Source organism: Lactuca serriola, chromosome 9 (genome assembly GCF_051521515.1).
Source record: "Lactuca serriola cultivar US96UC23 chromosome 9, Lser_US96UC23_V15, whole genome shotgun sequence".
NCBI classification, from domain to species: Eukaryota; Viridiplantae; Streptophyta; class Magnoliopsida; order Asterales; family Asteraceae; genus Lactuca; species Lactuca serriola.
The window spans coordinates 6,934,705-7,006,793 of NC_136416.1; the positions used below are offsets into that span (position 1 = coordinate 6,934,705).

The 72,089-nt window shown below is 36.5% G+C and overlaps 5 protein-coding genes and 1 long non-coding RNA gene across 21 annotated transcripts in view; 3 read left to right on the top strand and 3 right to left on the bottom strand.

The window, feature by feature from the left end:
- Window positions 1-6,006: 6,006 nt before the first annotated feature.
- LOC145073441 (uncharacterized) lies at window positions 6,007-9,231 on the bottom strand. Of its 15 annotated transcripts, none has more exons than XR_013691369.1 (8): window positions 9,153-9,231; window positions 8,784-8,972; window positions 8,283-8,638; window positions 8,126-8,202; window positions 7,846-7,925; window positions 6,789-7,761; window positions 6,509-6,560; window positions 6,007-6,185 (listed from the first exon to the last, which is right to left on the bottom strand). It is a non-coding gene; the product is annotated as an uncharacterized LOC145073441 (long non-coding RNA). The 15 variants fall into 15 exon arrangements; XR_013691374.1 differs by having other exon boundaries at window positions 6,789-7,295; window positions 7,706-7,761; window positions 7,846-8,202; XR_013691372.1 differs by having other exon boundaries at window positions 6,789-7,468; window positions 7,706-7,761; window positions 7,846-8,202.
- Window positions 9,232-14,255: 5,024 nt separating this feature from the next.
- On the top strand, window positions 14,256-18,297 carry LOC145072794 (transducin family protein / WD-40 repeat family protein). Of its 2 annotated transcripts, none has more exons than XM_079019271.1 (10): window positions 14,256-14,410; window positions 15,098-15,624; window positions 15,819-15,938; window positions 16,062-16,139; window positions 16,707-16,883; window positions 17,114-17,191; window positions 17,297-17,472; window positions 17,563-17,721; window positions 17,812-17,872; window positions 17,940-18,297. In XM_079019271.1, exons 2-10 carry the CDS (start codon window positions 15,151-15,153, stop codon window positions 18,135-18,137), a joined length of 1,521 nt encoding a protein of 506 aa, XP_078875397.1. In that variant the 5' UTR covers window positions 14,256-14,410; window positions 15,098-15,150; the 3' UTR covers window positions 18,138-18,297. The 2 variants fall into 2 exon arrangements, with proteins under 2 accessions (XP_078875397.1, XP_078875398.1); XM_079019272.1 differs by having other exon boundaries at window positions 14,268-14,410; window positions 15,207-15,624.
- Window positions 18,298-26,542: 8,245 nt separating this feature from the next.
- On the bottom strand, window positions 26,543-28,897 carry LOC145074864 (uncharacterized). Its single transcript, XM_079021192.1, has one exon. It carries the CDS (start codon window positions 28,447-28,449, stop codon window positions 27,253-27,255), a length of 1,197 nt encoding a protein of 398 aa, XP_078877318.1. The 5' UTR covers window positions 28,450-28,897; the 3' UTR covers window positions 26,543-27,252.
- A 10,434-nt stretch (window positions 28,898-39,331) lies between these two features.
- Window positions 39,332-46,345, bottom strand: LOC145072173 (autophagy-related protein 18g-like). Its single transcript, XM_079018558.1, has 8 exons — window positions 45,914-46,345; window positions 43,983-44,891; window positions 43,654-43,896; window positions 42,141-42,920; window positions 40,775-40,932; window positions 40,546-40,670; window positions 40,153-40,449; window positions 39,332-39,686 (listed from the first exon to the last, which is right to left on the bottom strand). Exons 1-8 carry the CDS (start codon window positions 46,076-46,078, stop codon window positions 39,682-39,684), a joined length of 2,682 nt encoding a protein of 893 aa, XP_078874684.1. The 5' UTR covers window positions 46,079-46,345; the 3' UTR covers window positions 39,332-39,681.
- Window positions 46,346-62,850: 16,505 nt separating this feature from the next.
- RKF3 (receptor-like kinase in in flowers 3) lies at window positions 62,851-67,936 on the top strand. Its single transcript, XM_079022418.1, has 3 exons — window positions 62,851-63,256; window positions 65,539-65,645; window positions 65,784-67,936. The coding sequence occupies exon 3, from the start codon at window positions 65,799-65,801 to the stop codon at window positions 67,740-67,742; it is 1,944 nt and encodes a 647-aa protein (XP_078878544.1). The 5' UTR covers window positions 62,851-63,256; window positions 65,539-65,645; window positions 65,784-65,798; the 3' UTR covers window positions 67,743-67,936.
- Window positions 67,937-70,219: 2,283 nt separating this feature from the next.
- LOC145076604 (Major facilitator superfamily protein) overlaps window positions 70,220-72,089 on the top strand; it is a 3,762-nt gene continuing 1,892 nt past the window's right edge. Inside the window, exons 1-9 of the mRNA XM_079022419.1 lie at window positions 70,220-70,366; window positions 70,454-70,516; window positions 70,655-70,744; window positions 70,835-70,894; window positions 70,986-71,117; window positions 71,211-71,286; window positions 71,579-71,643; window positions 71,797-71,889; window positions 71,997-72,077. Of these exons, the coding sequence (XP_078878545.1) occupies window positions 70,220-70,366; window positions 70,454-70,516; window positions 70,655-70,744; window positions 70,835-70,894; window positions 70,986-71,117; window positions 71,211-71,286; window positions 71,579-71,643; window positions 71,797-71,889; window positions 71,997-72,077 (807 nt within the window). The remainder of the gene's footprint in view (window positions 70,367-70,453; window positions 70,517-70,654; window positions 70,745-70,834; window positions 70,895-70,985; window positions 71,118-71,210; window positions 71,287-71,578; window positions 71,644-71,796; window positions 71,890-71,996; window positions 72,078-72,089) is intronic.

Here is a 72,089-nt window from a genome sequence, read left to right on the forward strand (position 1 = left end):
AGCTTACTTGGGAGTCGGAGCGCGAGATGCGTGAGCAGCATCCAGAGTTGTTTCTAGAGTGAGACTTCGAGGGCGAAGTCTGATTCTAGTAGGGGATAATTGTAACATCTGAATATCCAGATATGGGAATTTGAGTATTTTATATTGAGGAATGAGGAGACTCGGCGAGTTGACACCTCAACTCGTCGAGTAGGATCGCGTTTTGGGGACTAGTTTAATGAAGGGACTCGACGAGTCGGGTATTTGGACTCGCCGAGTCGGCGCTGTCAAGGAAAACCCTAATTGTCTGGGTTTGGGACCTATTTAAAGGCCTTTATGGCCTTCAGTGGCGGCCACCTACACCTTTGAGAGACTCTTATCGAACCAGAGAGTTGAGAGAGTGAAGAAGAGCCATTTTGGAGCATTCTTGAGGTGGTTGTGCAATGGAGTAGTCATTTCCAGCAAAGGGAGGTCAAGGGGGTGTCGATTCAGAGCTTTTGAGCTTGCATCTTCACCATTGAGGTATCAAATCGTTCTCCCTTTTCTGTTTTGGGTTAGATTGGTGATTTTAGGGTTTTCTAGCTTCTTTTATGGCTTGATTTGTGGAGTATAGTGTCCCATTGAGTGTGAAGCCATAGATCTGGACCCAAAGAGGTCCAGAGAGTCCCTTCCATCCTGCTTTATGCGTTCTATTTGGAGTTTTGAGCTAGGGTTGTTATGTAATGGAGGGTTTCACCCAAATGAGCTTGTAGAACCTTGCATGAGTGCCCAAGGTTCGACCTTTTCGTGGTTATTGGCTTTGAGGGAGTTAGATCTATGGTTTGGTGAAGCAGATCTGACCTCAGAAGGTCAGATGAGGGTTGTCATGGGAGCAACTCGCCGAGTCCATAGGCAAACTCGACGAGTCGAGTCGGGGTTGCCCCGCGTTTCGTTGCCGAGTAACTCGACGAGTGGAGAGGGAACTCATCGTGTCTAAGAGGTTTAAAAAGGATTTAGAGAACCCACATGGACTCGCCGAGTCACTCTTGTGTACTCGCCGAGTCTGGTCAGTGTTGACCATTGACTTGAGTTGTCTTATGTTGACTTTAGGAGTTTTGGTCAACAGAGGTAATAGAGGTCAGGGAGGGGTAAAATGGTATTTTACCCATTACATGACTAGAGAGGGAAAGAGTATTTGCCGGTTAATTAGAGTTGGGACTTCGAGTACTAATTAGAGATATTTGCCTTATGTGTTAGGCGGTGGCAAGTCCGAGGTTCGCATGTGCAGATAATTGCTTTCTGATTTCCAAGCGAGTCTTCTCACTATACCTTACCTTGAGTAGGTAACCAGAGTTATGTGACAGAGTATTTGTATGTTGTGTATGTTACATGTTGTACTGCATTATTTCTATGTGATTTATGATGTGCATGTTTACAGAGTTAGAACCGGAAGGTTCCCAGAGTTAGAACCGGAAGGTTCACAGAGTAGGGTCCATGGACCCACAGAGTTATAGCCTCGAGTGGCTAATATGTGTTATGTGTGGTATTTTGGGGAACTCACTAAGCTTCGTGCTTACAGTGTTTTGTGTTATGTGTTTCAGGTTTCTCTCAGGATCACGGGACAGCACCGGCTCGATTGTACACACCAGAGAAAGAGTCATGTTTTGAGGATCCTGGTTTATTATGCAAGTGAAAATGGAATTATGTTTTGTAATTCGATTATGAATGAGATTTTAAGCAAAGTGTTTTTAAGAATTAAACGATTATTTTTAAATGAAAAATTGTTTTGAAATTTTCGGTGTTACAGTTTAGCTAGATGATAATTTAATTCTATGGTTTAGTTATCTAATTTATGGATTTTAATAGTTGGTTTTATGCTTGTGTTTGATTATCATCACCTAGCATGCTAATATTTGCGACTTTGATTGCTTGAGTTCAGGTACCGTGTAGCTTAATGACCATTAAATTACATGAATTTGTTACCTAGTAGTTTAGTGACTATTAAATTGATAGAGCTATGATCGACTAAATCTTAGATAAGTAATAAAAGTACCAAATTTAGTTGTGCTAGAGATAATAAATTATGACCATAATTGTGTTTGCTTAGATAAATCTTACATAACTCAACTATAATTAATATCTAATTATGTGTTTTGCTAATGTATGACCATACAAGGTAGTTCACGAATTGGTGAAAATACTAGTAAATTTGGACTTGAGTTGCTAATTACATAATAATTTGTGACCAACTTTAATAATCCATAATTAGTAGCTAACCATAGAGGAGAAGTGGATTCAAACTAAACGGATGTGTTTTTAGAATAATGATTAAAACTATTAGTTAATTGTTTAAGTTTGTCTAAACTTGTAAAATCAGATAGAAAACCATTTTAACTTTTTCTAGTTTTAGGTTGATTTTTAGTAATTATCTTAGTTAATTCAATTTGTTTCCTGTGTTCGACCTCAACTTATTTTACTGCCTATAGGCGCAATAGTTGATAAGTAGTTAGATATAAATTTAAAACTAGATAGGTGTAGTCTGCACCACATCATTTTACAAAAGGAAGACGATCATCATTTACCTATTTTTTTCAAATTCTTTATAGAATCAAGACGCTCATCAACAAAACCAGAAGAACGAGCACAAAAAATAAATTGGTCACCATTACTGTAAACACAGTAGTATCAATGAAAAAGTACACAGCCGGTTCTATGCTGACAACAAAGCATAATAACTCAAACAAGTGAGTTTTCAAATTGTAGTGGGCTTTAATTATGTGATGTGAGTGGAATAATAATGTATTAGAAAAGTGTGGGGGGATACAAAGGTCGACCTCAAATAATTATGCCTATACTCCAAATTTTTCTAGGGTAAGACGAACCAATATCAACCATCGGGCCATGGAGTTGAATACCATCTCCGGGAATAAGATGATATATCTCCATAATATCGTTAAATTCATCGTTCGGGAAAAGTGCATAACTCATACCTAAGCCGTAGATTGTGAGCGAGTGTCAAAGAATAGAGGAAACAAAAAAAAGAGCGAAGAAAGGGTTTTCAGAAAGAAAGCAAAAGGGGTCAAAGTAAAGGAAAAAAGGAAGAAATAAAGAATTATAAGTAAAAGCACTCATAACCTAGGTAAACGTACCATAATTATAAGTTTCAACAATATGTGGCAAAAAAAGAATGATGACAAATATCCAATCGAGATAACAAGCGTGTGTATCGTACCAAAGCACAAGCCTAAATAACAATAACAACCTACATTATGGACTTATTACTATCTGGACTAAGGGTTCTAATGGGGATCCCACCTAAGAAGTCTGGATAAATTATATCAAGAAGATAGAACACGACATGTTAGTAAAAACCGAGTATCGAGCATTAACAAGCAACACAAAAGCAGATAAGGACAACAAGCTTACATAGGGAAAACCTAAATGGAAAAAAATATCAGCAAGGGAAAATCAAATCCGGTTCAAAATGAAGGACTAAAAACAACATTATTTAATGGAAACCCTACAATTGTTAGGATATATATATATATATATATATATATATATATATATATATATATATATATATATATATATATATATATATAGAAGTAGGTTCAAATAAAAACAATTCTCAGCCAATAGTTTTATTGATCTATATATTAGAATAAAATTATGAATATATACAATCAAGGGCATATTCGGTAATTGACTTAATAATTAATATCAAAATCTATTAATATCCCAACAATTTAGGGAGATAAATTTATATCTATCTTTTATAACGTCATCGCGAACTTAATTCCCTCTTATCTTTGTTTTTTACCTCAAAACCCTTGCCACCAAGTTAAAATACACGAACAAAGGATGGATTGTGCTCCAGATCACTAAACGAACTTTATATTTTCGTGAAATCAATTCAGCGTCCGCCGACCTCTGATCTCCCAATCGTTGAGTCTCGAATCACCGATCCATCGTCAATCCATGGTGACTCCGTTAGTCTCGCAGCCAACATACGAGCCATCGCCAACCATATCGCTCATAACCACCACTATTATCCCGATTGTCGTCCTCTAATTGCCTTCGTCTTCTTCTGTTACGTTTATTACACATCAACTTATATAAGGTAAGTTACTTTGATGGTTTGATTTTCTTTTATGAATTTGGTTCTCATTCTCGATTACTTCTTCAAACGTGGACCAAATTTTTTCTTAAACCATGATTAACTCCCCCAGCCACTTTCATCGACAAGGTAAGATACCTTGATGATTTGATTTTATTTTATGAATTTTTTTCTCGATCCTTGTCTTAATTGAATTTTGATTATGATTTGCTTACTGGTTATGGTTGGAGCATTTTATTGAAAGTATAAACTAACAGAAGCTCAACAACAATTAATTTAGTTGGTTAACACGACACTTTAAGTTCCACCCTATACATTCTATACGATTTTAAATGGTTTCAGGAATTCTCCTAAGTTCCACACTTAGTATTTTTGTTGTTATTCCGTTATGAATTTTTGCATACAACTTATTGTTTTATTGTTTTTTGTATTTACAGGTTAAAAGAACTTAAAGAAAGAAAATAGTCAAGGCGAAAAAAATAGTCAAGACCAAAAACATAAGAATATTGGTAGAATACATAGAACTTATATCATTATTTTCGCCTTGAATTTGAATGTTTATATTATTTTTTGTATAAGTTTATTTTTGTATGTATGTTAATATTTTTTACGACTTTTGTATATACAAATTTTGATTTATATCATTATTCAATAAAAAATTAGTTATGTTATTAATTAGTATGAATTTATGTATGTATTCTATTGTGAATATTCATTGTTAATTGGTATTAATCAATCAAATAATATATTCCATGAAGAATATTAACTAGAAATTTAGTTATAACTCGAAATTTAAAAGTACAGTATTCTAAAAAATATTTAAAATTAACAATATGAAATTTAAAATTTCGAAAATTTAGAAATCCCACAAATTTCTATTATTTCCATAATTATCTCAAAATACAATGACCATTTTATCCCTACATATTATTAATCCAATTATTAGTTATAGTTTTTTTATTAATTACCAAAAATAACTTAATTAGAGAAAATGATTAGTTGAGAATCGTTTTCACGTTCTCACTTTATTTAGTGTTTTTATTTGAACCATCATATATATATATATATATATATATATATATATATATATATATATATATATATATATATATATATATTAGTCGTCACCCGCACAAAGCGGCGGACGGCAATTAGTTTCATTCAACAATTAGTTCAATTTGTGATGTTTTAATCATCATATCATAATAACTTAAGATAGACAAACTCAAAAAAAGCTACATATAATTATTTATTGGTTGGCTATACAATATTAATTACACAACACTTCATTTTATACCATATTTGAAATATACACATCATCATCTTTGAAGTTTTGGTAAGACATTTTTGATTGCCTACAATATCAAAATATCATTTACTATATAACGCACACTGTATTTAGGTGAAATTTATTTTTTAAGTTTTGTCGATTGTTGTAAATTTGAGATAATAGTTTGAGAATAAGTTAACATAGAAGTTTCTTAAACAAATTAGTTTTTAAGAAAATAGTTGTAAATTTTAAGGGAATTTTTAATATATTTTTAGACAATCGTTTTAGTCAATTTTATCATGTTTTTATTACCATTTCATTAACAAAGTATCAAATTTTTAAAATATTATTAACGTTAAAAAAAAAAGCAATCGTGATATCAAATAAACACAATACCTTTATGGGTGTTTTGATTTTTAAAGTTAAAACTAATTACATTTCAGCCTTTTGGCTTTTACACCATTTCAAAAGCCAACTATATCGAATGGTCAGTTAAATCATATAAACTGCTATGTACATTTTGGTCAGCATTTTTTTCATTTTGATTAAAATGTGTCTTTTAAACACCACCATGATCATAACACGTTTTCCGCTAGACATAGACTTGTTAATAAGACTATTTTCTCAACCATAAAAGAGAAGAACTGAAACAACGTAATTTTCAAAACAAAATTTTCATTTTTCATCAACCAAGGTCATATAAAAATATTCTCAATATTTCCAACAGTAGTTTTTGAAACATAACATATCCCAAGATCATAAATCAAACTCTCTCTCTCTCTCTCTCTCTAGTGTATACGAGTCACGCCGGCGTCTTTCCACGGTCCTCGGTAGTACCTGAAACACATAACACAGCAACTGTAAGCATAAATGCTTAGTGGGTTCCCCAAAATACCGCATACAACATATACGCCACTCAAGGCTAAAATACGACCCTCCGGTCGATGTGACTCAGCGGGACCCTCCAGTCCCGTAGCTCGTTGGACCCTCTGGTCCGGTCATAGCTCGCTGGGCCCTCCAGCCCGGTCTGTATCGTTGGACCCTTCGGTCCGGTCTTTAACATCATACAACATACATATAACACATAGCACATAATACCACACAAGACCCTCTGGTCAACATATAATACCACTCTAGGTACGTATAGTGAGAAGACTCACCTAGGTGTCTCGGTAAGTCTCTGACTCGGTAGAAATATGATCTAGCCTCCGCCTAATCCCATAAAGTAAATACTCTCATAAATATAACTATACTCAAACCTTTCTTAACACCCTCAGAAGGGTAAAAGACCATTTTACCCCTCTCTGGACCTCTTTGAGTCCAGATCCAAAGCATGAACTCGAGAAGGGACCAATTGCTCCACAAATCCATCCTCTAAAGGGGTTAGAAAACCCTAACTCTAGGAATCAACACCAAATCTGAAGAAGGTCCGAAAAATACCTCAAGATGGAGTCTATGAGCTCTGAAATCACCAGAATCACACCTCCTTCAGCCTCCTCTTGCCTTGGTTTCCTCCTTCTTGCAATTACACCAACAAAATGATCACAAATGGCCTCTCCTTCCTCACAAACGCTCTAGATCTCTTAGGGTTTCTCTCTGGGGTTTGGTAGCCGCAAATGACGGCCCTAAGGGCCTTTAAATAGGTCCCAAACCCAGGAAATTAGGGTTTCATTAAACAGCGTAGACTCGCCGAGTCCACTCATGAACTCGCCGAGTCCAACTATGAACTCGGATAAGAATTTGCGACCATACTCGGCGAGTTTAAACACCAACTCGCCGAGTCCTTTCTCAACATCCAAAAATAATAAAGGAATAAAATATTATACCTGGGAATCCGAATGTTACAAGAACTTAGTTGTCTAATGTGTGAATGAAGAAAAATGAAAAGTAATAATCTATACATACCAGATAAGGACAATCCTAATTAAAAATCATAGTCACTTTGACCTGAAACAATTAAATGCAATTAATGATAAATAAAAATATCTAAAATCCAAAGTAATTATCTAGACAAATAAATAGAGAAGATGAGAGGCTCATGGAACATTGAGCATCTTCCATGTTTCTATCAATTCTAGTTACTTTCATTTGACCAAAGGGCTTGAAATGTATAAACTCACCTGTAAAAGGCAAATATTTGAAATCATTATGCTATAAACAAAGATATGATGGTAATATGTTGTGACCAAATACAAACCTTATATGGACAATTTTCATATTACTTTGAGAAACAAAACAATAAAAAACTCCAAATATTTTAAATAATTCCTTAAATTCTAGCAAACTTTCTGAGATAATGGTGTATGTTGAATAGAGAGAAACCGAGCTTTCATGGCATTCATAAAAGACAATTGTACCCTAAGTAGCATTGCAACATGAGGAACATAGAAACAATCGGTGAGCCTCATAGCACCTGTACATATTTGTTGGATGTTATAAGAAAGAAAAAACATGAAAGTTGAATGTTGGATTTCCTAAATCCTAATTAAGAACGTACCCAATAACTGTTTGTCAGAAAGTTAAACCAAGTTGTTGGAGAACCCATAAAAGCTCACCAACCATATCACATTTTCATACCTTAAAAATCAACCAGTAAAATTATGGCCAATTATTTGAACTAATAAGTTTATATATAAATACTCAAACAATAATATTATAAAAACCAATCTAGTTAACCAATCCTAATTCTTAATTTGAACAAAAGCGATTAAACCCCAATTATCAAAATCAAGATTTTTAAGAGAGAGAGAGCAGATAAGAAAAATAAATACTCTCACCTCTCATCTTTACTTCTTTAGAGGAGCATCTATGTTACTTCTTTTGAGAAGCATCTGTATATCCATGATGTAGCATCCTATTGCATTATCAAATCATTTTAGCAGCAAAATGACAAGAGAATTGGTCATTACAGTCAATAAAATGTAATCTACCAACCTAACGAACTGGAATAATCAAACCATCACCACTTGATAGCAGCTCTTCCACCGGAAAACTCTTATTTTTTATTTTTTTAATTCTCTTTCAGGCATTTATTCAAATGGTTTCTACGCATCTATAAACTGGACAGTAAGTATAAGTACAGGTTCTACAATAAAGATCATATGTAAAATACAAAACTAACTTGTAAAACATCAAGAATAATGAAGAAAACAAAAGATCAGAATGAAAAACTAACCTCCAGCCACCGGATTTTCATCCGGGTTCGTCTTTTTCTTTCCTCTCATTAATAGAGCTAGGGTTTTTCTTATGAATATAGAGAAGGAGTGTCCAATATAGAGAAGGAGAGGACACTGGTCATGGCGCGATGGTTAGTAAATCGAGAGATCAAAGAGATATATGATTTGTTATTTATCCTTGTTAACAAAAACATTCGCATAGATTTTTATTCGGTAAGAAAGAAAAAAAAAAAAAAAAAATCTTAGATTTGTCACTTGCCTTCTTTAATGAAGGGACACGACAGCTTGGAATTGATTTCAGAAATGAATGGATGTGAAGGATCTAAGTCGATATAGTTGCTATTAAAAGGAATCGTTGGAATTGAAGAGGCGGAAACGGTGAGAAGGAATATAGGGTTCAACATATCCTCGACGGTGCTTCTAGTTCTTGAAATATTTTAGTGTATACCTTCAAAAGATCATTCAAATCAGAAAAACTTCACAAGATCATTAAAATCAGAAAAACTTCACCTATAATTGAAACTTGAAATTTAGGTGAAACGTTGTGTGTAAGATTTGTATCACATACATTGTCCCAAACTCAAATCGAGCAAAAGAAACTCTAGCAAAAAAAAAAATCGTTGCTTACCTTCGCCCTGATTTTTTAGAGAGAACACGAACAAGGGGAAAGAGAAAGAAAAGGAGGCTAGTAAATTTGAAATGGGTGTTATTAGTTTTTTTTTAAATAGATTGCTAGAGGCCAGTAAATATTGATCAGACAAAACTTCAAAAATGGTCACTGTGATTTTCGAAAATATCAAGTTTAATCCCTAAGTTCAAAAAACTTCACAGATGGTCCTCGTGGTTTCAAAACTTTTAACATTTCGTCCTTCCGGCTCACTCCGTTACCATTTAGCCGTTAAGTAAGGGGTATTTTTGTCATTTCACTACCCAGGGACCATTTATGAGGTTTTGTATTACTTTTTTAAAAATAAATAAATAAATAAAATTTAATATGCAAGGCTCTCTCTCTCTCTCTCTCTCTCTCTCTCTCTCTCTCTCTCTCTCTCTCTCTCTCTCTCTCTCTCTCTCTCTCGCCGATATGTAGAATCCATTTAGCGAATTGATTCAATATTTTCCATCGTTTGAGCTTTCTTCTTTCATGAACTGATTTCCTGTGAGAATCGACTGATTCCTAAAAATCGATGGTTGCTATGTAGAAAAGAAAACCATGTGAGAAGCAAACAAAAACATACATATACACACTAAATCATCTTCGTCCTCAGGGACACTTACCGGTAAACCCATAAGGAAATATTGCTACAAGTCGAAGATGTACTTCGCTGATGGGTTTCCCTTTATCTTCTCTTTTTCCTGAATCCACATAATCGAGCAGCTCTAACATACCTGCAATTGAGAAAATAAGATCAAAATTGAATAGATAAAATGAAAAACCCTCAGCCCCACTCTCTTCCATTCATAGAAACGATATCAGGTCAAGCAGTAGAAGTTGATATGGGAGAAGAACGTGGGGGAAGTTAAAATATAGCCCTTAACTCTCTTTTGCTCTGATGGATGCACTGCCACCATCGACAGTTGCTCCTCCTCTAGTATCGATGGTGGTACTGCAATAGCAAAACCATCACCACCAATCAACAACTCAGGAATTGGCGGATGACCGTCGGTTCACATGGGAAACAATGGAACTCAGTATTGCTATTGTTGTTCTTCTGTGGAAGAAGTTCATGAAAGCTAGTAGTCATGGTGCAGTGTTTTGGTGTTGGGTTCGGCTAGGTTTTTGCGGCCGGATCAGTAAATCTGTGACCGGATCTACTGTGAATGCAGAAGTATGAGATAGATAGAGAGAAAGGGGGGGTGGGTGGAATGAGGGACGATGGTGAGGAGCTAATGGGTAACGGGTGATCTGCGTTTGAATTTTTGAAGAAGATGATGACGGTGTAAATGGTAACGGAGAGAGGTGGGTAATATGCCCAAGAAAGGTGGGACCCTTGCATATTAAATTTTATTTATTTATTTATTTATTTTAAAAAAAAGTAATACAAAACCTCATAAATGGTCCCTGGGTAGTGAAATGACAAAAATACCCCTTACTTAACGGCTAAATGGTAACGGAGTGAGCCGAAAGGACCAAATGTTAAAAATTTTGAAACCATAGGGACCATCTGTGAGGTTTTTTGAATTAGAGATTAAACTTGATATTTTCAAAAACCATAGGGACCATTTTTGAAGTTTTGTCTATTGATTAACATTGACCCGTTTAAGCAAACATTTAGGTAATTCAAATTTGACTTAGTTTTTCAGCTTAAATCTTACCGTATTTGAATTATGATTGTTATTATAACAATAGTTTCTTGTACTTTAAGCTTACAAGCTTAAATATTTGGACGTGTTAAATGTATTTTTACAAATAGTAAGGTTTCTATTATATATATGTATATATATATATATATTAGACAAAATTACAAAAATGGTCCCTATGGTTTACCAAAAGTCACAAAGTCAGTCCCTGTTATTTTTTTTGATGCAAATGGTCCTTATGGTTTTAAATATTTGGATATTTTTGAAATTTGTTTGAAAAAATAATTATATGGCTGAAGGATGGGGGAGGGATCAAACCTGAGACGTCCACCTATTAAATGGCCAGAGTCTTAACCAGTTGGGCTGCATGTATATTTAGTTTATATTTTCCAAATACTAATTTATATAATAAGTAGAACGTTAAAGCATAAACAATAAATAAATTACAAAACACATTTTTTACGTATTTTTTTAATAAAACAAAATGTATTTTTGTATTATAAAAAAAAAACTACAAACAATTTGTATGCATTTTTATGTATTTATTTTACATAAAAATGTATTTTTTGTCTTTCGTAATTTTTTCGTAATATATATATATATATATATATATATATATATATATATATATATATATATATATATATATATATATATATATATATATATATATATTATATGTTTAAAAAACACGTTTTCATAAATGTATATTTTTTTATGTCTCTAAAAAATACGTTTTCGTATATAAAAACGTATTTCGTAAAATATATATTTTTATATCTTTGAAAAATACGTTTTTGTATAACAAATACGTTTTCGTAAAATATATTTTTTATGTCTTTGAAATAATAATAATTAACACTACTCATGACATAAAAAAATTTATAAATTCTTTTGGATTGCTAGTTCTAAAACCGGTGTTAATTATTATTATTATTATTTTTCGATATATATATATATATATATATATATATATATATATATATATATATATTATGAAATACATTTTTTTATCCTTCGTAAAATATATATATATATATATATTTTATATCTTTAAAAAATACGTTTTCGTGAAATATATTTTGTTATGTCTTTGAAATAATAATAATTAACATTACTCATGACATAAAAAAATGTATAAATTCTTTTGGATCGATAGCTCTAAAACCGGTGTTAATTATTATTATTATTTCAAACACATTAAAAAAATATATTTTACAAAAATGTGTTTGTTATACAAAGACGTATTTTTTAAAGACAAAAAAATACGTTTTTATGTAAAATAAATACATAAAAATGCATACAAATTGTTTGTAATTTTTTTATAATACGAAAATACATTTTGTTTTATTAAAAAAATATGTAAAAAAATATGTGTTGTAATTTATTTATTGCTTATGTTTTAACGTTCTACTTATTATATAAATTAGTATTTGGAAAATATAAACCAAATATACATGCAGCCCAACTGGTTAAGGCTTTGGTCATTTAATAGGTGGAGGACTCAGGTTCGATCCCTCCCCCATCCTTCAACCACATAATTATACTTTGTGACTTTTGGTAAACCACAGGGACAACACACTTTACTGTACATAAGGTTGAAAGGCTATAAAAGGAGGAGAAAACACCAACTAAAGAAAGACAAGAAAATCACTCTTATTAGCTTCATATTGTAATACCACTATCCGATTGTTCTAACATAGGCATCCGAGAGTATTGTTAGGAACTTTCCTGATAATGCTCCTAACATCTCTTGTCTTATCATCTTTTTCGGAAAGCTATTTTCCTCGATGATTTAGGTTCTAAGTTTACAATGTTAGTGTCCAAGCCTATCTAGAGCAAACTGTGTAGCATAAGTTTTAGAAAATTACGTGTTTTTGTTAAATTTTAGTAACATTGTTGATTAAGAAACCAATGAAAAAATCAAAAAAGAAAAAAAAATGATAAACACAAACCGAAAAAAACTATCATTTTGGCATATTAAAATTGAAAAAAGCGAAATTTTCAGTTCGATTTTGGTTTTTGTAAAAAACCGAACTATTCTCACCCATACGAGTTAGCAAATTCTATTCTATGATTAAAAATTAAGTATAGTCTTAAACAATATTTTTTGTAATTATTATACATATTAAAACCAAATGACCTTACCATAGTATTGTTTTAAGGTTTAAAACTTTGGCCACAACATTTTTAGTTTTTGGTTTTAATATTTTGACCATAAGACTTTTGTATGTTAGTAGGCTTGTTCCCTTTACATAGTGGTAATTTATTTGGATTTGAGAATTTTGGCCATAATAATTTTGTATTATAGCGGGTTTGATTCCTTTGCATAATGACATTTTTCATAAATAGGACTATGAATTGGTATGTGCTGTCACTTTTTATTGACATTTTGGAGGCCAAATGTGATTTACCTGTTGTGTAAAAACTAGCACAACATCGAATTAGACATTCACAAAAATAGGATAATATCACTCTAGTTTTATTTAAATAAATATAGATGTTTTGTGAAAGCTTCTAAGGGATATATACACTAAAGTCTTAATATTTTTAACGATTTGACAAGAAAGTTTTAAATTTTTTTATATAGTAAAATCTTAATTCCCGGCAGTTTTTGACACGCATATCCTTTTTTGTCGGTTAACCGGTAATTAGGACTTTACTAGCAAAATAATAAAGTTTAAGACTTCTTGTCAAATCGTGAATTAAGACTTTACTGTCAAAAAAATAAAGTTTATGAGTTTATTGTCAAATCGTTGAAAATATTAGGACTTTAATGTATAGTAGTGGTTTCCTTATAAACAAAAAAATTTATCAGCCTCACGAGACCCGATTCATAGCCCGAGAACTTTTAATTGTGATTTTCGTCGCAACACCACTGTTTTTCTTACCAACATCATCATTACCTTGCTACAATCATGATTAGGGGAAATAGATGCAAAAGAGAGGTCAATAGAGGGTGAGAAGAGTTGTATAACTTTCTTTTTGGTTTGCCGTCAAATCTTGAACTGAAAAGAGGGGACAAATTGTACAAACACAAAAAACACACGTCTAGTCAAAAGGGTTTGAATGTGAAGAAGGGGTAAGAAGGACAGTTTCGTCTTTTGCTTAAAGACTATCAATAGAATATGGCTGATCAGAGCAAGTTTTAATAACTCTTATGCTCAAAGACTATCATACCATTAAATTTCTAACCAAAAACAAAAAAGAATATATACACTAAAGTCTCAATATTTTCAATGATTTGACAAGAAAGTTCTAAACTATATTTTTTTATGGTAAAGTCTTAATTCATGATTTGACAAGAAAGTCCTAAACTTTATATTTTTTACAGTAAAATCCTACTTACCGGCTAATCGACAAAAAATGATAAACTTGTCAAAAACTATCGGTAGTTAGAATTTTATTGTGAGAAAATAAAATTTAGAAAAAAAAAAAAAAAAAAAAAAAAAAAAAAAAAAAAAAAAAAAGTTGAAAATGTACTAAAAATCTCTACATAAATAAGTATTCATTAACCAAGAAGATAAATCCTTTGAAATTGAAGGTAGGTGATGGAGTTCAGATAACCAAGAAGACGTTTTGTCTCCTGTAAGTTACAGACAATTCAATAGCTATATTCTCGTTGTTTAATCGCACAAGTGATGCTTCAAGGCTGTTTAATTAGAGATTGATTCTTCTTGATGCTTATGTAATTTGTTGTGGTATTTATCCCGTAATTCACTAATTTGGGGGCTCCGATTGCTAAATCGGTGTTTTCCTTTTAGTTTTTATAGATTGTTATCATTGAATATATTTAGCGATTAAAGGTGTGCTGTTTTGTATTCGAGAATTTGTTGATTTGACAGTTGCTAAACTGCTTTTAGTTCTGATAAACAAGTCAACAGCCACAAAATGGTAGTCCGTTATGATTTTGTTTAAGATTCTATAATATAGAATGATTCATCGCCGGAAATCAACTTGTTTATCGAGTGGATAACCGAAAATTTACTTCGAAAGTGTGCCGATTCATATATTACAGTTGTATTTCGTAGTGACGCATGTGTTCATCAGAGTCCCTGGAACCACAACGAGTTTGACTTTTGATTTTAAAGACTAAAAGATGAACTATGCTACGTGTTGTTGAAATTTCTAGAAAATTGAAATCTAGATCAAATTTTACAACCAGTAATAAAAGTATAAAGGTGTTTGCTCCCAATTTCTAACAAATCCATATCAAATTTAATTCTGGAATGACTATCCTGGAATTAGGGTATGATATGGTATACTTGTTTGCAGGAGATGCAAGCTGAAAATTGGGGATGATATGAAGGAGCATAGTGTAATGCTTTATGCTATTCCAAGACTCCAATCATTTATATAGTGTTTGTGTTAAAATGTACTTTAGGGCTTGGAATACTGCTATAGGTGACATGGGATATGCTCTGAGTAGATTGGAGATTGACCCTGACTTTTCAGACAGCGAGTCATCTCCTGTTGGAGATGATAATGACACTCCTCGACCTTCATCAGAGAATGATTTGGAGCATGAAGTTGCTCAGCTTACAAAGCTGAGATCAGCACCCCATAAAAGGTTGAAACAAGTTCATCCACGGAGGCCAGAGTTTCCAGTTTCTCCAGTGAAGATGTTAGCTGGTAGGGAAGGGAATTATTCTGGTAGAGGGAGGTTCACTGCAGCCGATCGCTGTCATCTTCTAAATAAATACTTGCCTGTTAAAGGTCCTTCTATAGTTGACCAGTTGACCACTCGGGCTTATGTCTCACAGTTTTCAGATGATGGTTCCCTTTTTGTTGCTGCATTTCAGGTATTCTTGTTTGTTGTCCTATCATTCAAGTTATGACAAATCAAAATATGAATTTTCTTGCCTCACTAAAGTTTTTAAGGTCTTTCATCCTTTGCTGGAATATGATACTCATGTTCCAAGTATTTGGATTTCAAGGGTAAACATTTGTCCTCAAGTTTTTACTCTAAATAGGTAAAACTTATGCTCTGTAACAGGGAAGCCACATTAAAATATATAATGCTGAAAAGGGGTGGAAACTTCAGAAGAATGTTCATGCCAAAAGCTTGCGGTGGACGATTACTGATACATCTCTTTCACCAGACAAGCGTTTCCTGGTGAGTTACTTAAGTGATTCGCCTAAAATGATTAACATTTGACAGGTCCAGAAAATCCGTCTGTTCTTATTTATTAGTTTGTATTAGTTATTAAGATATACGTGCTGTTATTGCTGCTTGCAGGTTTATGCCACTATGTCTCCTATTGTCAACATAGTTAATATTGGATCTGCTGCAACAGAGTCTCATGCGAACATCACGGTATAAACTACATCTATCTTGTGACTAGCACTATGTGTGTTTTGCAGGCATGATCATAATAGTAAATGCAGTTCATGCTTTTTATTTAATCAAGACTTTCCTTCAAGTCTTCTTATGGTTGTGATCAAGGCCGTATCAAGAAAAAAAAAACTTACTTGTCCCACATAGCTATCAAAATGTTATATAAACTTGAGTAAAGTTCAAAGAAGAGTATTGAAAGGAGGGCTTGGATAGTTAATTACACATTTTAATTAAAATTGTGATAAACTACAATTTATATTGTAATATAACGACTATTTTCTGTACTTATAAACAGGTATTTTCTTTATCATTTACACATTTATTCTTCTCTTCAATATATTACTAAACAAAGAGGAATACTGCCCTTTTGTACGATTAGTTTTCTAATGTCTTGTAGATGCTATCAAGTATCAAATAGTTTGGTTTCAGTATGCTGTATATACCACCACCTGATTCATTTAGCTTTCCAGTGCAAAAACATTGGAATTTAATCTAGTTATTACTACTAGTAAAGGGGTGTTATGATGGTTAATTAGAAATTTTCAGGAGATCCATGAAGCGCTAGAATTTTCTGGTGATGATGAAGGGGGATATTCGTTTGGAATTTTTTCAGTGAAGTTTTCTAATGATGGAAGAGAACTTGTAGCTGGAAGCAGTGATGATTCAATCTATGTTTATGATGTTGAAGCAAACAGACTTTCCCTTCGAATTCAAGCACATACGGTAATAGTAATACCCTTTTTTAGCAAAAATTTGATTCTACAAATCAGGTTGTTGTTTCAGAGTGCTTATGTTTTTTTGACTCAAGTGAATGTGCCTATTCCTTTTAAACATCGTTGACCCATTTTTCTTTTGTAATCTCTGTTTTATTAAAACCTAAATACCTGCACATTCACATGGTATTAGTTGTATGGATTATTATTAGAGTAACATATGTTGTTACATGATTCCAGTCGGATGTAAACAGCGTGTGCTTTGCTGATGAAGCCAGCCATCTAATATATTCTGGGAGTGACGATAATCTGTGTAAGGTAATAAGAAACAGTTGTTTGTAGTTAGAAATCCTTTTTTTTTTTTTTTTTCTTTTAATAAATGGATGGGGAAATAGTGATATTAGAAGGATTATTTATCTACAGGTTTGGGACAGAAGATGCTTCAGATCAAAAGGAAAACCTGCTGGAATCCTGATGGGGCATCTAGAAGGAATCACATTTCTTGACAGCCGTGGAGATGGTCGTTATTTCATTTCAAATGGAAAGGATCAGACTATCAAGCTTTGGGATATCAGAAAAATGTCTTCTAATGCCACACGGTATGCTAAATTAAAATGTCCTTCCTTCCTTCCTTTATTTATTTATAAATTAGATACTATATAATAAAAGTATTTAAATTTTGATTTCAGGAGTCCAGGGTTCAGGAACTATGAATGGGATTACAGATGGATGGACTACCCACTTCGGGCACGAGATGTGAAGCATCCATCTGATCAGTCTGTTTCCACATATAAAGGTCATTCCGTGCTGCGTACACTAATACGCTGCTATTTTTCACCAGAATATAGGTAACAACTACAGTTGCTTTATCTTTCCTGTAAAGATCAAATGTTTTTTATTAACTACTTTTCATTCATTGTTTTATATAAAATTTGCAGCACTGGCCAGAAGTATATATATACCGGATCACATGACTCCTGTGTTTATGTATATGATTTGGTAAGTTTTTTTTTTTTTTTTTTTACAAAAATATAAGTTAACAAGATGAATAAATATAAACCAACAGGTGAGTGGAGCTCAAGTTGCGAGACTTGTACACCATAAGTCAACGGTGCGAGACTGCAGCTGGCATCCTCAGTACCCAATGCTTGTTAGTTCTTCATTTGATGGAGATATTGCAAAGTGGGACTTCCCTGCTCCTGGTAATGGAGACAACCCGCTTCCTGTTAACAATAGGCGACCCCGAAGACGACATTTTGATTGAAAATAAAATATACGGATGTCATGGAAATCATTTGTTGTCATGTTTTTACTTTTTACACAAAAGGATTGTATATAAGATAATAAATTCTTTTTTTACATAGGTATAGTTGAATATTTGTATATGTAATATATTTTTATTCCAAATGTTGCTACTTTGCATATGGCTCACTCTTTTGTCTGTGGTGTGTTCTCCTACTTTGCACATATTTTCACACCTTAGACTCGATTATGGAACATACTTGAAGGCCTGTTGATTGTAAATGAACTGTGTTCTTGGGCAAAAGCTAAATGAACTGTGTTCTTGTGCAAAAGCGAAATGTAGGAGGATGCTCCTGTTTAAGGCAGATTTTAATAAAGCATTTGATTCAGTTAATTGGGCCTATTTAGGCTCAATTAGGTATCGTTTGGTATATGGGACAGTACAGAACAAAACTCTTTCGGATAGTGTTTGGCATGGATAAGATAAGAATCAAAACAGTTGTTGATTAAGTCAAATGGGACTATTCAAAACGGTTGTTGATTAAGTCAAATGAGACTATTTCTTAGGTTTTAGTCCTACTCAATAACATGGAACACAGTGACACAAAAACATATTTGACAAAAGTTCCCTATCTTTTTTTTTTCATCTCTACCCCCTTTCATTAAACAACCGTTCTTTCGTCGTCGTTTTTTTGCAAACAAAAAATTATCACGTATTCCACAAACACTTTTCTTCATATCACCTCCTGCAAGTCTTTTGTTTTTTTTCCTTTCTATAAATTAGATTGCTCACTGTTTCTATGGTGGCAGTGTTACACATATTTATCTTCCACATTGCGAGGTTCACAAAATTTTTTGAGTTCCTTATCCTAAGATCCCATCCTTTTTTCCCATCACACACCAACAACGCAATTAAATTTCCGCAACTCCAGGATACCACGAATTACCCATTTACTTTTCCTTAAATTTTATAATTATGAATAATATCAAACATAGAATATATAACACATGCACTTACACAATTATTCAACAACTTTATATATATATATATATATATATATATATATATATATATATATATATATATATATATATATATATATGAGGGACAATTTGGTCATTTTAATGTCATGTTTTGTTCCGTCATAGTGCTGCCAAACGCTTCATAGATAATCTGAAATGTATTGTCCCGTATAGTCCTGTTTTATTCAGCCCAATACTGTTCCATCTAGTCCTATAACCAAACGCTGCCTTATGGAACAGATGAAATTTGGAACTAAATGGAGACTTTGGATTAGAGGATGTTTGGAATCAGGGAAAGCTTCTGTAATAATCAATGGAAGCCCAACAATTGAATTCGCTATGACGAAAGGGGTTCGACAAGGCGACCCACTCTTTCCCTTCCTCTTTATTATTGCGATGGAAAGGTTAAACATGGCAATGAAGACGGCGGTTGAAAAAGGGTTTTTGAAGGGATAAAATTCGCTAATTCTAACATTTGCTTATCTCATCTATTTTATGCAGATGATGCACTTTTCATTGGTGAATGGTCGAGGCGTAACATCACTAATTTGGCTAGAATATTGAGGTGCTTCCATATCGTTTCCAGACTGAAGGTGAACTTTAATAAATCCAAGGTATTTGGGGTCGGTGCTCCGTCTCTTGAAATTTTGAATTGGTCAACCCCTCTTGGATGTGAACTATCCTCTGTCCCGTTCACCTATCTTGGTATCCTAGTGGGGGACAATATGAATTTGAAAAAAGCATGGAGACCGATAATTGAAAAGTTCCACTCCAAGCTTTCTTATTAGAAAGCAAAATCGCTTAGTTTTGGTGGGAGAGTAACCCTTACAAAGGCGGTCCTGGGTCATTTGCCAATTTTTTTATGTCTATCTTTAGGGTCCCAAAGGGTGACACTGGTACTTTCGAAAAAATAAGAAGAAATTTTATCTGGAGTAAGGAATACAACAAAAAAGCATTTGTTGGGTTGGTTGGGACAAGGCTATTGCACCAAAAAAAGTGGGTGGTATTGGGTTATGGTCGATACAATCCCCGTACATCTCTTTATTAGCAAAATGGTTGTGGCGACTGAAATCGGATAGTAGCTCATTGTGGGCTAAAGTTATTAGGGGTATCCATAATTTAGATGGAAGACATTGGTCTTGCTTCACTAATAGTACCAGTAAGGGAGTATGGAAGAATATAACAAAAATCAGGTCTCTGATGATGAAAGTTGAAAGTCAACACTAATGCTAAGGAGATTGTATCTTGGAACTCGGATAGGAAATGTTGGGTATTGGAATTTGTGATTGATAATAGATTCTCTGTGAGTCTGATAGGAGATCGCTTTGAACTTTTGGGCCATATTGTGTGTGACGGACCTTTTGACTGGAACAAAATGATCCCATTCAAAATTCTCTGTTTCATGTGGAGAGCGAAGCAGGACAGAATTCCTTCTGCAATTGAACTTCAATCTAGGGGGATTACTATCCCCTCTATTGTGTGTATTTCATGTAAGCAAGAGGAGGAGACTAGTGATCATATGTTGATCACTTGCCAGTCGGCAAGGACCGTAATGAATGAAATCTTTAATTGGTGTGAAATCACGTGCGATAACTTTAACTCAGTAAGAGACATGTTAATATTTCTATCGAGATGGAGCAAATGCAAAAAAAAGGAGAAGCATGTTGAACATAATTCTTTGTGGAACTTTGTGATGCATATGGATCAATAGAAACAATGGGGTCTTCAATAATATTCCTGTTATTCCCGCAAACACAGTGGAAATGGTGAAACCGTTATCTTTCATTTGGTGCAAACATAGGGGGCCATATACAAACATTGATTGGAGAATTTGGAACTTATGTCCGTTTCTATGTTTGTAATCCTTATTTTTCCTTTTTTATTTTTGTTGTAATTTAAAGTTTAAAAAATAACTTATTATTAGTATTATTTTATACTTATCTGACCATTTTCAACCTCAATAAATTTACAAATGCACGCCATGAATTATAGAACCTTTAACATTTTCAACCTCAATAAATTTACAAATGCACGCCATGAATTATAGAACCTTTAACATGCACGCGTTAAATAAATGATATACTACCGTGACAACACAAATGTAACATTTTTAATTCCAAGTAATGATAATCTGTACAATAAGTTTATATACCCCTTCGAATCTTTTTGAGCAAATGGTGTTTTTTACCTAAGATACAACCGTTTGAGGCCTCCAACATTTTTAAACATTTATTCATGTTCTCAGGAGATATAAGTCGTACATTAAGCGCAGTTAACATCTTCACATCCACTAAAACAAGTACACTTTGATTTTGGCACTCAACAGTCGACACATTTTACACAGTTTAGTTACAGATTTGGTCTCTATCACACACATTTTACACATTGGATCATAATATATCAGATATCATTCTTGCTCCTCTTAGGTGGGCTAGAGTTTGATCAGTTAATTAATAAATTAGTACCGGGCCTCTCATTCAGCTAAATTTTGTTAAAATTTTCAAGGATAAAATCTTTCAACAGAGTTTTATAAAAACTATTGATTATGAATATTTTAAAAGCAAAAGTTATTCTATGTATATAATTGTAGCATAAGAGGCCCACTATAGCATATACACATTGTCAGAATGACATTGGTGCAAACTGCAAAATCGTAGTGAGCCCCACGACATGCTTGGCTTCCATTGCAGGTTTAAAGTTGAAAAGGAAATTAAGGGGTGTGGTGTCTTCGAAACCGCACTTCCTCTCTCGCCACATAAGCGTCATGTCATTTTTTACCACACAAGTGTGGTTTTTTGCCACACCAAGGGGATGGTGCCACACTTTTATTATTTTATTTTTTGTTTTTTTAACTATTTTAATTTGATAAAACTTATTTTTTTTAATAAAAAAACCATAATTTTAAAAACATAATATTTCATTAATTAAAAATACAAATACCATACATTACTTAACTTAAAAAAAACCTTAAAATTTAGAAAAACAAATTAGAAACATAACACCTACAACTTAAAACACACACACACACATGCCAAAACCACTTCAAGCTCGGCCCCGGTCATATTCGACGTGTCCGTCGTTAGTATTCGCATGTCGCTCTCCCTTCGTTTCTGAAGCTCTCTTTCAGAAGCAATTTGCAAAATCTTGTCCATTCTGTTTTTTATATCCTTTATGTCGTCTCCCATTTCTTTCAAATCATCTGAATCCGACGCTTTGCCTTTGCCTTTGCTTTTTGCTTTGTCTCTTCCCATTGGTCGGGAAGGTGGTGAAACTGGAACAGGTTCATCTTCGTTTAGATCAAATTGAACACGAGCATCTGATGTAGTGTGGTCTGACTCAGATGTTCTGCTGCATTTCGAACCACTGTCGATATGCTCGTCTGATATTTTGCTACTTAGCCATTTCCTGTTATCTTTCAAAAAATTCCAAACTTCAAGAAACTTGAAAGCCTTCAGATTTTCTTTTTGATACACTTTCAACGCTTTCTTCAAAATCACTTCATCGTTTTCTCCACTTTTCTATTGACGTTTCATGTTGTTCCACAAGTCATTAAACAACATGACTTCCTTGTTCATCTTCCCCCATTTGGAGTACACTTGATGTTTAAAACGGTATTCTCCATGGTTCATTCCTTTATGGAACCTGTGTAAAACGCGAATCCAAAAGCGGTCATGTTTTTGGTCTTTTCCAACCGTCGCATCTTCTAAAATATCGATCCAAGATTGTGCCAACACTAACGCTTCCAAAGGTTCCCAACATCTAGCCTCCGCCTTCTCTTTTCTTTTAGTTGCTGCTCGAGTGGGCTGAGTTTCTGTAACGAATTCTGGTTCAAAATCAGAAACGACCGTTTCTGGTTGTGTTTGTGTTTGTTGAACAAACTCGGGTTGCGACAAAAAATCAAATGGATTAAAATCTGGGTCGGGTTATGGTAGTGGTGGTGTTTGTGGTAATGGTTGCGCTGGTCGTTGTGGAAAATACAGAAGCATACCGTCGTAGTGGTAAACGAAGGTGAGAAAATTGGTTGATCAAATGAAGGTATTAGGGTGTTGGTGTTTCTGGCTGGTGTTTTTTCTTTGCTAGATCTTTTGGAAGAAGACATCTTTTCAAAAAAAATTGATGAAAAGAGTGTGTAAATATTTGTTTAAAGGTGGATTTAAAGGTGGAGTGAATGGTTAAAATGGTAACATATATATATATATATATATATATATATATATATATATATATATATATATATATATATATATATATATATATATATATATATGGAATAAAGGTTACAAAAAAAATTACACGAATCTTCAATCGGTCAAACATAGGGAATAGAACAACCAATCAGGGAACGCGGTCTTCAATGGCCGCACTGCGATCTTGGCCGCATGAAACTGTGCCCTGGGGGCGGTGTTCACGGTCCACGTGTCCAGCATCGCGGTTTGGAACCGCACCCACACCGTTAAGCCTAAGGCTGATGTAACGAGAAAAATTATTAGCCTTAAAATTATGTACATGATGCGTGCCTATTCTTCTAGTTCTATGTGCCCTTTGCTCTGAGTTCTTTTTGCTCTAAGTTCTTTTTCTATTGAGAAATTAAATATTCTTATATTTTTCTTCTTAATTATCTTTCCTACCTATTCTACCTATTTGAATTGACGACAAATATCGAAAAATATAATTTCTCTTTTTTATTTTATGGCTTTTAGTTGTTTATTAATCCTGATGCACAAAAAATACCAATAAATGTACTTTCAATTATTTATGGGTATTTGGGGGAAAGAACTCAACATCTAAAATTTAAATGAAGAAATAAAACTTACCACATAGTATATTAATTTTTTTATGAAAAATTAAATATCCTCCTACATTTTATTCTTATTTATCTTCCTACTCCTGTAAATTAATGATACGTGTAATCCATTAATTCTCTCTTTTAATCTTTTTTTTTTATTTTGACACTTGTTTTAATTTAATAAATAGAAAAATTAGTAGGAACAAAATATAAAAGAATATTTTATTTTTCTTTTTTTATAGACCAATTTTGTAATACAGTCGTACACACATGACTCAAACTTACCAAAATGGATGTCGCTACTCACACAAATGACAAAACATTACAAATGAATAAAAAATTGATTGATTTGTTAGAGTTTTATTAAATGTCAAAGGACATTATAAAATTACAAAAAGAATTATGATGTGTTTTGAGTTTTACACAAGTAGTAATAGTAAATTAAATAAATAAAAACTAACCAATTAATTATACCATGACCAGTATTGAAATATCGGTGTAAAAACTAAAATGTAAGAATAGAATCGTACAAACAAGAAAAAGCCAACGAAACAAAAACCATGCCGATTGCCAACTGCTCCCAATAAACCCGCATACAATCCAAAAGCCGTAGATTCGATTTTATTACCTAATAATATTGACTTTTTTTTTATGGATCAAAAGATTTATTATAAGAAAGATTTTTGCGACATTTAATGCACAATTTAATTGGACAAATAAAAAAATGGATTGAATGAAACAAATAACAATTTTTTTTTTGTTGATTTGTTTGGTTTGTAAATCTTACTTTTATTTGTTTTTATTATAAGAAAGATTTTTGCGACATTTAATGCGCAATTTAACTGGACAAATAAAAAAATGGATTAAATGAAATAAATAGCAATTTATTTTTGTTGATTTGTTTGTTTTGTAAATCTTACTTTTATTTGTTTTTATTAGAATATTGCTTTTCAAAAGAACTATTTATGTAATCTAAATACAAAATAATTTGTATTGCTATGATTAGTAAACATTTTCAAAATACAGTGTTCTAAAAATAAAAATATTATATTATAAATGCTTTAATACAAAAAAGTTTAAGTCTATACACACATAAATGCACCATTAGTAACTTTCACATTGAGGGCGTGTTTGGCACGGAATTTTTGGAAGTGTTTGGGAGCTTCTAGTTTTTAGCTTTTGACAAAACGTTCTAGTTTAAACAAAAAGTTTCGTTTGACAGTACAAACGTTTAGCTTTTAGTTTTAACAAAATGCTCCGATTCTAAAAACTACTTCATGTAGCTTTTAACAAAACGCTCCGGAGCTTTTGAAATCATTTTCCATAATTACCCTTAAAAATATATTTATATATTTTTTTATTTTTAGTTAATTGTCCTTTTATGTAATTTTATATATTTTAAAAACTTCCAGCTATTTTTGCCAAACATTCATATAACAAATAAAAGCTACAACTTCCTGCTACCAGCTACCAGCTAACCGCTACCCGCTTCCAGCTAACAGCTATTTTTGCCAAACACGCCCTTAGTTTGAAAAAGTAATTAAAAAATTTCCTCTGTTTATTAATATATATTTTTTAATTAATTAGATATCTTTATAATTAATTAGATAATCTTAAGAATGATGTGTTTTTTAAAAATGTTTATTTTCCGAATATTTGAGTATTTATATGTGCCATTTAAGAATGGTATTTGAAGATTTGAACACGAGTTTTGAGTTATTATTTTAAAGTAACTATAATAGGATAGCTTTTTATTGAGTTTTTTCATTAAAAAGATTTAAATGGAAAAGCTTTAAAAACTTAATATGAGAGCTTTTTCAAACTGATTTTTATGAATTGTTTAAATAAATTGTAAATGTTTAATTGTTTGAAAACACATAAGAAAATTATTGAAAAAGTTCATGTTTAAAGTTTGTAAATTTTTTATATTTCAAGCTCTTGAAAAAATGTTTTTATTTTGTAGCTATAAGACCGTCTCAAATAAGAGGTTTTTAGAAAAATGACAAATCTTAATAATCAATTCAATCATTATATTCTATTAAATGTTTTTTTTGTTGTTGTTAATAATATTGAGTTTTTTCATTAAAAAGATTTAAATGAAAAAAAAAACCTTTATAGGAGAGCTTTTTCAAATTAATTTTTATGAATTGTTTAAATAAATTGTAAATGTTTAATTGTTCGAAAACAAATAAGACCCAAACAATTATTGAAAAAGTTTACATATTTCAAGCTCTTGAAAAAATGCTTTTATTATGCAACCATAAGACCGTCTCAAATTTTAGAAAAATGATAAATATTAATAATCAATTCAATCATTATATTTTATTCTATGTTTTTTTTTGCTGTTAATAATATCAATCATTATATTCTATTAAATGTTTTTAAAATGTTTCATTTTCATTGAACATCAACCACTATAGTTGCATTTTTGTTAGTACTCAAATCAAAATGAACATTAACCACTATAGTATAAAATATTGATACAACTAAGTTTTTTTTCGTGGTTAACTATGTACCTAATCACATACCACAATCAATCAGCGGTGAAAACATACACATAACCAAGAACGTTGAGAAAGTAACATAAACATTAGGCCCGAAACCATCAACAATCACTATAAAAAAACTTGTATGTATTCATTTAAATAATATTTTTAAAATGTTTCATTTTCATTGAACATCAACCACTATAGTTGCATTTTTGTTAGTACTCAAATCAAAATGAACATTAACCACTATAGTATAAAATATTGATATAACTAAGTTTTTTTTCGTGGTTAACTATGTACCTAATCACATACCACAATCAATCAGCGGTGAAAACATACACATTAACCATCAACAATCACTATAAAAAAAACTTGTATGTATTCATTTAAATAATATTTTTACACATCTATTTAACCAGTCTCGTATCCAAAATATGTATGCTCAAAACATCATTTTGCTATATAAGTTTAATACAATCATGTATTATGTTCGCAAGAAGATATAAATTGTAAATAAGTTATAAACGGAATCCATATTTCAAAAACCGACGTATATTTATATCTGGAATTTTTCGAAATATGGATTTTATTTGCAACTTATTTAAAATTTATATTTCAGGGCAAAAACGATACATTATTATATTGCAAAACGATGAAATAACTTGAAAAATATATATAATTTTGACTTGACATAAATGATAAACCTTTATAATTCCCGTTTAAAAAAAATCAATTAAATTGGATGTAAAAACAAATGAATAAAAAAATACTTTTAGTTTAATAATAGTTTATTTTATACGAGATTGATTAGAAGTAGAGTATAGGATCAATTTCCAGTTTTACCCTTTCCATTCCATGCATTGTGATGTGGGTCGGGTCTTCTGCGTACCGGCTTCGATCGGGCACGGCGTCTGAACCGGCGGCACCATGCAGTTGTACTGTAAACAAACTGAACTGCTCAGTGGAATCGCCGCCATCGGATTGATCGGCACCCCCGTCAAAAAGTTGTGCTGCAGGTACAACAACTGTACGTTTCCAGCCATTAACCGGTCCATCAAAGTCGTCGGAACAGATCCAGTGAACCGGTTGTTGTTGAGGTAAAGATTCTGAACTGTTGAGAACAGTGGAGACAGTTGTCCGTACAACATGTTGTGGCTAAGATCAACGGTTGGGATTGCAACCTCATTGAATGGCTGGACCGGACCGGAAAAAAGATTTCTCTCGAGTTGGAGGTTGGTTATCGGGAAACTGAAAACACAACTGGGGATTTGACCGGTGAACCGGTTGAGGCTTAAATCTAGGAAGTTCAACCGGTTTAGTTGGGGTAATAAAAGGTCAACCGGACCGGAGAAACTGTTCCAGGAGAGAGAAAGGTATTCTAACGACGAAGGGAGTGAACCGGGAGGTATCGAACCGGAGAGGTTGTTGTGTTTAAGGTCTAACCGGGTTAGAGTCTGAGAAACAAACGAAGGTATTGAACCGGACAGATGGTTGTGACAGAGAACGACGTTAGCTAATGTTGGTAAACTTCCGATGGCCCAAGGAACACTTCCGGTGAGCTGATTGTAACTGAGATCAAGTGTTCGTAGCCCTTGAAGTTCACCCAAAGTCGCCGGTATTTCACCGGAGATAAAGTTCCGACTAATGCCTAAAAACCGGAGCTTCTTCAACTCTGACAATGTTGCCGGCAGTTTACCCATGACACGACCAGGAACAACGGTAAACTCAGCGAGATTCGTCAACTTCCCGATAGCCGGATCAAGACGGCCGGAGAGACCAGGAGCACCGGCGCGTGGATCTCCGAGGTTTAAAGCAACAACTCTGTCACCGTCGCAGAAAACGCCGGCAAAGTTGCAGGGATCGGAGGTGAAATCCCATGAAGAAAAGAAATTAGAACCAGGCATGTCTTCAAGTGATTTTCTAATCGATTGTAAGGCTAAAAAATCAACAGGTTCCAGAATTGCAAAAGAAAATCGAATTTCATGAACAATAATCAACAAGTTAATCATAACCAACACCAACATTGTGTTCTTCATGATAAAAAATAAATGAATGCAAAAAATCCACCTAGAAATAGACTATAATCAACAGACAACAGCACAGGCCCAGATAAAAACAACAAAGACTGAAATCAAGAACACAAACTCAAACTCAGAAAAGAAAAGAAAAATAACACACACCGAAAACAAACACAGAAGAAAACAACAAAGTTCTAAATTAAGAACACAAACCCAAAAATAGAACGGATTAGGAACACAATATTCAGAATCACAAAACTGGGTATAAGAAAGAATATACAACCGATTAGATCAAACCAGCAAAATTAAAAGAGGAAGAGGGAAGATGATACTCGAAGTGTACTTGTTTGAGAATATGGAAGAGAGCTTAATGGCGATTTCTATAGAGTGAGTAAGATGATGGTAGTGAAAGAAGTGATGATACCTGAAAAGCTGGTTTATTTGTGTATGTGTGTCTGCTCTACGGTAGAAATCATTAATTAATTTATTAATTAAAAGTATTTTTTTTTGTTTATATTTGGGTAGGCTTGGGAAACTACCAACGGTTGTCCGAGCCTACGTGGGAGGTTCGGCTGTCAGGTCAGATGCCGTTTGTGTGTTTTTTTTTTTTTTTTTTTTTTTTGCCTCGTCAGCTGTCACACACGTTGTAATCATCCATTTTCCATTGTATTTTCCCACTTGTTTTAGATTTTACTTTTTACTTATTACTTAATCAAACATATACTTGCACGTTAATCGTATATAGACAATTTTTTCATAAATAGATTCAGCAGATAAAATCTTATCCACCAAGAAAATATTACATTTTTTTTTAAAAGTTCTAATCCTACTTCAGTTGTATACTTGTATCTCTTTGGTAATAATTATTTAATATCAAAACCTTTAGTACATATCTACCTGTTTATTAATTTTAATTATTAAGATAATAATAAGTCAAACACTTTTATTATCCATCTACTATAATAAATGTCAGTAACTTTTTATAATAGAATATTTAAAATACTTAACAGAATACGAAACATGTCGCATATTTAATCAATATTAAGACAAATAACAATTTGACAAGTTATACACATATGTATATACAAGTTAGTAGCATTGTTAGTTATTGCATTTAGTTTTAGTCTTAAACATTTATAATTGTACATTATGGTTTTAGTTTTTTCATACAAACAATAAAGTTAAGAGAAAACAACAAATTTGGTCAAGGTATTTGCCGATTTTTTGGTTCCAATCCACATGGTTTTAAAATTACAAATTTCATCATTTTCAATAGGTTTAGTTGTTGATTTAGTCTCTCTACATTAAACATGTTTTCTCCGCCGCATTATCGTTCGTGCTATGGAACACACTCGGTGAATGCAAATACACCATTCAAGACGACGATGCTCACAATCATTGGGTTAGTTGTGTTCGTTTTAGCAATAACACTTTGTAGACGACCGTTGACTCAACCACTCAGGACAAAATTTTGAAGATATGGAATTTTACTAACTCCAAGCTCAAATCAACTTTAGTCGGACACAAAGGCTATGTAACGCTGTCACAATGACGGTTGATGGTTATGTATATGCTAGTAGAAGAAAAGATGGGATGATTTTGCTTTGAGATTTGGATGATGGGAATAGACTTTACTCTCTAGATGCCATTATGATCATTCATGCTCTTTGCTTCAGCTCTAGTTGGTACCGATTGTTTTCTGCTATAGAGTCAAACATTAAGATTTGGGATCTTGAGAGCAAGACCAGTGTTGTTGATCTTAAGATGATCAAGATTTATCGGAGATGTGGGTTGCAGATCGAATTCATTGGAGATGTTTGTTGTAGTTTTTAATTTAGATGTTCCTTTAAAAATTATTGGTGTACATGGAGATATGGGTTTCACACAAAGCTTTACTGAGGAATGGATGGGCTCAGGATGGTCACGACAGAGGAGGGTAGTGGCGTTGGTGATGTTCACGACAATAGTGGTATCTATCGTAACAAAAAAAGCATGGGTGGAAGAAGGTTTGATGATGGTGGGCCACTTACAACAAACATATTATAATAGTAAATAGACAATGTTATATTAAGGGCAAAATGATCATACAATAGAGATTTAATGGACACAGATTGATGGTGTTAAATGGAGGGATCAGATCCACAGCCAAATTTGGACAAAATTTATAATTTTAAAGCCACACGGACTGGACCTATAGAAATCGACAAACTATATGGACTAAATTTGTAGTATCTTGATTTTTTTTGGATACCGTCCAATGACTTTCATAATTATGGATATGGTCATGTTGGCTTAGTTTTAATGCAGGTTTGGTCCCTAGACTTAACAATCGTGCAAGTTGGTATGTTAAATCATTGTTAATTTACTATTTTACCCTTACTTTTAGAGTTTCTAAAAATATTATTTATTTATTAATTATGATCAAAGTCAATGCTTAGTGAGTTCCACCAAAGTATCACCACATAAACATAAGTACAATAACAAACAACATGCATACAGAGCCTTCAGCCTGTCTGGAAAACCGTACTGGCCTACAGACTATCTGGAACACTCATAGAACCTTCAACATGACTGGAACGCCTCATTGGGCCTTCAGCCTATCTGGACTGTTCTATGGGCCTTCGACCTGACTGGTACGCCTCTCAGGCCTACAGTCTATCTGGGACGCCCTAGGTCTCTTGGCCTTCAGTCTACACTGGTCCACCTCAACCCAACCACACACAACATGTCGACATATACATAACAGTTAAACATTCACATAACCAGTCAACAGACAATCAGACATATCTTACAAATCACTAAGCATAGCATCATCCTATATACCAGGATATCGATCTAACGGATCACTACAGCACGATATCATACTAACACATAGCAGGATATCTAATCCAATGGGCCGACCTTGGTGCCTTTGACCCGCAAGTACAGGGAGGAAAACTCACCTCAGAAACTGAACACTGGCTGATGAGGTCCTGACTCTGAATCTCAGCTCAAACTGACACCTAATCATCAGAATGACCCAAATCTCAAACATAATATGAATTAGCCAAAATATCCTTAAGTCAAACTTGGTCAAAGTCAACTCACCTCACATCATAGCCAAGCACTGGTCACGTCGTGACAGCGAACCCGGTCCGATTCCCACTCGGCTCGACCCAAACTAGTCAACTCAGTCAAAGAATCCACCTGAATAGGCATCACGAAGTGAGCACCCATTCTCACATCTTGAGCTCCAAGGGTTCTAACAGAAGACGGGGATGCTCCGAATCTCACATCGTGAGATCTTACATCTCACGTCATGAGCGTTGTCTGTGGCTAAGGGTCACCATTTTAAGTCCTTATTCCATTAAGTCTTCGAGTCCACTTCATCCAGAAGCTAAAAGGGACCCCTAAGGTCCATGAAAATGTTTCCTTTATAGCCATGCATGCACCAAACATGATCAGCCATTTCTAGGTCAAAAAGGGAAGAAACGAGCTTCAATCTTTCATGCATGCCTCAAATCCATACCAACTTCTAGATCTGAACAATATAATGCTCTAAGGACTCTTAGAATTCATAAAGTTGCGAATTTTATGGATTTACTCCACTCAAGCATGCAATAACATCAATAAGATGGAAAAAACTCAAGATCTATCCATGATAAGCAATAAAGTTGGAACCTTTGATACTTACAAGGGTCCAAAAGCAGGAAAATATGGTGACGATGATGATTCTTTGCCCACACCACCACTAGAGCATTTCCTTCTTCTTTTTTCTTCTTCTTCAAGCTAGAAGTGAACTCAAATGACAAAGGATCTTAGGGAGGAGTAAGATTAGGGTTTCTGGAGGATTAGAGAGTGTATGAGGCTGAGGATGAGAAACCCTAGCACTCTCATTCCATTAAATACCGAAAACTTAGAGTTTTTGGTCATCAACAGCCCTCGCGTTGTGAGCACTAGACTGCTCACGTCGTGAGCCTTAAAATGATGCACGGGTCCGAATCGCTCCTCACGACGTGAGAAGGCATTCCTCACGTGAGAAGGGAAAATATTGAAACTTTTAACTTCACAATATTTAAAGATAATGTGCACCTGATCCGGGTTTTACACACACCATACTCATTGAGCATTGTCGCTAGATATCTTCTACTTGACGTGCCTAAACGTCATTATATTACTACTACTAAAAGTATCACTAGAATTATATATATTCACAAATATAAATTCCTCATGAATACATCAATATATTCTCAAGCGTAGATGATTTATAAAACTTGTATTATGTCTCGTCTCACCAAGTCTGCTTATTCAACTACACCATAACACTTGTTGGGTATTACCACCAAAGTATCCCATACTCTATAATTAACATACTCGACTATCACCAGGCACTCGACTTACCAATTACCCATATGCCACGATTAAATAGTATAATGCCAACATCAATGCCAATTGGATACCTGTAACCACCGCATTGTACATTGCCATTGTTAAATCACCATATAGATAAATGTTTTCACCTGCATTGGACATCGCACTGACATATCACCAAATGGATATATGCTGCCACCTACATTGGATATCACACTAACAAATCATCTAATAGATTATCCGTTGTCACCTATATTGGATATTACACCAACAAATCACCTCATAAATATCCTGTTGACACCTGGAATAGATATCGCACCGACTAATCACCAAATAAATATTTGTTGCCACGTGCAATGGATATTACACCGTTAATCACCTACACATCTCTCATTTTACCGCCTCAATACTAAATATTAATATCCAATCTATCAGTCATCATAAAATTCCAATATTTCAATCCGATAAATACAATTATTCATCGTATTGCTCGCAGTTAGACTCTACGGTCTATTAAACCTTAGTCTATCAAACACGACCGTTTAATTATCTAGTATCAATTAGATGCAACCATCTATTACACCAAGTTATTAAATAACTTCACTAACTATTAATCAACAATCCAATATTAATATTAATTAACACTGATGACATTAATACATCGAATTGGATATTCAACAATCCAGTATTAATATTAATTAACACTGATGACATTAATACATCGAATTGGATATTGCCTTGAGACAATTGTTATAAGGCTCACTAATATACCAAAATTAGTCACAAGATAACATTTACGTTACATCGACCTCTCACGAGTTAATATCATAAAATGGATAGGGGTGTTCACGGGGCGGTTCGGTTCGGATAGTAATAAAATTGTGAACTGTGACCACGGGGCGGGTACCTCATGCGCACTAACCGAAACCGAACCGTATTGACAAAAAACCTAACCGAACCGAACCGTATGAAATCGGGTAACCACGGTTCAGTTCACGGGTACCCGTTAAAATATAAAAAATTAATTTCAATTGAAACTACAAACTCCATTTTAGTTATCTCTTTCTTAAAATCAGTAAGTCAAAGAGTTTAAAAAAAAAACATAATGAAGTTCAAATATCATATACGTAGTATTATGATTTGTATAATAAATACAATAATATAAATAACAAGAAAATCAAATGAATTTAGAATTACAAAATTGAAGTTGTCGATATGGATTTTTGTTTAGGTTATTGGACTCGTAAATCAATCGAAACACTAGTAATAAAATAATAATTTTTTTAATATATATATATATATATATATATATATATCAAAACCAAAAACCGACCCGTTGATATCCGGTTTTTTCGGTTTCGGTTTTTTTCGGTTATGGTTTTTTTCGGTTTCAGATTGGCCGGTTTGGCTCGGTTTTTCAGTTTTGCGGTTTTTTTGCACACCCCTAAAAATGGATATTATGTATTACACCATAGAACATATTATACATAAGAGATATTTAATTTTTTTTGCATCTTATACATAGATAATACCATAAGCACCCTATTGGATATACACCCTTCAACGTTAATATATATATATATATATATATATATATATATATATATATATATATATATATATATATATATATTCACCATAAAGTTTTACATACAAACTACGATATTGCACTAGCACCAAAAATGTTAACACGATAATCACCACATAACTAGATATCAAACAATCTAGAATATGAGTATGGTTACTCACTTGTTTATGATTCATGTATAAGGAATTCAAGCTTTTAGAAATCCCACAACTTCTCCCATTTCAGAAACTCCAATAGTTGTAACATCCCGGTGTTCAGGTACTTCTAAATTCAACCTTATAATCTTATCATATCGTGTTTTGGTCCCTGAGTAGAAAGAAGTGTCCATTGGAAGCCCTAGTGGCAAAATTGTAATCTCAGAGTAATGGGAGTACGCCATGTGTGCGTGCATACGCTTAGCGTACTAGGGTGTGCCCTAATACGCTAGGCGTACATCAGCGTACGCGGGGCGTACTCACTAGTTTTGGAAACCCTAAATTTTAAGGTTGAGCTCCTATATAACCGTCCTTATAACCTCATTTCCCTCACTTATCTAGCCTCCATTCCCCTTGTAACGTTTTGCAAACCCTAATCTCTTGAGTGTGTGTTTTGATCTTAAGTGTATGTTCTTGGTATGTTAAAGGAAGAAAGAAGATTTATTGAGGAGCCTTGTGTAGAAGCAAGCTTGTTGATCTGGGATTTTTGCCTCCTCGGGAGACTTCAGAAAGTATAAAGCTTTGATCTTGACTTGTATTTCCTTAAGATATTTCCATGTGAAGTTTTATGAGTTTTAGTCCCTTTTCTTGGACTTAATGAGTATGAGCTACTCTAAGATCAAAGGAGTTGTCCTTTCAAAAGATTTGAGGTGCATTAAGTCGTAAAAATGTTATCTTGACTCATTTGGTGTTTGCATGCAAGTTATAGGAGTCTTAAGGGGTTAAGACAAACTAGGGTTTTGGTTTTTGGACTTATTAAGGCATGCATAATCATAAAGTTGGAAACTTTATGGTTTGGAACACCTTTTTAGGCTTGGATCTGGATTTTGGACGTTGAACTTGTTAAATTAAGCACTTAATGGATGTTTTTGCATGACCGCTGCGTACGCTGGGCGTACGTGGTCAACTGCTCGTTTTTGGTCAAGGGCTAAGTACGCAGGGCGTAGGAGCTGAGTACGCTAGGCGTACTCAGGTGGGTTGACTTTCCATTGACTTTTGACCTAATTTGACCTTAGGGGCATTTTGGGTATTTTTTATGAAGCCTAAGGTTTAGGTATCTCCCTATGTATATGTGACTTGTAGAGTGGACTCGCGGAGCGACATTCTTTTGTACTACCTTTACGGATTTGCGAGGTGAGTTTTCCTCGCTGTACTTTTGGGTCGAAGGCACCAAGGTCGGCCTATTTGGATTGTTATCGTGGTTTATCACATGATTGTATGATGTAGTGATATATTAGATTTGTATCCTAGTATATAAGATGATGCTATGCTTAGTGATCTGTTAGATTTGTATGACTGTATGTATATGCTAGCTAGGGTTTGATATGGTATATGTTGATATGTGATGGTGTGTTGGGTTGAGGCGGTCCTGCTGTGTGCTGAAGGGCGAGAGACCCAAGGCGTCCCGTATAGACTGCAGGCTAGAGGGGCGTACCAGTCAGGCCGAAGACCCGAAGGACGTTCCAGATAGGCGGAAGGTCCGGTGAAGCGTACCAGTCATGCTGAAGGTCTTGTGAGCGTATCAGATGGGGCGTTGTAGTCACATTGAAGGCTCCATATGCATGCCGTTTGTTGGTGTTATTATGATTTTGTGTTGTGTTAGTACTTTGGGGGAAACTCACTAAGCTTTGGGCTTACAGTTTTTGGTTATGTTTCAGGTACTTCAGACGATTGCGGGAAGGCGAAGGTGTGACCGTACACATCCTCGTGTTTGGATTTATGATTTTAGGAAACTTTGATATGGAACATGTTTTGAAAACTATGTTGTAAACAATTTATGATTTTTGGGTTGTTTTTAAAAGTTTAAAATTTTCATGATTTTTATTGATGTTACAATAGTTGTCAAAGTAATACATAATTCTTGAATATTATAACTCAATGTATCACCCTATTATGTGTTTGACTCAACATTTCCATCTAATACATAATACTTAGTTATGTAGCTAAACTCATTAAGCTCCATTGATTACTTATCCTGGTGTCTTAATCCATTAAGACATAAGCTTAATCTCCTTTTAAGTCCTATTTCATTAATTGGAACTCATAATTCAATTTATAATTCATTCATTCATGACTTAATCACATAACCAACTTTTTATACCAAATATAATTATACTCCGCGTATAAATCATCTATACAACTTAATTGATCAAGACATAACTTCAGTTTCATTATATCACCACTTTCCAAAATTAGTGTTCATAACCTTTTTTTCTCGGTTTCAATCATCTAACCATGATTCTAACATACAACAGCTACCCAAAATTTTATTTTGCTCACTATATTACCAACATCAAGATTTCCGTAGTATATGAGCTAGATTTTCGTCATTCCTCACCCTCTCTAATTTCACCATAAATCCATTTAAACGTGCAAGAATAAGGAATTTACATCCAGTTCAAGATATATATGCTTGATTCTTTATTTCCTTCGCATGTAGCTCCTCCTATTGCATCAAGCTCTTACAAATCACCATATGGAGCTTTGAAGGTCGAATATGTGGAAAAGAAATCACAACACCCAAATCTCCTATGTTTAAACATGTTTAATGTCGACGTTGACGCGCCACATCCTCTTTTTAATGGTGTGGACTCTCGATCACTTACGTGTCGTGTCTAACATGTGTACGTGTCATGTGAAACATCACCACTTTAAATATAGCAACATATTGTCTCACGTGTCACTTATCCCTTTGCCTACGCGTCGCGTTCACAAAGTACATTACCATTTTCAATACTTAGAGTATTTTCAGCAATTCACCAACGTCGTTCTCGTTGGAAATACATTGCGTAGTATTTCATTTGTCTTATCAATAAATTATATTTCTCATAAATTACACGGATGGTCCTTATGGTTTGGGCAATCTGCATGTTTGGTCACTAACTTTTTTTTTCTCACTCATACGTTTTATTAAACTTTATTTTGTTGTGCATTCCGTCCCTACTGCTAGACGTGACATAAACATTTTACCCTTATATTTTTTTATTTTTCTTAAATAGTTTTTTAATCATTATGTAAAGAGTTAATACTTATACTTCAGCAGTCTCATCCCCATCCATCCTACTCCCTACACCCGGTCACCTTACAGAAGATTAAAACCACATAGGATGTTTGATAGCACCACATTGAAGGCTTTGGACCTTACTTTCAATCACCATAATTCATGTGTGTTTACAGAAAAGTAAAACCATATCTGAGATAATTTCTAGAATGTATACCACAACATCTAGGATGTTTTAACAACACCATATCGGAGGCTATGAACCGAAAAAATGAAACAACATCTTGGATATTAACACAACATTGGAGGCTTCCATATCGAACACGAAATTATGCAAAAACTTACCAAAACCAATTTTGGATATCATAACATATAGGAATCAAACACATCTAAAAGATATGAGATTTCCAACATAGAATCTTGTAACTCCAAATCTGTCGTAGAACTTCGGTGTAGAACCTTGAATATCAATATAGATAGAAAACTTGCAAATCGATATAGAACATTGGTATAGAACCCTATAACGACAACGGTCTCCAATGACAAAAGAGAGGAACTAGGAGGAGGTTATTGGATGTGAAAGAGTACGGTGAGATGATTGGTAAGGCCGGTGGTGGTTACGACAGGCCTCCAGAGATCGGGCGTGGTGTCATCGACGGTATGGCTTCTAGAAAAAAAAGAAGTTTGTTCTTGACTTCATTGAAAGCGATAATAATATTTAGAGGATAAGAGGCGTTGAGATGGTGGGTCATTTCACTCATTTGGCTATAATAAATAAATAAATAAATGGTATAAGCAACAAATCATCTAATTTACTCTAGATGATAATAGTATAACAAATTGTTAAAAATACATAATTAAAGGCCAAATAATAACTTTACACATGCAACGGAAAAAATTAATGGTGTTTGTGAAAGGGACTTGATTCAAAACAAACTAAAAGCACAAGAACGAGGCGGCAATTTTTTTTTCAGAGACTCAATCTGTAATTATCAAATTACAGACTGATAAATATAAATTAAGGGCAAAGTGAAAAAGATAAATCCAATATAACTAAGCCTAAACAAACCGAACCTGTAATATTATAAGTCAATGGACGGAACCCATAAAAACCAGCAAACCACACTAATTTTCTGATATAAAAATGATATACGCCAGTTTATAAACTCTTTAAAACTTTTGTTGTGAGCTCTTTAATGCATGCATTGATTGAAGAGAAGCCTGTCCATTTGAAAGTATTTAATGATACCTTTTGCACCCATTAAATATATTAAATGGCACATTTACCCTTTTTTGGACTGATTACCTTTTTGACCTTTCCTTTTGAAGATTAGGTTAGTCAACCAACCCATGGGTCCTCACTCAGTCCTCACATCTCGTATTATCAAGTTTTTCTTTATTTTATGGACAAAATATTATTTTGTATCAAAATAACAGCAATAACCCATACACTCTTGAGAAGACAACAAACTAGTCGAGTCATACAAAATCATAATTATGTTCACATGACCAATATCTCAACGATTTTCCAGTGAAAAAAATATACCGATGAACACATGACTAACATGTGTAGCTATAGCCCATTTCAATAAATGAAACATGTAAAAACTTGAATAACTAGAAAATATCTTTAGAAATTGTGTTCAATAAAACAAAATAACCCCAAATATAAACACAAACTTGATTAGTTACATATTTCGAGCCATACGAGATTTGAGCTCAAATAACTTGATCGCAGCGCTAAAAGACAAACATGTTGCAACTATGTAAGTAAAAAAAAAAAAGGAATATTCTTAATTTGAATTTATTTTGTTTTTCTGTTTGAATAAAAAATATACAGATTTATTTTTATACATTTGTAGAGAACTTTCACATTGATCACGTCCAGCAAACAAACTAAGCAGAGAAAGTTGAGTTGATGGAGTGAAGGAAATCAAAGTCGTTCCCCTATGACCCAAATCCCAATACCAGACCCACAATTAAACAAAAAACATAAAATTTGTCATTTATTCACAAATATACATGAGAAGTTGAGAGCTGAGAAAGATATAGAGCGAGAGATCACCCCACCCTAACCCTGCCATCAAAGAATTCGGATGCATCTTGCAACTAATGTATCAACCTGTTGTTCCATTTGACATAAAAAAAAAGGTCAACTTATTTAGTCAAAAGTCAAACATACTAAACATTTCCGGTTTCAAAAATCAATAATAAAAAAGCGGCAAAATAGACAGAGCAGGTAACGAGTCGATACTTTTTTGTTCGTTTGTTTTGAATTTTATGAATAACTAATGTGATTACAAAAACTAAATGATGACAATAATAACTTGATTTTTTTATAAATAAAGAGAGGTAGCAACTATTTGAATACACGTCCATTTTTGGCAATTGGACGAAATTGCCACCTCTAATCGACTATAAGAAGAAATGATATGTGGCAAAATGGGTGGGCAGGTAAATTTTCACAATTTTTTGTTTTTATTTTTGAACTTTACCCATGGAGCATTCGAGTAAAATATAAAACCCCAATTGGCCCGGAAAGTAATAGATATGAATGGAAAAGTCAAAATGTGTAGTTAGTTAGTTACCTTCTTCAGAAAGGTCAAACATGCCACCAAGAAGTTCATCCTCCTCCCCTTCATTCTCTGAGGTGACCCTCCCGTCGCCATCAGTTTGACCATAACCGATTATGGGTGCGGTTAGCTTACTGCAACCACCCGGTTCAACCACCTTACAGTAACCCTCCTGAAAACCTACCGCTTCTTTCTGAACCGGAGACACACTAGCTACTTCCTTGATATCAAAATGGTTGGATGTTAAGAATGGTCGATTGCCATTGTTCACTGGATCAAGATCAAGCAAATTCTCAATCCTTCGGGATGATCCTGAAAAAAACAAAAATAAAAAGTTCCAAAATATTACATTAGATTGGTTGATTTAGATTATATTTTATGTTGATACAGGTACAAGTTCTTCTATACCTCCATCCGAGCTTTCAGTAGAGCTAACCGATGCTGGCTTTGAAAGACAGATGACAGATTCATCACTGGCCTTCTCTCTATCTTCACCAGATTCCAAAGACGGATTTTTTTGGGCAGAATAGACTCTGTGGAACAAATCAATACAGTTTTAAGAAATTTATTTGACTATTATTAATCCAATATCTAAAACCCTCGTGTGTCCAGCCAAATAAATAAAATCAATCATCACCTGTCATCCCAGCCTGCTTTGATGGTATTGAAATGCTCCAAAACTGGTAACAAATCCTTTCTTCTTATGTCAACTTCATAACACGGAATGTTCTCAATCTGAGCCTCTCCACCTCCAAATCCCTCCACATTCACACATCTCATCGCATAAAAATGCACCTGGACAAAAAACACAACAAATCAGTCGTAAATAGAGCAGCATCAAACTAAAAGTATGCTAAGATTAGATATTTAGATGTAGCAATTTCGACCCATGTATAGGTAAATGGGTCGACTTGGGTCACAATAAAAATAAAAAATAAAAAATAAAAAATAAAAAGTCACTAGAAAGAAAAAGGGTCAAAATTTGCCACATGCATTTAAAAAAGGGAAATGTCACGAAATCCCTTATTCTTTGCTCCTTTTCCCGTAAAATCCATTATCGAAAATTAAATTCCATGAAAGCTATTCCAGATTTTATATAATGACTTTTCCGGAAGGTTAACAAATCTCAAATGAATTTCATGGATAACTTTATGGAAAATTAACAGGTCTTTGATGGGTTTTATAGAAAGTCAAGCCTTAGGTGGTTTTTATTGAAGATTTTATGGAAAGCCAACAAATCTAAGATGACTTTCATGGAACTTTTAGAGGGTAAGAGAATTCTAAGATGACTTTTATGAAAAGTTATGGAAATCTAAATTCTCAAATGGCTTTCAAGGAAAACGACTTTTCCAGAACGAGGAACAAAATATAGATTAATTACTTTTATAATAAATGTTATTTAAAAAAAAAAAAAAAAAAAAAAAAAAAAAAAAAAAAAAACAAACAAACAAACAAACAAACTAACATTTTGACCTGTTTTTCAGACAAGGCCTATTTTTTTTATTTTTTATTTACAATTTAAACCAAAAGTTTACAGGTTTCCATCCGGTAAAAAAGGTCTTTTCCAAAAAAGTGATCAAATTGTTGTGTCGCTTATGCAAACAAGATTTTATGCTTATTTGCATAACAAACATAATATTTTGGCCACTTCTTCAGAAAGACCTAATTTTTTTTAACCAGTTAAAAAGTCAAAAAATAAAAGGTTAGGTCAGACTTTTGGTTTCAATTGTAAAAAAAAATAACTTTAGGTCTTATCTGGAAAAAGGGTCACCATGTCAGGTTTTCCTTAGAAATAAATAACCCTATGATAAAGATAGTTCTTGTAATAACATTTATCATTTCAATTATCTATAAAACTAAATACATGGACAAAAAGCATTTGCTGGCTGACCCAACCCGTTTTAGCTCAAACTAAAAGTTTACCCATTTTGGCTTGAACCTGCTTTCACATGTTACCCGACCCACCCATTTTTCCACATGTACTAAGAGTTTAAGATGTATACCTTGGTATTTTGCCATACTGGTAATCTCCCAGAGTTTATTTGGACCTCCGCATTTGACAGAAACCAATGTGCCCTATCATTTCGCTTCACTGCATCACTTTTGACCAGATTTTGACCACCCATGCTGACATTACCTCTGGAGTTGTAAAATGACGTCTTAGAGCCTTGGCCAGTAACCGAAATGCATTCCTCCCTTTCTGGAGAATCCAACCTCCTACAAACTTGCCACCATTGACGAGATTCAAATATCACTCCTGACTCCTCATCTTGGCCCAGTTGATACTGAGTTCTTGAACCAACATCAATCTGGGTCCCCATTGATGGCAGAAGTTCATATTGAATTGCATATCCAGATGGAGTATAAATCAACAGAGATTCCAAGGAATTACTGTTTTTTGAAACATCATGATTACGGTAAGCCATAGAGTTGTGGAAAACAGAAGCAACAGCACCAGAGGGCATTTGTGTCCTTCCGACCACAGAAGAAGCAGCATTGGTGACGGAATTGAGAAATCCAGAACTATTACTCTTGATCCTACCAACTACGGAAAGGGTAAGAGGAGCTGGAGGTGGTAAAGGTTGCTCATCTATGACGACGAATGACGGGGTTGACCACCATGGAAGAGATCGAACGGGATTGACTGATCGACTCTGGAATCCATGATTCCGATAGCTAGTGTCACCACCAAAGGGTGATAGAGCAAAAACATGACATGTACCCTTGGATGAAACAATAGAAATCCACTGACAGTAGCGACTAAAGCTTATGTCTTGGATAACCTGTCAAACAAATAAAATGAAGCATCAAGTCAGCAAATGAGTGCCACCAAGGGCATGTCTTATACTAAAAAATTATAGAGGTGGCAAAACAGGTTTTCTTAAATTAATGTGAGGTTGGGTTGACCAGTAAATGTTTTTTGTCCAATTTTGTAAATATTGTTAGACATGATTACAAAAGCTAAATTATTATAACAAAAACTTAAGGGGCATTTGGTTTGCAGAATGTTTTTGGATAGAATGAATTCTATCAAAGGAATTGAAATATGAAGGAATTGTAATCTGTTATGTATTTGGTTGGCGGGAAATGGAATGGAATTCAATAGCAAGAACTGAATAAATTTTAAATTCGCTAATAATTAATTTTTTACTTTTTTTTTTATTTCAATACAAATAATGAGGGTATTTTGGTCTATTAATAGAAAAGAGAGAATTGAATTGAATTCCTTCCACCCAACCCTAGGAACCCATCAAATGTGGAATTTGACAGAATTAAACTCCATCCAGTTGGCAACCAAACACACCATAGAATGGAATCTCAAATTCCAATTCCATCGATTCCACCAGAACCCACAAACCAAATACGCCCCGGATTGTAAAAAGAGATTGATGAGGTTGTATGCTTGTGGTCGCACTTCGGGTGACCCCATTCCCTTTTCATTTTACCCATTTATAGGTAAATGAGTCGAAATTGCCACCTCTACATAAAGAAATAGAAAAAGAATTGTGTACTAACAGCTGATGTTATGCCACGATGCAGTTTGTAAAGAAGCACATGAGAGGAACTCCAGTCATGGGTTTGATTGCTAGAACCACCTCGAGTACAAGGCATGATTCGGAAGATATTTACATTATTGCCATGTATTGAGGCTGTAACTAGAAGGGTTCCACGTGGATCAAAGCATAATGCAGACAGTGGACTGGAATGAGCTCTAAACTGTGATATAACAGCTTCTGAAATAACATCCTTCACGATGACCTGCAGAAAATATATAATTAGTGAATCTCTCATCCACAAGGGAAAGATCAATTAAATCCTTGCTAAAAAAAGCCAGTAGAACTGACCATTCCCGCATTATCTACTTCTGAAGAAGCATTCATGACTTTCCAGCCTGGATTTGATGTCATAGGAGAACCAGGACGATCTTGGAGCATCTCTGGATAGTATTTAGAGAAGGTTTTATAGCCTTTGTCACCGAGGGTGATAATTCCAGCAGCCAATTGTTTGCTTGATTCCATTGCATAACGAGCCACCAATGAACCATTGCTTGGTGAGGTGGATGGGCTAATACCAGGAGTAAGGTTCTTCGGGCTTAAGTGACCTGTGTTTGATACAAGCAGTTTGTTTGAAGCATAAGCTAACCACCGTGGACCCACAGCCAATGGACCATACCCAATGTTAACCCCAACTCCAACCATTCCTTGTCCTCCAAATTGAGGAACTGGATAGGTTGGAACAGTGAACTTATTCTCAAGTGTGACTGCATCTATACAGTGTATCTCTTTTTCAAGACCCACAGCTACTATCAGAGGACTACATCTGACCATAAAAACAGTTGACCTGAACCTGAGAACCTTCACGTAACAGTTGGACTGAAGGGAATAAAACCGCACTGCAGTAGAACCCACAGAGGTTCCTGACTGATGATGAGACACAACTGAACCATCCCTGCCAGGTGGACTCAAATAGCTTCGATTTTGACCCATGGAGGGTGTGGGCCTGGTGGCTTCATCACCTGCAACCACTATTAGCAACGGATGTAATGGTAGGAACTTCTCATTGCCATCAGGGTTTGCAGGAATATGCAGCAACTGTAGGAAAGTGACAGGGCCATCACGCTTTGAAACAAGCTCAGTAAAATCAGATGCATCCTCCACATCAATCACTTGAAAACCAGTCTGATAACCAAGCAATAGAACATGTCTGAAGGAAGTGGAGCCAACTTCTAATCTGTCGAAGCCAGCCCATGTTACCTGGTTACCATCAAAAAAAATTTAAGATAGGGGTTCTTGAAGAATGTGGCAGTAGAAATATTTGAGAATAAAAAGGAGAACCAAAAATAATCAGCAGACAGGTAATTAACATATGATAATACCACCCATGATCAATAACTCCATTTATCTTTGTATCATGCATTTATGAATTCTTATACCTACAAACATATATTATCCAAATTCCAAGACATACTAGATCATTTATGGTGCCTTATTATGCACCAACACATGACATGAATTATAAGTTTTCATATCTGCTCATGACTGCAGAGAGTTGTAATTAACAAACATAATGATAATCATTTAATCTGATCCAGTATACTTACTTCAATAATACAAGTGTACAACCAAAAAGGAATCATATATCAACAATCACGATGTACAAGTCCATTTATCTTCGCATCATGCATTCATGGAATTATGTACTTATAAAAGTTGAAGACATAGTAGCACAATCCATTGTCCTATTAAGCACAAATAACGTCATATGAACTTTTTTAAGTTCTCAAATCAGCCGATGAATCATAATTACACAATATTGTAATAAACAAACATGACAATTGCTAAGAGCTATTTCGCTTGATCTTATCCAGCATACTTACTTTAGTCATACAACCAAAGATACTCAGCAGATACTTAGTGGACATAGAAGGAATCAAGGAATTTTTTCATATTGTCATACATCAGCTCCCATGGTGCATATTTCTATTTAGCTTTGCATCTTACATTCATGGATTAATATTACTTATAAACAAATATTGTCCAGACTCCAATAGCCTTCCACCCCTATTATGCTTGAACAACATCACATGGACTTGTAAATTAACAAATTAGCTCATGATTGCACAGATTTGTAATTAACAAACACGCCGATGCTAAGAGGTATTCCAGTTGATATCATCCAGCGTGATTATTCTAATCGTACAGCCAAAAATACTCAACAGACAATTAATTAACATATATAGTAAAAAGTATATAACGTCGATCAGAAAAACAAACACCTGATCTCTCTGATCGTCTCCGGAAGCTGCAATCGAAGCCGCGACGGAAGCACCGGCGGAACGAACGACGGTGCTAGCATTAGTAGACACAGTCTTAATACAAGAAGATATAATCTTCAAAGAATTAGGCAACAATCCGGTATTCTTTCCTTTGCCTTTCTTCATCCCTCACCTGAACCTCTCCCAACCACCACCGACTCAGCAGTGAAAAAAATTCCGTCACCGTCCTCCACCGCCACCACCGCCGTAGCTGACGCCTCTAGCCTATCAACTATGATCATCCGAGAGCGTAATCGAATTGATTTTTGTGTCGTGGAAGTAATCGCAAGTGTGTTCTTGGTTTAGGTTTGACTTGAAGATTTGATTGAAGATTTCCCAAAATTTTGTGTTCCTCAAAAGCCTCCTGTTGTTGAGTTGATTTCTCCCAAGGTCAGATTACTTCCATTTTAAATAGGTGAACGAGTGAATCTACCCACAAATATTATTTGCTCGTAAAAAAATACACAAAAGATTACGACATTTAAAATTCTCTAAAAAAAGCTATAAGTTTTAACATTTGGGGTGTTTGAAATTGTTTATTTATATTTTTTTCAATAAAAATATTTATTAGCTTGTTGGATGTTAAAATGGAGTTTTGAAAAGATATTTGGTTTAATTTGTTCGGTAGCAAAACGTTAAAAGTTGATATACTGGTATTTGACAAATGATGTTTATATGTGTAATTAGGAGATGATTTATCAAAAACTCTTTAAATAAATCAATAAGTAAAGAATCATGGGTGTTTGGTGAAAATATGAGTTTTGCAAATCATATCATTTTACATGAACCTTTTAAATTTCATCTAAATCCAAAACTAAAAATTATTGTGTGAAAATTTGTAATGATGTCACTAAGTTTTCATTCTTGCTAAACTAAATTGATCGTCATCATAACTTGTTAGTTTTATTAACACGTGACATATGAATATTAAATGATACATTTTAATTATATTGTATATTCATAAGTAAATATTACATGGTATATTTTGTTTATATTTTATACTCATATGTAAATATTATGTTTATATTGTATATTGTATATTATATATGATATATTTTACTTTATATAGTATATTACACATGTGATGATTACATTGTATATCCTCCTTATTTTGTACATTCACATATGAATATAGATTTTATATATTATATGGTATATTTATGTGTGAATAATGCATGGTACATTCATATGTAGGTGTAATTTTTATAAGTTTTTCACATGTAAATAACATATAACCAAACATCTTAGTTTTGTACCCTCGATAAACATATATTGAATCATGTGTAATGGTATATTCGCATGTGAATATCACATGATATATTCATATGCAGTAATTATATTGTATATTCACATATTAGTATTACTTGGTGTATTTATATGTGATAATTATACCTTATATTTATATGTGAATATTACATGATATATTCATATTTGCATGCTACATGATATAATCATATATGAATATTACATCATATGGTAAATTTACATGTGAATAATATATGACATATTTAGTTTATGCGTTTCATCAAACAATTGGAATGCACACAAGTTAACTTATATATTTATGATAAAAACATTCACAAATAGACTATTTAAACTCCACATATCAATAGATCAACATATAATTCCATGAAAAGCGTATCAATATAATTTTTAGACAAAACCTCATAAACGGTCCCACATGGTTTTTCGAATTTTGGGATATAGTCCCTAAGTTTAAAAAAACTCATAGATGGCTCTTGTGGTTTCAAAACTTTTAACAAGTAGTCCCTGTGGTTTCAAAACTTTTAACAAACAGTCTCTCACCCAAAAAGACTTATTTACCCTTTTTAATTTATTTTATGTTTTTTAATTAAAACCATTTAGAAAAGAAATAATTAACCTGGACCCACATCTATCTCTTTCACACACATACACTCTTTCTCTTTCTCTCTCTCTCTCTCTCCCTCAAAACATACTCTATAAAGACACATACTACCCACAAATGTTATCTTCTTTCCTCCACCACCTCTTCTAACCACTTGTCGTTTTCAACTCTTCTATTTATGAACCATACAAGGAGTCCAAACGTCACCCAAACAATGAAGGAGGTTTGAAAAGATATAAACCTCTCCATCATCAACCACCTTGCCGATGACACCAAAGGTTACTGTCGCTACCACTGAGGTGTATGATGCGTGTAACACTTGAAATGGGTATGGTTCCTTTAAGCCCTTGTAATTAAGATTATTGCATTTCGGCCCAAGTGGTTAGTAAGTGGGGTGTACCATAGGGTACGCTTAGCGTACTAGCTAAGAAGCTAGTACGTGGGGCGTACCATAGGGTACGCTTAGCATACTATTTGAGAAGCTAGTACGTGGGGCGTACCATAGGGTACGCTTATCATACTATTTGAGAAGCTAGTACGTGGGGCGTACCATATGTGTACGCTTAGCGTACTAATGGGAATGTTCATCACGGGTTCGAGCCCCGTACGTTAGGCATACGAGGGTTACGATGGGCGTGCGAGAGGGTTAATGAAACCCTAAATTTGTGGTGTTGCACCCTAAATATTCACCTTAAGTCCCAAGAATCGGCCTCTTTATTAGCCTCCATTGTCCTAAAACCCTAATAGCATTTTTGAGTGTTCTTGACCTTTTGGGGTGTTTCCTTGGTTAAATGGTGCCTTTGGTAGAAGAAGGAGTTTGTGAAGAAGCTTTGTTGGAGCTTGAGCTTGTAGATCCAGAGATTAGGCACCTTTCTCAGTTGCAAGAAGGTGTAAAGTCTCAACCTTGATATTTATATGCTTAGATCTCTTCATGTTATGGTTATATGCTTCTTTGTCCCTTTTTGGTTGGTCTTGATGATTTAAGGCTGTTTTAGAAGCTAAATCTTGTAGATCTGGATGTTTGGAGAGTTCTTTAAGCTTAAAGGTACAAACTTTATGGTGTTTATGATCTCATGCATGTATTAAGTCATTTATTAAGCTCTTTTTAGCTATAAGAGCCTCATTAAGCCATGCATGCACGTAAAGTTTGGCATCCCTAATTTCACGGTCATTTTAAAATTTTTATTTATGCTTATTTAAAAATCAGAGTATCCATTTTAAAGAATAATATTACGGAATTTGTTCACAGAAAAACATGATAAATATGTTATCAAAGCATTTCTGACGAAATGTATTTTAATTATATTAAAACGTTGGGATGTCATCGTCAATACAGAAACATAAGCATAAACAGATCTTACATTCATTTACATTAATGAATTAAATATCCTTTAATCTCTCAGTGTAATGTATCTTCGCATTGATACCTGTGATACAAATAGGCTGAGTGGGTCAGGTTAGGAAACTTGGTGAGTACATAAGTTTTCAACCCATAATAGGCTGCCTCATGTTTAGATTCGGCTGATCCATGAGGTACCTCAAACTCTTGTGGTCTGTGTAGATGGTACAACGGACCCCATAGAGGTAATGACGCCAAATCTTGAGGGCGAACACAACAACCCTCAGCTCCAAATCATGCGTCGGGTAGTTCGCCTCGTGAGGCTTCAGCTGCCTCGAAGCGTAGGCGATGACATGCCCTCTCTGCATCAGTACCGCGCCCAAACCTGAAATGGACGCGTCGCGGTACACAAAAAAATCCTCCATGCCCTCTGGCAGGGCTAAGATTGGCGCTTCGCACAATCTCTGTCTCAATGACTCGAGTGCAGCCTGCTGCTCAGGCCCCCAACAAAAAACCACGACTTTCCTCGTTAGCCTAGTTAGGGGTACGACTATTTTGGAGAAATCTTGGATGAATCTCCGATAGTAGCTGGCTAATCCTAGGAAACTACGAATCTCAGATGGAGACCTCGGAACCTCACATCTCATCACGACATCTACTTTGGCCGGGTCCACCGATATCCCGTTCTGGTTGACAAGATGCCCTAGAAACTGCACCTCGCGCAACCAGAACTCACACTTGGAGAACTTAGCATACAAGTTCTCCCTTCTCAAAGTCTCCAGAACCTCTCGCAGATGCTCCTCGTGCTCCTCCTGCGTCTTGGAGTAAACCAAGATATCATCAATAAACACTATCACAAACCAGTCTAACATCAGTCTACACACGCGGTTCCTGAGGTCCATGAACGTGGCAGGAGCATTGGTGAGCCTGAAGGACATCACCATAAACTCGTAGTGGCCATAGTACGTCCCGAACGTAGTCTTCTACACATCCTCCTCTCTGACCCTCATCTGATGATATCCTAAACGCAGATCAATCTTGGAGAACCAAGATGCTCCCTGTATCTGGTCAAAGAGGTCATCAATCCTCAAGATTGGGTAACGGTTCTTCACCGTTACCTTGTTCAGCTCCCGATAATCTATACACATCCGATGCGACCCATCCTTTTTCTTCACAAACATAATTGGAGCTCCCCAGGGAGAACTACTCAGTCTAATGAATCCCTTATCTAACAGCTCCTGCAGGTGTGTAGACAACTTCTGCATCTCAGGAAGAGCCAACTGATACGGTCCCTTGGCTATCGGAGCTGCACCAGGGACTAGGTCGATCCTGAACTCCACTTGTTGCTTCGGAGGTATCCCAGGAAGCTCCTCTGGGAACACATCCGCGTAGTCTCGCACCACCGGAACGTCGCTCACCGTCTCCTTACCCGCCTCCCGTGTATCCATGACATAAGCGACATATCTTGCGCAACCCTGCTGAAGGTAACGCCTCGCCCTTGCTGCCGAACATAAAGTTGACCCTTGTTGTGGCCTCTCGCCCTAAATCACTAACTCTCCCCCTCCTGGGGTCCTGACTCGCACCAACTGGTGTGCGCAATCTATCACTGCCCCATTGGGGCTCAACCAATCCATGCCTATAATCACCGTGTTCCCTCTCAACGGAATAGGAACCAGGTCTACCAGGTAACACTCCTTGAATAATCTCAAAACACAATATCGGAAGACCTCGAATGCTCGCACTGGCCGGTTGTCCGCAATATCGACCTCTAGAGGGTAATCCAACATGCCCGAAGACTCAGGAAACTTCTTGCTAAGCTCAAGAGAGACAAATGATCGGGTAGCACCCAAATCAAACAATACCTGAACCGGGATACCGTTCACATGGAACGATCCTAAACAGAGCACATACATAACATATCAAGATCACAACAGCATATCATAAAAGCATAAACAAGAAGTCATACCCGTCACTACATCGGGTGCAGCACGTGCCTCCTCGGTAGTCAACTGGAAAGCCCGACTCCTCACCACTGGAGCCTCAGCCTTGGTCTGTCGGCCATCAGTAATCTGCATGGTCGCTGGAGCTGACGCCTTCACTGGCGTTGCTGCTGTCAACTGGGGGCAGTTGGCCTTCTTGTGGCCCCTCTGGTTGCAGTGGAAACTCAGCAACTCAGACGTCTGAATAACCGGTGCAGGGGCAGTACAATCCCTGCTGAAGTGCCTCGTCTTGCCGCACTTGTAGCAATCCGACGATCCCAACCTACACGCCCTCTCATGTGGCCTGCCGCATTTCCTGCAGCGGCCTAGTACTGACTGGCCCTTCGGCCTACCATATGATCCTTTGGGCTTCTTCCCCGAAGCCCCAGTCGTCTGCCCCTCCTTTACCTTCCTCTTCCGGACATGCTCCAGATCGATCTCCCTCTCCCTTGCCTTGGCAATCATGGAATCCAGGGTAGGGCAAGCTGAGAAACTAACATGCTCCTGAATGTCGGCTCGCAGCATGTCATGGTAGCGGGTCCTCCTCGTATCCTCATCTCCCGCATACTGGGGCACCAGCAATGCCCTCTCCCAGAACTTGGCAATGATCTCCGCCACAGTCTCCGTAGTCTTTCTCATATCCAAAAACTCCCTGGCTAACTGTTGGAGCTCCACTGCAGGTGTGAACTCTGCTCTGAACCGGGTCACAAAGTCCGGCCAGGTCATAGCCTCAACAACCAAGGCTCCCAATGAGTCACCAACAGACTCCCACCAGTCGCTAGCTCTGTCTCTCAAACACCTTGCTGCATATCTCACCTTCGACCCCTCGGGGCAAAAGTTGGTCAACTGCGCTGACTCAATGTCCGCAATCCATCGTCTGGCAGCAATGGGGTCCTTCGCCCCATGGAAATCCGGCGCACCACTGCCCCTGAAGTCCTTAAAGGACAGTGTGCGCGATCCTGATTGGCTGGTCGCCATGTCACTCCTGAACGCCCTAAGGCGATCCTCCATCAGCTCAACAATCCCTTCCTTGATCAACCCAAAGATGACTGGGGTCGCATCAAGGATGCCTCTAGTGATCTCTGACGCGAGACGCGATGAACTCGCGTAGCCTCTCATCCACTTCGGAGCCTGAACCCGAACCCGATCCCTCTTCTAAGTTGCCCACTGTTGGGCTCGGACGTAGTACCACCATTCTGCAATACATCATGACAACCATCAGTGATACTGGTACATCTAGAGGGATCACACCCATCACAAGTTCCTTGGTCTTGCCTCAACCTTCCTTAATTCGAGTACGGATCCTCTGCTTTCAGTAGTACGGGTCATATTACCTTCCACATTTATCTGTACTTTCCTCAAGGACTGCCTTAACCCTACCAAGTCCCTTTTACCACTGCTGATCTCTGCTACTCTCATCCTAGGCTTACCCTAGGGAACCTATGACTCCACCCAAACCGGTCCTCAACTGCTAAAGGCTTCCTTGTGATGCAAATTATCCACCACCTGAATACCATCACATGTGACGGGGCTCAGATAATCCTTCAAGTAAAAGACTCATCCCTACAACAGTTAGACTCGAACAAGAGCTGCGCAATAGGGCCAAATTCAATACTATGAGATTATTCAATCCTAATCACATATGACGCGACGTACTCACCTAATGCTTAACTCCCATCATTCAGAGCCCTACAATCACGAAGCAAGCAACATTCAGACACAGGAAACTACTCAAGCAACTTTATTCTCCTAACGACATACTGTACCAGCATACAATGTGAGCTCATACTACCAGGCATAACCTAAACAGGCTATCCTATTATTGTCTACTCAATACTAGCATGCAATTCTCATAAGATGAAGCACATAAAGCAGGCACATAAGGAATCATTCCTAGATCCTTAGTCCTATTCTAGTATGTTGTTCTACCGAAACTGATAAACATAATATAAACTTGTATGGGTACTTTGGGGAATACTTACTTGAGCTCGGCTGGTCGCGCACATCACACACTTTGTTCTTTCCCAAAACTCTTTTATCTTAGCTTTTAGGAAACCATTTTTCTTGTAAAAAAATCTTTTAATCCCTCGATTTGAGTCCAGACACTCCCACGGGTGTGTCCGAATCCCTCAAACCAGGGCTCTGGTACCAACTTGTAACGACCTAATTTTCAAGTTCAAAATTTTCATTTTAATTAGCTGACTCATAAAAACATTCATAAGAAAATACTGTGAAATCACATCATCTCATAAAACAATGTATCATGCCTGAAAACCCAATTCATAAAATTAGGAATATGTCAGAGTATAATCCCAGAATATCCATAGTGCGGAAAACAAAGAGTGTGTGTATGATGTGCCGCTACCGCGCCAGCTCCTTCCCCTTCGCTGAAGAGGTACCTGAAACCAAAATTGTAAACTGTAAGCACGAAGCTTAGTGAGTTCCCCCATTGTACCACATACCATACAATCACATAGCATACATACTGCCAAGAAATTCTAGGATGCCCGACCTACCCGGTACGACTATTCTGGGGTGCAGACCTACCCGTACGGCCATTCTGGGGAGTCGACCTACCTGTGTCAAGCCATTCTGGGGTGCTGACCTAGCCGTCAGTCCTAACAACCAACCCTCGGGGACTATTCCACCCTTACTACTACTATCACATATATCATAACATAAACATACTGTCAAACATATCTGGGGTGTCCGAACTACCCTTCGGTTCTAACAACCGAACTTGGGGACTATTCCCCTCCTACTACCACTATAACATATAACATATCATGCTAGCATATAAACATGTCATCACATACTGTTAGACATATCTGGGGTGTCTGACCTACCCTTCAGTTCTAACAACCGAACTCTACTACTATCACATATAACGTATCATGCCAGCATATAACATATCAGGTAGTAGTAAACCTAGATGATATCACAAATACAATCATCTAACATACAACTCCTACTAGTGGGCTGACATTGTGGCCTTAGACCCACCGCTACTGGAAGGTAACTCACCTCGAACGAGTAGCTGCTGATAATCTGTGCGGGAAACCTCTGTCTGCTGCTACTCCGGAAATCCTCCGGCTATAATCCCCACAAAAAACTCATTCAGAAATTGATATCTACTCTTGGGGTAAATGACTACTTTACCCCCAATCAAGTCCAAGTCAAAGTCAACTGCCAGTTGACCCGACTCCTCGAGTTGGGTCGTCAACTCGTCGAGTCCCTAACCCTTTACCCGTCCTTATCCACAACTCGAATCGTCGAGTTTGGCAACGACTCGACGAGTTCCTCCTCTATACGAACATCGAATGAACCTTCATCCGACTCGCCGAGTTGTATGAGCAACTCGTCGAGTTCACCTTCATCTAATGAACAAGTTCTGACATTGACTCGCCGAGTTGTATGAACAACTCGTCGAGTTCATCTTCAACCATAAGGAGATTGCCTTGGACTCGCCAAGTCTGTTCTAGCACTCGTCGAGTCCCATGCACTCCAGGTCTAAGGCTAAATCCAATACATTGGGTCACTCCTTCGGACCTTCTACAACCCTTCTAACACCCAACTGTGTTCTTTTGACCCTCAACATATATGGGACTTTATGCCTTGGACTCGTCGAGTCCCAGGAGCGGACTCACCGAGTCGATAACGTCCACACCCTAAATCCTCGATTTTTGATGTACAACCTTTGACCAAAAGATAGATCCAAGCCCCTAAGCTCGATCTAGCACATAAAGTTTCGAACTTTACGTGCATGCATGGGACTTTTGAGCCTAAAAGGCTCTAAAATGGATCTTATGTTGCATGGGACCTTCCTTGGGTGCAAAAGCAACCCAAATCTGCCGTGTGACTCCTCCCAAGACTTAGATCCGAAGTCTTGACCCCCTACCATGTTTGCAATCATGGTTGGCTACTTAATATGGCTTAACAACCCTAAATTTTCCCCAAAAAGGGATCTAACAAACAAGCAAGCAATCAAGGTACATACTTTATACCTTTCAAAGACTGTAAATAATGACCCCAACTCGAATCCTTCAGTCTCCTCTTGATCCTTCTATGCTCTTCCTTCTTCCTTGAGGTCAAAACCCACAAAAATCACTCAAAAGCCTTAGATCTTGCAGCAAAACACTTAGGGTTTGCTATGGAGGGTTAATGGGAGCAATAGGGACAAGTGGTGGCTGAAAGAGATGATTAAATAGGGTGCAACCCTCAGATTAGGGTTTTTGTCCAGTCAGAGCCTACTCGTCGAGTCCGGGACCCGACTCGACGAGTCCATCACTTAAATCCCGCGTCCCATCCCGCTTCTACTCGGCAAGTTGGTCCTTCAACTCGCCGATTCCCAGGCCAAAAATGCAAAATACTTAAATAAAATACATACCAAGAACCAGGTGCTACAAAAAGGGTCGGCATTGGTGCCTTAGACCCCGTTGATATAGTGAGAATAACTCACCTCACAAGTAGCTCGAAGTGATAAAGTTAAACTCCACCAAATGCAGGTCCAAGTCAAACACCTACATCCACCAATGATTCACTTCCATAAATTCCCAAATTACCAAAATACCCCCAGAAGTCAAACTGGTCAACCCTTGGTACAAGTCAAAGTCAACGGTCAAAGGCTACAGTCGGTGTTGACCCGACTCGTCAAGTGCACCGAGCAACTCGTTGAGTTCCTTAAGAACTCAGAAATAACCAAAACCCTGATTGACTCGCCGAGTTTCCAACCAACTCGTTGAGTTCTTGCGTGTCCAGATGTCATGGAAAACCCTAGCTGACTCGTCAAGTTCTCTTACTGACTCGTTGAGTCCATGCAGAATCAAATACGGGCAATCTTCATCCGACTCGCCGAGTCGACTATGCGACTCGTCGAGTTTATACAGTCCATTTCTTATCTAGATGTTTTTAAGCCGCCCCAAAGCTCCATGTTGTAGATCCATCTTCCTAAGGTACAAATTCCACGTAAAGTTGCAAACTTTACGTGCATGCAAGGTCTTAAAGGCTTAGAACACTAAAACCAAGTCTAGAATGAGGTTTAGGGCATGGTGAGGGGTTCATACGAGATAAAGTTGATAGCTTTATGAGTTTGAGACCTGGAGGAGTCCAGATCTGAAGTTGTAACTTCAGATCATGGCTAATACTCGAAATGACTCCCAAATATACTAAAGATGGCCCTAAACCTAAGCATGAAGAGATCTAGCTAAAGATAAGCCAAGGTAACGACTTGTTACATTCAAAATGATGCCAAGATGAAGTAGAGTCAGATCCATAAGCTCCTCTTTGATCCAATCTCCTTATACTTCAAGCCTTATTCACTAAATGCACCACAATCACTCTTTAATCCTCACAAACACTTAAGAACAAGGTCTAAGTTGTTTAGGGTTTATATTGTCTGCCAATAGGTGGTAAGGGACTAGAGGAAAGGACTTAAGGTCCTGTAAATAGGGTGCAAACCCTGAAAATTAGGGTTTCATCTTCCAGTTCCTACTGGTCGAGTCCAGGTCCTCCGACTCGTCGAGTAGGTCCAATAATCCACGCGGGCTAACCCGCCTCTACATGACGAGTTGGGGCAGCCAACTTGTCAAGTAGGTCCATAAACATGTACATAATGCTTCAAAACTCATACCTAGGAGTCGGGATGTTATAAGGATGCTAGATGTCTCCGTGACTCTTGCATGTGTTATGTACTCGTATGCTTACCGAGCGGGGCCCGATACCATTTTGTATGTTATGTATTTTCATGATTATTGCATGTGTTATGTATTCAAATGTTTATATGTTTATATATATGTTGAGCAGGGCCTGATGACTGACAGACTTGTATACTGATGTAACACCCTTAAAAATACAACCCGAAAATTTCATTTTTAAGTTAATCAATCATAAAATAAACCACATTGTTTTTCCCCAAAGCACGTAAACATAAAATAGTTTAGTTGTGCATTCCAACAATACATAAAATAGTAGTTCATATTGTTTATGTCAATTGCATGCTAGTTATAAGCTTAATGCTTTGGAAATACTATTACATGTATAATTAGAGAAAACATAGATCCAAGGCATTTAGGGTTGTATGTGCACCATAGGATGTTGTAGTATACTAAAACCCAACAAGGATATCATCAATAAACACTATCACCGACTGGTCTAACATCGGCCTAAACACGCGGTTCATGAGGTCCATGAACGCGGCCGGGGCATTGGTGAGCCCAAAAGGCATCACCACAAACTCGTAGTGCCCATATCGAGTCCGGATGGTCGTCTTCTGCACATCCTCCTCCCTGACCCTCATCTGGTGGTATCCTGAGCGCAGATCGATCTTGGAAAATCAAGACTACACTGAAGCTGGTCAAATAGATCATCGATCCTCATGAGTGGGTAAAGGTTCTTCACCATTAGCTTGTTTAATTCCCGATAGTCTACGCACATACGATGCAACCCATCCTTCTTTTTCATGAATACGATCGGTGCACCCGACGACGAGCTACTCGGTTGGATGGACCCTTTGTCTAACAGCTCCTACAACTGCATAGACAACTTCTGCATCTCTAGTGCGGCCAATCGATATGGTGCCTTGGCTATGGGAGCTGCACCGAGAACCAGATCAATCCGAAACTCCACGTGCCTCTCCGGAGGCACCCAGGTAGATCCTCCGGAAATACATCCGGGTACTCACTAATAACCAGTACCTCATCAATCGTCGCTCTAACCTGCTCCTGTGTATCCATGAAGTAAGCGAAAAACCCCGAGCAACCCTAATGGAGATAACGTTTGGCCCTGGCAGCCGAACATAAAATGGAGTTGCGCTGATCTCTCTCCCCCTGGAACACCAACTCTCCCCCACTTGGGGTCCGTACTTGTAGCTGCTGGTGCTCATAATCAATCACTGACCCATTGGGTCTCAACAAATCCATCCCTACTATCACTTTGTTCCCGTGCAGAGGGATGGGAACCAAGTCAATAGCGTAGCACTCATCGTACATCCTCAAAACACAACCTCGATGAACCCTCGATCCCTGAATGAATCACTCATCTGCAATCTCCACCTCTAGTGGGTAGTCTAACATGCTCGAAGACTCAGGAAACTTCTTGCAGAGCGCAAGAGATATGGAAGATTGGGCGGCCCCCGAGCCAAATAACACCCAAACAGGAATATTGTTATCGAGGAACGATCCAAAAACAAGACATATAAAAATGTAAATACTGTCATAGTGTAAAATAAGAGTTAAGGGAAAGAAACATACATGTCACCACATATGGTGTGGCCCGCGCCTCCTCGACGGTCAACTGAAAGGCTCGACTCCTCACCACTGGAGCATCCGTATTGTGTTGCTGGCCGTCTGTGATCCGCAGGGTAGCTGGAGCCGGCACCATCACTGGCGCTCCTGATGATAAGCTCGAATAGTGAGCCTTCATGTGGCCCTTCTGATTGCAATGGAAGCAAATTAGATCGGATGTTGGAATGGTAGGAGTGGGAGCGGTACAATCCTTGCTAAAGTGCCCGGTCTTGCCGCACTTGTAGCTGCCTGAGCTCCCCAACCTACAAGCTCCTTCATGTGGCTTGCCGTATTTCCCACAGCGACCCCGGACCTAATGTCCCTTCTACCTCAAGTTAAATCCATTGGGTTTCTTCGCATAAACCCCTCTTGTCTGCCCAGACTCCGCCTTCCTCTTCGCTATATGCTCCATATAAATCTCCCTCTCGTGTGCCTTAGATATCATGTCGTCTAGTGTCGGGCACGTTGAATAACTAACAAACTCCCTGATCTATGGTCTCAACATATCATGGTATTGAGTCTTCTTTATCTCCTCATCAGCTGCATATTATGGCACCAACAAAGCCATCTCCTTCAATTTGGCGGTGATCTCCGCCACAGTCTCAGTCGTCTGTCTCATGTCCAGGAATTCTCTGGCTAACTACTGAATCTCCACAGCAGGTGCAAACTCGGATTGGAATTGGGTCACGAAATCCAGCCAGGTCATGGTTGCAATGGGTGGGCCTCTCAATGCATAACCGACCTCCGCCCACCAGTCCCTAGCTCGATCCCTCAAAAGCCCCGCGACAAACCTGACCTTCGACCCCTCAGGGTAGAAGCTGGTCATCTGAGCACACTCGATATCCACTATCCATCGTCTGGCTGCAATGGGGTCCTTCGCCCCGCAGAAGTCTGGTGCTCCGCATCCCTGAATCCTTAAAGGAGAGCATACGAGTCCTCGACTGGACAGGTACCATGTCACTCCTAAATTCCCTAAGGCGATCCTCCATCGACTCAATGATACCCTCCTTGATCGACCCGAAGATCACCGAGGTTGACTCAATGACGCCTATCGTAATCTCGGATGCAATGAACTCACGCAATCCCTCATCAATCGGATCGGAACTCGTACCCGAACCGGACCCAGATCCTGAACCTCCTGCTCCATGACATGTCACCGCCATTCTGAAACAAACCATACAATTTACAGGATTATACATAATCATCGAAGGATCTCACACTCTGCCACTCCTGGTTCCTCGCAACTCTCCAAGAGTCGAGTACGAATCCTCTGCTTTTAGTAGTATGGGCCCATACTACCTTCCACATCTATCCATACTTTCCCCTTGGTTCGAATTGGGTCACCAAAGTCGCTCCCTATCCACACATACAACTTGCAATCAGATCACTCATGTTACTAATCTCATCCTAGGCTTACCCTAGGGTAATCTATGAACCACTCTTTACCATGAGCTGCATGAGATGCGCCTGCTACCTCTCCCTAACTAGCTCACAAACACCATTACATATTACTGGGACCAGATAATTCTTCGAATGAGAGGTCTCTCCCTACAACGGTTGGACTCAAACAAGAGCTGCACAATAGGGCTAAACCTAACCTTCTGAAATTATTTAGTCCTTGCAATATGTAACTTAGCGTATTCGGTTACTAGTTAGTTAGAGATAACTAGAACTCTTAATAGCACAAAGCAAGCAACATTCGACCATTGAGTAACCAAAACCAAACATATCCTAATCAGGCTATCGTATCACTGACTAACCAGTGCTAGCATGCAGTTCAAGAGACACATATAACATGCATAAAAGGCATCCTTCCTAGATCCTTAGCCCTAATCTAGCATGCAATTCTCATACACATACTGTAGGCATAGAAGGCATCCTTCCCAGATCCTTAGACCTAATTTGGCATGCATTTCTCATAATCATAACATATATAATAACGAACATGCACGATATCTTGGGTAAAACTTACTTGAACTCGGTTGATTGCACGCATCACACTCCTTGTTCTTTATCTAAAATCCTTATTTTAAATTTTAGAAAAAATATTTTTCTTTTAAAAATCTCTTAAACCCTCGGTTTGAGTCCAGACACCCTCGAAGGTGTGTCCGAATCCCTCAAACCAAGGTTCTGACACCAAAATGTAACACCCTTAAAAATACAACCCAAAAATTTCATTTTTATGTTGATCGATTTCATAAAATAAACCACATTGTTTTTCCCAAAACCACGTAAAGATAAAATAGTTTAGTTGTGCAATCCAACAATACATATAAAATCACCATCAGAGTCATAATCCCAAAATCACTAATGTGGAAAATCATGGTGTGATAAGATGCAATCAAGTCGGCCCTTTCCCCTTCGAGCTGGAAGTACTTGAAACCAAAATTGAAAATCGTAAGCATGAAGCTTAGTGATTGTCCCCCACCATACCACATACAAATCACAAACATACTGTCAGGCATATTTGGGTGCCCGACCTACCTTGTTGAGCATACCTAGGTGCTCAATCTACCAATGCTAGACATACAGGGGTGTCCATCCTACCCATGTCAGGCATACCTGGGTGCCCGACCTACCCATCGGTTTTATTCCAACCGATTACGGGGTCTATTTCACCCCTACCCCTACCACATAAATCATGTATATCACACATAAGCATCAAACAATACATACCACCTTAATAATTATCACAAAGACAATTACTAAGTCATCTCAATACTAGTGGGCTGGCATTGGTGCCTCGACCCACAATTTCTACGAAGGGAGACTCACCTCACTGTGTATGCCGAAATCGTACTCCTCGGTTGGCTCGTAACTGCTCTCCCTAAAGCATAATAAATTTCATAGTCAGTCTTTGGGTCCAAATAGAACTCCCCTATGGCCTAAACTTCTAATTCATGTCCCGATGCAAGGTTTCCTAATCCTTGGCCTATTGGGCCTCTTTCTCCCAAGGCCCAACTCCTAATTAAATTAAAGCCTAAGTCCATCCATTTAAGTTTCAAGGCCCATTAAGGCCCAATACCATATATCCTAGGTCTAGGACCAGAAGCCTTACTCCACAGTGGGTCATGAGGCCCAACAAATCCAGGACCAATCACCCAAGGCCCAAAAATCACGTTAACCGCTTTGCATGCGTCCCGGCGTACGCTGGCCTTGACCAGAAGCGGGAAACTGACCCGGAACGCGCAACGTACTAGGGGGTACGCCCAACGTTCCTGCCAGTCACCCTAAAGTCCTTCTTTTGACTTAATCCATTAAGTCCCAACGTCCAAAACATAGATCCAGGTCCTTTAAGACGTCCTAGACCATAAAGTTACAAACTTTATATCTTTGCATGCATGGATGGGGGTTAAAACATGATTTAAGTTCTTAAACACACTTTGTGACCATCTAACACTTGCCTGGTTGTGGCTTAACCATCAAGGGTCGATTTTTATGACTATAAATGCTACCAAGAGCTCAAACGGACAAGTCTTGTGGGCTGGAACTACCAGAACACAAGAAATCTCAACTATGGAGTCAAAATGTCACATAAAACACCCTAAAACTACAACTAAGCATCCAATGGTCAAGTTTGAAGCTTGATACCTCAAATGAGTCAGAAAAGATGCTAAACTCATGGATCTACAAGCTCTTCCCACGTTCTTGCTCCTTCTTTTAACTTATTCTCCTTCAAAACCACCAAAAATCACCCAAAAGTGCACCAAATTAGCTCACAAAGCATGCAAGAGGTTTAGGGTTCGATTTATACTCTTTAGGGACAGTGGATGCTGAGGGAATAAGGTTTGGGCGGAGTTAATGTCTTTATATGTGGTGCAAACCCTAAAATTTAGGGTTTGCAACTGGACAGGTTACACCCAACGTATGCGAGGCTCCCCCCCGCGGTTTCGCGCCTCCATCATGTACTCCACGCGTACACTATGTACGCCCAACGTAATGCCTTTCACAAAGTTTCCATATTTAACACTTAATAAATCAAGGGAGATATCTGGTGACTCGGATGTTACAACCGAGTGGATCCCGATGAAGGACGAGGCCCATTATATGTTTATTTATGTATGTATGCTATGCGATATTTGGAGAATTTATTAAGCTTTGTACTTACGATTTTCAGTTTATATTTCAAGTATTTTTAGTTTCAAAAGGAAAAGCTCAAGGAAGAAAAAAGGTTAAAAATGGACTAGTGGGGCCATTTTATTTATTGGTAATCAAATATAAGCTATTGAGGTTATATTTTTGTAAGTACCACGTTTTTGTAAAAAACTCCATTAAATTCTTTTACCATCTTTTTGTAAATATTTTTAAAACTACCATCATTTGGTAAATTATTTTTATAAGTACCACGTTTTTGTAAAAAACTCATTATACATTGCAAAAGTATTGCACTTCTTGTTAGTTCATTTGACCCAAAAGTTAAAATTGGATCTAATGTTCCCATTTTGCCCCTGTAGATCGCGTTCACTTTTCTGCTAATACGAACGACATCATCAACTACACGAAGTCATTGACTCCCCCTCCGCCTCCGGCCGAAGACGCCTCCGCCTCCGGTCTCCAATCGACAACGCCGACAAAGCCTTCTCCTCCGGCATCCAGTCGACGAAACTGACGAAGCGTCTTCCTCCGGCCTCCAGCCGCTTCCGCCTCCCCCTTCTCTCCTAATCTTCCTAAATTGGGGGGATTTGGAAGGAAGGAAATCGTCTCTTGATCTTTATATATTCAGATTACATAATTACCCCTAAAATAACTATATAACGAGATCAAATAACACAGCACGTATACAACCACAAGGAGCTTTTTGCGCAATCTTCCAAGCCGCTGGTTCGTCTCTGCAACAAGGTAACTTTTGTTTTCTTCTGTTTTTCTTCCTCAAGCTTCTATTCTTCGTTTATCATCTACTGTTGTAGGATCATATATCAATTGAATGTCATTATTAATGGTGGTTGTTAGTGGGTTTATTTTCAATTTGGCAACAGAAAAGGTAGTTTGCATTTGTCGACAACTTTTTTATCCGGTATATATAATATATTCCTATGAATTACTTTACAGAGCTAGGTATAAATATTTGTTTGATTACTGTTAGATTGACTTCAAATTGGTTTCAGTTTATCCAGTATATATAGTCTACTTCTATGAATTATTTCCAAGAGTAATCCAAATGAAGGTGCATTCTTTGAGTTGTTACTATGAATCAACTTGATATGGAAATCAAAATCTGAATGTTACTCATCTTTTTTTGGTAATCCCCAGTTGTTTTTTCACCAATTTGTAACCCAAGGGTTGACAATATTTTCTCATTCAAGTCCAGATACAAACAGTTTCAACTTTTGTTTTGGATTGGTTAAAAATCTGCCAATTTTTTGCTTATTTGGTCAAAATGGAGAGTTGACAATACTCTCTCATTCAAGTCCAGATACAAACAGTTTCAACTTTCTAGTAAATTCATGTTGTCGTCCATATAAATGCAATGAACCATTATGAGCCCTTATTGCTTTATAGGGCATCTAAGGGTAGAATGGTCCTTTTCCACTAAACTTTTAAATAGACCAGTAGCAACAAATACTCATTTTTGATTATTGGTAGTCATTTGTCCTAATCTACGTTTTCACCATGAAGCGTGGAAAATACTCATTTTTTGTTGGCATGAATAGCATCTGAACATGCACATTGTAGTTTACTAAATTATTTAGTAAAATGATTTTAGTTATCATTAACAATAATATATAAAACTTTTAGCCTCAAAAGATTAGTTAGTTTGGTGGGAAAAAAAAGGTAAGGGTAAAATCGTGAAGTTGTTTTCCTTTCTCGTCCGAAATTTTCAACTTGGGAACACCTTTTATTTTTTATTTTTTTTAATCTTCCTTCCATTTCATTCGAACTCGGGAACAAGAAAGTAGTTATTCCTTTCCTTCCTCTCCCTTTCTTTTGTCTCCATATTTTCCTTCTCTTTCTTTTCTTTCCTTTAGTAAACTCGGGAACTAGGTGTCAATGAGTAGTTACTGAACAACTGATGATATTAGGTTTTTACTTCATTTCTTTTTTCCTTCCTTAATTTGAAAGTGTGGTTTTTTGGACTCGAAGGATTCATGAGGTGATCGATTTGTTAGGCGATGTTACTCGTTGATGAAAATTGTGGTTTTACTGAAATTGTAGCATATAGATGAAATGTTATTTGCTAACATCATTTTTGGTTCGTTTTGGACTATATACAGTGCGAGTCCATCTAAAGTCACCTAGAATACATATCCTTGCGCTTTACAAGACAAAGATAGACTCTGCAATGTCAAATGACCTAACAAAACTCCGCATTTGCTTAGTTGTTTGTCAATCCTAGTACTTACTCAATGCAAAAACTCTACAGATTTTAGTATGAATGTACCACTACATGGGACTTGTTAAGAACTTTCAGTTGTCATATAACGTTCATAAATTCCTTTGATCATTTACCATTTTCATTAATGGAGAATGGTACGATGCTTAGTTGTTTGTCCAAGATAAATTTCTTACTTCCATTGTATTGTTCATCTCAAATTCAGTTGATCAAGTAGCATTTTCATTAATGGAGAACGGTATTAACAAATGGGAAATTCTAGAAAACTTGTCAAATCAAATAGTTTGCTATTCAGATTGTATAGACTCTAAATGCGTACAGCTATCTTTGATCTTTTAATTCTTTTACACACAGGGTATCATTGAAAACTCAAGAACTCTATGCACTGGTCTTTGCTACTCGCTACTTGGATATATTTGTTTATTGACTTTATCTCAATACTGTGATGAAGTTAATCTTTGTTTTTACTTAAACTCTATTTTTCAAATATAAATTTATTTGAGTCATTTCAGAAAAAATAAAACAAAAGTTTTATCTATTAGCACTTTGCAGGATACACTCATTACTACTTTACTACTATTAATATGATATTTATCTTACAGTGAAAATACTCCTAAGATTTATATTCTGTAAACAAATATTATCTTCCACTAAATCTCTTATTATTTTAAAATAATTCAAATAGGAAACAAATCAACTAAATAATTGACTAAAACATAAAAAGTCAGCCAATAGGAGGCTGTGATCGGAAATACAGAGCGATAACATACTTTTTACTTTGGCTTTTCAGGATTTCCTGCGGATCTTGGAACAGTAATCTACGCATTGTTACAGATCGTTATTACCGCTCTAAATGCACTGTTTGTAGATACAGCCGGTAGAAAGCCACTTTTATTGGTAACCAAAACACATTTAGCTACAAATTTGGTCACACAAGCACTCCTTTTAATTTCATGTTGCAAACTATTATATTTTTCTTAATTTGAGGTTTCAGCAATGGGATGTCTATTAACTGCGCTTTTGTTCTACTTGAAGGTGACAGTTGAATCCATGGGTATCCACCACCAGCACCTACTTCTACCTTTTCTCTTTCTAGCCGTACTCCCACTCTCCACCAGCTACTACCAGCAGCAGCAGCACCACCACCGGACTCTACTACAAAGCAGCAACGTTTCATGTCCTCTGAACTTTGACTTACTCCGTCGGCTCGCTGGCTCTCGTCGCCCTACTACAGCCGATCGTGCAACCGCCTGCCGCTACGCTCAGCAAGGTCTCCGGTTGGTCGAAGCTGATTACCTTCTCCGTACAAACTCTTTCGTGCCACCGTTGAACTCCGCGGAGTCATGTTGGGCGTCATACCAAATCCTGGCTAATGACTTTTTCCCCAATTTTGATCTCCGGCAAACATGCCGCTTCCAAACGAACTGGATTGCCGTCCCCGGTTGTATGAATATAAGTACCCGTCAAGAATTCGAAAGCCATGTTTCTAGATCATCACTGAACCCCGTCGTTTCAGCTTGTAACCAGTCGCTCTCCGGTTCCTCTTGTTCGGCGTGCACCGTCGCGCTTTCTACTCTCCAGGCATCATACCTTAACGGCGACTTCGTCGGAAACCTAACGGACTGCCGCGCTTATCCATTCATCTACGCTGCTGCCTTCGTTAATCCATTCGGCCCCACCGACAGAGGTACCGCAGCATGCTTATTCTCACTTGATATCGCTTTATCAAAATCCAAGAAGAAAAACAAAACACTTATAATTGTCATCGTGGTGGTTATCGTTTCAATCATTCTATTCGGAATTGCAATTGGATTTTTGTTCTATCGGAACAGAAAACTCAAAAGGAATCGAAGAACAAGAAACGAATCCAATACCGTCTCTGCTTTGGACTCCATTACCGGAAGCACAACGCTAACCAGATACACCATTGAAGATATCAAAGAAGCCACTAGAAACTTCTCGAGAGATAACATAATTGGAAGAGGAGGTTACGGAAACGTATACAAAGGCGTTTTACCTGATGAAACCGAAGTCGCGTTGAAACGATTCAAGAACTGTTCGGCTGCTGGCGATGCAAGTTTCACACACGAAGTGGAAGTAATCGCGAGCGTCCGCCATGTAAATCTGGTGGGTTTGAGAGGATACTGCACCGCCACCACTTCATTTGAAGGTCATCAACGGATCATCGTTTGTGATTTGGTTAAAAATGGCAGCCTCCATGATCATCTTTTCGGGGAGTATTCATCACGAGCCAACCTCAGTTGGCCGATCCGTAGAAAAATCGCTTTGGGTACAGCTCGTGGATTGGCCTATCTTCACTACGGAGCACAACCTGCAATCATTCACAGAGACATCAAAGCTAGTAACATACTCTTGGATGAAAATTTTGAGGCTAAAGTTGCTGATTTTGGGCTAGCTAAATTCGCACCCGAAGGAGCCACACATTTGAGCACCAGGGTGGCCGGAACAATGGGGTATGTTGCCCCGGAGTACGCGTTATACGGCCAACTGACCGAAAGAAGTGATGTTTATAGCTTTGGGGTGGTGCTTTTGGAGCTCTTAAGTGGTAAAAAGGCTCTTATTGGGGTTGGGGATGGTGATGGTCAACCGGTTCTTCTAGCTGATTGGGCTTGGTCAATGGTGAGAAAAGGTACACCTTTAGAGGTAATCGATGATAGTATGCCGGAATGTGGTTCACCTGAAATCATGGAGAAGTATGTGTTGGCGGCAGTTCTTGCGTCTCATCCTCAGTTATATGCTCGGCCTACAATGGATCAGGTGTTGAAGATGTTAGACACGGATTTACCAGTTCCTTCAATACCGGAAAGGCCAATTCCGCTTATAGCCGGAATCGAGGATATCGAGAAATCTGTTAGTAGTAGTGGATCGGGTCGTTTGTCTACTCCAAGAGGGTATCAGTCGTTTGAGATAGATGGACAATTTTCCACCAGGAGGGAGCAGCACGAAGGAGCCCGTCTTTCGGGTGGCAGATAGCACACCTCATACAGGTACTGTTACATGATTTTATTCTTATTTTTTCCCACTCGAAACCTTATGTGGTTAAGCTATGAGTTTGAATCATACACTTGTATATTATGTTGTAAAGTAGGATTTTGTAAACAGAGGAAACCCGATCTGATGTCATTTATTGTGCCTTTGAAGGAAATTTCCACTTCGATTCGTTACAATTTGTAAAAGTAAAAGAACAAACAAGTTTTTTTTTTTTTTTTTTTTTTTTTTTTTTAAATTTATCATACTTGGTTTCTTTGCAAAGGAGCACACTAAATACATGAACCATTACCTATGGGTGCAAACTAGAATATGGTGCTATTTTTGCATAAAGTAGGGGAATTTGTCCTAAATTGAAATATATTGAGTGCAAACTACAACAATTCTTGGGCATACTTTGTTGAATCTTATGGCATTTCAAAAAAATTGTTGAGCACATCAATGTATTTGATGCATAATCTTATTCCTATTTGATACATTGTACTTTTTTAACTTAATATATTAAGGCAATGTACTTTCCTGTTTTGTTCATTCGTTTGTTCTAACACTTGTTCAACAGTGACATGTCATTAGAGAAGTGTTCAACTACAAATATCTTATATCAACATCAACACTCATTAATAACAATAAATTATAAATTACATGTTAAAATAATGATCTATTATGAGACGAAGTAGCATTTGTTTGTCACATTATCTATAACCATACTAGCCTTTTAATATATATTTTTTGCAGGCCTGCAAAACTTGAGATCTAAAAAAGTATTAAACTAATGAAAATGACAAAAATCTATGCAAATTGTGTATAGATATTTCATATTTTAAAGGTAAAGGATCTTGTATTAGCCATGACGACAACATAACACAACTTGCAAATTACCAACTAATCCCTTTCGAGATCTTTGGAAACTTAATATTTTTATTCCAAAAACTTTAAATTAACTTAAAAAATCTTAATAATCAAAATAAATTCGTCTAAACAATAGATTAGTGGTTGATATGATGAAGAATGCGAAAAATGGAATATTTGTTGAAACAATTTAATTTTATGAGAAAACTATTTATTTTGCCTAATAGAAAGGAATAAATAATATTTCAAACAATTATAATACATGTTTAATTATTAAAAAAACGTGTTAGAAAATGTTTTTTAAGATATTTTTTTATTGGTTTGACATTAATAATGTTTTTTAGAGCAACATTTGACATAATAAATAAGCTTTATAACTGGCTTGACTTAAATACTTTTATTTGTATTTTGGGAAAAAAATATAGTTCTTATTATATATATTTATAAAAACTATAATGTAAAAGTAATAATCTATCTCTTCAAATGAATGAGTATTACTCGTATAAATATATGTATGTATAAGACCAAATTGTCAATGAAAAAACAACTCGCTTCACATATATGACCTTCGACACATAAAAACCCACCTATTAACAAACAACATCAAACACCAAATGCCAAAGAGTTGATGAGCAAATGCATCAAATAGAAAAAAAAAACAAGAGAACAAAGTTTCAACATATATAACCGAAGAAAGTTAATACCGACAACAAGGCAATAAGCAAATACAAGAATACCGGTACAATACGATACATAAAACACAAACTAGAACAACATAAATAAAGGATCCCAGTCTACTCGGCTACCCTAGTACTAAGACTCCAAACATTCTAATCGGAGGTCATGTCTTCTGAAAGACCTAACTCTTTCATATCTAGCCTAACACTATCCTTCCACTTCCTTTGAGGTCGTCCTCTCCTCTTTGAACTCTCCACTGTCTCCACCCTCGTAATTGTTGCCGTTGGAAGCCTCCTATGGATATGACGAAACCACCGGAGTCTACCTTCTCTTAATTTTCAGAGATTGGTGCAACTCCTAAAGAACTCCGAGTTTGGTATTCTGTCGAGCAAAGTTTTACCGACTGAGCACCTCAACATCCTCATTTCTGCGGTTGACATTTAATGTATGAAGCTGAATGACCATTGAAGAGTTTAATAGGTAAAATAAATGTTGTATATAATTGAGCTAATCTATTAAACTTTATGATGTACTAAAAACAAAATAAGTTTTGTGCAATGGAAATCCGTCTAAAAGGAAAAAGTCCTTGGTTGAAACTCGAAACTCCTAATCTGTCGGCGTCGCTATATAGTTTGAGATGGTGGCATGCAGTACTTCACAATAGGTCCAGATAACTGCCATTATATTGATGCACACAAGATACCAAGAAAGAACAACCCATGTGCAAATTTAAAAACATCCGTCGATCTAATCTTTAAACACTACAAACAAACTTGTTTTGTATCGAGCTGTCCATAATATTCCTCTCAAAAAAATAAAGAACAGTTTTTGTGTTGTTTTGCTTCATTTTCATATATAAATGCAACTAGTTCAATATATATCTAAGATAACTAAAGAGCTTTCATTTTAGATCCTAGTTTCTTCACAATTTTGATATGGCGAATACGAATCAAGATGAAATCCGAGCCCCACTCATCGCTCAAACTGTTGATGAAAAACATGAAAGCATCAAGCAGAGCAACTTCATGGTTTATCTCAGCACCTTCGTTGCTGTTTGTGGCTCTTTCGCCTTTGGATCATGCGTAAGTTTTAAATTTTGCACCCTAAAACCATAAATTAAACCTGCTTGTAATTATGTATACTCCTGTTTATGTTTGTTTATTTCTCAGGCGGGTTACTCGTCGCCTACTCAATCAGCCATCACAGAAGATCTAAATCTGTCCTTAGCTGAGGTTAGTACGTTCAGTTTCAGCACACGTGTTATAATCTCTAAATTTTAGTTAATAGAGACCGATTGCGGCTGAAATCATATCTTTCTCTATATATGTTGAAGGACTCCACATATCTAATTACAATATGGCTTTTTGCAGTACTCATTGTTTGGATCAATCTTGACATTTGGTGCAATGATCGGGGCGATCACAAGTGGACCTATAGCGGATTTTGTTGGCCGAAAAGGGGTAAGTGCATGCTTAATTAATTTGGGGTTCGAATCTTGTATGTAATGCAAAAAATCATAACCGAGATCCATGCATACATACTGCATACAGGCATTAAGGGTATCGAGTGTTTTCTGTTCAGTGGGTTGGCTAGCGATTTACTTTGCTGAGGTACGTACAATCGTGCCCTTTTGAAATTGTAATTAATTATGCATGGCATGAAACTAATTATAAGAGGTTTGTTTTATTACGATATATATAGGGGCCCGTGGCTTTGGATATCGGAAGACTAGCAACAGGATATGGGATGGGAGTATTTTCGTATGTTGTACCCGTGTTTATAGCTGAAATCGCGCCAAAAGATCTACGAGGCTCGTTGACAGCAGCCAATCAGGTTGAGATCACTATTTGATATAACATATGAAATAAATTTATGTTGAATTTGCGATGTATTATAGTATATAATATATACCATGCATGTATCCAGCTTATGATCGTTGCAGCCGTGTCGCTTTCCTTTGTGATTGGAAACGTGACGCCATGGAGGATATTGGCCTTGACAGGTCAAAACACAAACTATTTATTATTAACTACTCACAATTTTGTATAAATTGTGTTGCATTTTGTGTTATTTAATTATATATTACTCTTTTAAAATTATAACATTAATTTGTAAGTGAGAAAATTAGTAAAATTTGGGTACCTGGTTCTTGAAGCCTAATTAACCGGATCCTATAATCCAGAACCAGTCGGGACCAATTCCTGGTATTTGGACCGAGTACCAGATGAGCCAAAGGTCACTAGTCATGATTTTGTTACTCCTTGAACTGAAATTATAATATTGTATGATTGCAGGAGTTGTTCCATGCATTGTTTTGGTGACGGGATTGTTTTTCATACCCGAGTCTCCAAGATGGCTGGTAAGATCTTCCATATGCTTGTTTTTCATACCATGCATGCATATATCCTAATTCAAAAATTCGATCCGATATCAAAATGGAGTACTATCCGAAGTTGCCTTACTTGTAAAAAGGATCAACATGCAATTAAAACAATGTTTGACAAACGTGCAGGCTAAGACAGGGAACCATAAAGAATTTCAGGCTGCACTTAGGAAACTTAGGGGGAAAGATGCCGATATATCCGAAGAAGCCGCTGAAATCCAGGTTCGTGTTTCATAAATTTGTAACTTTCACCCACCGAGAATTAACTTTTGTTATAAGGCATGTACATAATAAAAGATTTGAACCCATTTAACGTAATTGTACTACAGGATTATATAGAAACACTTGAAAAGCTTCCGAAAGCCAAACTATTGGATCTATTTCAGAAAAGATACTTGCGATCTGTCATTGTAAGCTCATGC

What these genes read in the sequence shown, in the direction of transcription:
- LOC145072794 (XM_079019271.1), top strand. Translation starts at nt 15,151, where the DNA reads ATGCTATTCCAAGACTCCAATCATTTATATAGTGTTTGTGTTAAAATG. An exon ending in ATGTCTTCTAATGCCACACG is followed by an intron (nt 17,473 to 17,562) that starts GTATGCTAAATT and finishes TTTTGATTTCAG; the next exon opens with GAGTCCAGGGTTCAGGAACT. An exon ending in GTGTTTATGTATATGATTTG is followed by an intron (nt 17,873 to 17,939) that starts GTAAGTTTTTTT and finishes ATAAACCAACAG; the next exon opens with GTGAGTGGAGCTCAAGTTGC.
- LOC145074864 (XM_079021192.1), bottom strand. Translation starts at nt 28,449, where the DNA reads ATGAAGAACACAATGTTGGTGTTGGTTATGATTAACTTGTTGATTATT.
- LOC145072173 (XM_079018558.1), bottom strand. Translation starts at nt 46,078, where the DNA reads ATGAAGAAAGGCAAAGGAAAGAATACCGGATTGTTGCCTAATTCTTTG. An exon ending in ATCGTGGCATAACATCAGCT is followed by an intron (nt 42,921 to 43,653) that starts GTTAGTACACAA and finishes TTTGTTTGACAG; the next exon opens with GTTATCCAAGACATAAGCTT. An exon ending in CAGTATGGCAAAATACCAAG is followed by an intron (nt 40,933 to 42,140) that starts GTATACATCTTA and finishes TTTTTTGTCCAG; the next exon opens with GTGCATTTTTATGCGATGAG.
- RKF3 (XM_079022418.1), top strand. Translation starts at nt 65,799, where the DNA reads ATGGGTATCCACCACCAGCACCTACTTCTACCTTTTCTCTTTCTAGCC.